We start from the raw sequence: 72,089 nt of genomic DNA, 5'->3' as shown, positions 1-72,089 counted from the left end.
TGGTATGACATAGGCTCAATATCTGGGGTACATAATTGATGAGCGAATATGTAAGTGGAGTCATCCAAGATACAATTTATTTGATATTAGACATCCCCAACCACTCTAACAGAGTTACGCAACTTTATGGGTCTTGCCAATTTCTACCATAGGTTCATGTTAAGTTTCTCTCATATCACTTGGACTTTGAGTCAAGTCACCAAGGGTCGAGTGAAAGCAAATTTATTTTGGTCCAAATCCCAACAAGAGGAATTTTCCGAGTTGAATCATAGCCTCTGCTCTGCACCATTTCTCACATAACAAGACCTACAAAAACCATTTAATATTAAGACAAATGCCTATGACTATGCTATTAGGGAAGTTCTTACTCAACAAAGGAATTTGGTGGCATATCTGTTGTAGGGAAAAGTATCCGACTCGGATGACCCTATCCCACTCTAAGGGTGATAGTACCTCAGCAACAACTGTAAAGAAAACTACTGAAGGTTTACTTCTTTATGAAAGCAAGAGAGAATGAAGAAATGCACTAACCGTTGCCTTGCGCTTAATGTCGAATCCAAACTCTTCTCTTTGCTTGCTTGCTCCCAGTTCCTTGCTCTTTTGCTGGCCCAGCTACAATGAGATCCTGCAAAATAACAAAGAGGGAAACTACAAGAAGCATGCAATCATAACTGATTCAAGGATTAGCATAAATCAAATATACAATTATCACAACACATCATTGAAACAAGTGCATATAAAAGAACCTCAATAACTTTTATTAATAGAAGAAGTAAAGTTCTGAGAGTGTTACAACCATTGAAGGCCCCAATCCAGCAACACCTCTCAGCAGAAAGAATTTCTCCTCTTCACCTCCTTCAAGCAATCACCCAATAGCTCTATAGTGAAACCAACAACATATCATTACTTTGCACAATATTCCAGCCTCCTGAGCTCATAGGAGAGAGCTCAATATATAGATGAATTGAGAAAGGATGAGTCAGCTTGCAACTGATGTGTAGCTGCCTTGTGTCCTCTCTCTCTTCAGTTGATCTTAAGTTCTTGAGTCCACTTGGAGAACCTTGCTTCCACTTGGAGAAACAGAGCCTCTGACTCATCACAAGGCGAAATCCCTGATCCAAGTGTCATTTTTGGAAGATTCCAGAGAAATGACTCATTGTGCCACTTGTCCCATCTCGCTCAGCACAGGTGGCTTTTGTTCCACTTGCTTTGCAATGCAGGTACACCATGGAGCAGTTGAGTTTCAGCGCAGAAGCCTAGTGGAGCACCTGCTTTGATTTCAGGATTGCTTGTTTTTTAGTGTTTTCAGGTGGAGAACTGATCTGAGAGCTGTTGGCTTGCTGACCTTGTTCCTCTAGGGGTAGGAACATCATGTTTAGGGACTTTGGATCCCTTGGATTATTGACAATTCATGTCTGATGCTGCAAGGCACAAAATTGTCTATAACAGATGCCCCCTAAAGTATGACGTCGTTTATCGGGTGAAATGCTTTATTAGGAGGATCCGAAGTTCATTCAATCTGCTGAGAAGTGTCCTGTAATAAGATACAATACAATACATTATTTTTCATACTTTTTCATGATCTAGCTGAGGCAGGCATTCCCATGCTCAACTTTATAAATTCATTTTGGTACATAGAACAGACGATCGTCTGATGGTAGACTGATAATTCTCTGCTGAAATTATCATCCTTTGAGAAGGATGATCATCTGCTGCAATGATGTACATATCAAATGTCTTTATATCTTGAATATATATCGCAGCCCGGATGGATGAAACTAGATCCGGGGTCTTCAATCTCTTCCGATCTTCACTCGATGTACAAGTCGATCCATGTGAGAATTTCTTGAAGTCGAACATGGAAAGACATCGCTTGATTACTGGTCAATGATGTAAACCGTTAACAAGCGCGAGAGGAATCACCGATAAGGATGATGACCCTCAAGGTACAACAGTACAATTCACATGGTGGGAATAAAGGACTTGGCGTCGACCACCATGCAAAATCTTCTGGTCGAAGGTCATTGATGTATACCTGTCGCCGGAAGTGAGAAACTTGCCATTGAGGCATGCAAGCTTCAAAGTACTGAAGGGGTTGTTCCTAGATCAACTCCTTGGATAATGAGCTGATGTCGACAAGGAGTGATCCGTCAAAGGAGGGCCTTAATGAATCCCACATCATTGACACGGAACGGAGCTAGTGATTGTGATGAGGTGAAAACAAATTGTGATGTATGATTCAGGGTGGCGGTCGTGAAATGGATGAAGGACAATGTATGGCAGTGGATGGGACACGGTTGACTCTTTGCAGAAAAACATCTCTTGAACATATAACGACACTGATGTGATGGATTGGTAGCATTACCCCAACTATGGATGGCGTGGCGAGGACCATGGTGATGAGACCGGTGAATGAAACAACCCAACCCGATGTGATACGGAGGACAAAGTGTCATGTTCAAGAGCGACTTGCTACCATTAAAGCTGTGAGGTTCTCCCAATTTTTCCCCAGTCATTGCTGACCAGTACCTATTTATTTTTGTCAAGCTTGAGGAGGATAACATATGCTTGTTCTATAACCTGCCCTTCGGGCAAGCCCATCGCTATGTTTTAACGAGCCTAGCGATAGGGAAACTCGTTCTCGTCTAAAGACAAGTTTGTCGCTATTTAATGAATTTAACGAGTCTAACGACAAGGATAACTCGGTCCTTTTCATTTTTAGAGAGTCTGAAAAGGTACGTAAAGTCAACTCCAAAATTCCTTTTTCGTCATCTAATCCCTTAAGTCCGAAAAAGTATAAAACAATACAGAAGGGATGAATTTTCGATTGCTTTAACGAGTCGAACAAAACAAGCACTCGATCTTTTTGTGCAATAATCCCTCAGGTCCAAAAAGATTAAAATCTAGAGGAGGGATAGCTTTCCGGTCGCTTTAACGAGCTGGAAGGCCAAAACTCGGCAATCTTTTCATATTTTACGAGTCAGTGAAAAGAGCTTAAAGATGACTCGTCTTTCGAGGAACGAGTGATGAACAGGGCAGCAACAGATTCCAGGTACATGTTGGAATATTCCAATCACGGCAGTGTCACAAGGATGGCTTAGTTAAATCACTCTTCGTAGTTGTTCCTCAAAAGAAGGTAAACAATCGTATGGAGATGAACGATTGGCCAAATGAACGGATGGAGGTGATGGCATATAAACACGACCAAGGGCTTTTTAATATGGCAGTCAAAGGTTACATTTACCAAGGTTATTTACCGGTTCATTTTTTCCGAGTGAGCTTGAACTCTAGGGGAAGATTGCTCACAACTTATGTTTATTTTTTAACGAGCATGAACTATGCGCTAAAACTGCTCAGATCTTGCGTTTATTTTTTAACGAGCATGAACATTGCTAAAACTGCTCGATTATACCAGTCATAATACAAGAAACGTCTCAGGTGAGATAGCTATTTTTTAAGGAGCTTTATCTCACGAAGCTATGCTCCTATTTGGCAAGTTTTAACTTTTGCCCCTCATCCTTTCTTTATGCAAGCTGGAAACGGCTAATCCTACGAGTTTAACGGGTTAGACCTACAGGTTTAAAGGGAGGACCTAAAAATTTAAAAAATAAATAGTCGTCTCGTGCTTGCACTCCAAAAGGTTCGCATGCCCCCAGGTATAAAGTATAATTTCAAGGCTACCCCTCCTCTGTCCCACCTCTGTTTTTCTACTTGTTGTCTTGCTATATTTTTAACGATACTTGTCTTCTTGTTATTTTTCGGTGCCGACGGTACTTGTCTTCTCGTCAGTTCACTTTTATATTTTCGCAAGATCGCAAGAGATAAAACATTGGCGTTACGGAGGGAGGTTTGCCTCTGACTTATTATCCGAAAAATGGTTTTATTTGCTGCCGCAAACTAAACTCTTTTTCCCGGCGATGTCTATTACTAGGTTGCTAAGGATGGTGACTACTTGTTGCAGCAACTTCATCTCTTTCTTTGGAGGCTGCCCCTACTTATCCTTCAAAACATATGTTTTAATGGGTGAGGCTTGAACTCTAAAGATGGTGGCTACTTGCCGCCACAAATGTATCTCCTCCCTCAGGAGAGCCTAGTTTCTAGACAAAGGGAGCCAATTATTTTGCTCACATAACTTTGACAAAAGATTCTTGTTCTAGAACAACCCTCTCTTCCTTCTTTCGGGCGGGGTACGGACTAGTCATATTCTTCTGCGGAAATCAACTTTATACCCAAGGTTTCCTCTGCCCAAGGTAGGCCAGGGTGCATGCCCCCTGGGTCCCAGTTCTTTCTTCCGAATCACTCGCATTCATCGGGAAGTAGGACCGGAGGTGGAGGCATTCCTTGAGTGAATAAACCGTTAAGGGATGGTATTTGACTATTTGCGATGCGTGATCCTGGAAATGAAAGTTGGTCTACGAGCTTGACCATTCTTCCTTCGTGCGGAAAACACATAACTCTAAAGAGTGAGGACACTATTGCCTCCATGCAATATATATAGTCTCGTCCAAGGAGTAAGTTATACACCAAGGGTCCCTGGACGACCATGATGTTCATATGAACTGTCTTCCCTTTCAATGTAACTGGAACATTGGGGAGAATCCCTAACGGGTGACTGGTTCCTTTATCAAAACCTGATAGATTTCTCATCTCAGGTAAAAGCGCCGGGGAACCCAGTGCTTTCCAAGCAATAGAGGAAAGGATACTCACAGATGCCCCTTCATCAATGATAGTTATAGCCATTACCATTCTATAGATCTGGACAATGATTCTGAATGGGATACTGGCCGGTAACCGGGGTCTGCCTAGTTGATTCCAATCAAAGGATACAACTAGGTTGCTTGGCGGTGGGACCGAATACACGGCTGGATACGACCCTGACGATGTTCCTTCCTGCGATAAAGGAATGGGCGCATTGCCCTGATGCTCATCAGAGTCTGTGTTGATGAAAAGAATATGGACGGTGTCATCCTTATCCTCTTCAGTGAGGGTGTCATTTGAAGATGGATCTTCAATGACGGTGTCATTCGAGGATGAAACCTCTGAAGGAAGAACCGGGTCAACTGCCGTTTCGACCTTTAGACTTTTGTCTGGTCTGGATTCAGTTGGTTCATTCTCAACGACGGACACTTCAGCTGACCACTTGAGCGGGCCAGCTGGATTTTCAACTATCGAGGGATTAGGCACGAGTTTTTGGTATCCAGGAGGAAGTCGTAACGGTGATACCGGACGATCTTCTAAAACTCTCTTCGCCTCATCTAAGAATGGACATCGGTGGATGGCGTGATCGCCTTCACACAACATACAGGGTGATCTTGGTCTCCCTTTTCGTCCTTCACTCTGGCTAGTTGATGGACTGCAATCAACATGACTACCAGAGGTTGATGCTACCAGATTGTGCAACCTGGGGGACCAGTCCCTTAGTATCCGGGGAATACAAGGACAATCACCATGGAAGTGGGTCCCTTTGCAAATGACACATGGCGATTTAGGCCCGGTCGGTGCAGTGTGTGGATTTTTGTCAGATGTCTTTTGCTTGCCCCCAGTTGCCTTCGCCATAGGCCCCTTCTGCTTCTTTTCCTTCTTCTCCTTGGGAGGCTGACTTTTGCCGGCTCTACCTTGCGAAGATGAAGGATCAGAGGAAGAATTGTAAGAAGTGGAAGGCTGGTGGGTAGCTCTAGACTGGTCTGACTGTTGATTCGACTGCTCAGGATTAGTGGCGATTTGAACTACATTAGTTGAAAAGAGCCATACAGGTAGGCCAATTGTCAATCTTGGAAGTGACAATGTGGCCATATGAGGCGCACCAACATCTCCCCAAGAGGAGAAGGGATTAGGACTTCCACCAAGGTGACTTCCTTGGTTGGTGGGCTCCATACTTTTCAACTGAAAGATCAACGTGGGAATAACAGGTGATTATGTTCTGATTAAAATAAATTTTATTAACGACGCTTTAGACACAACTTTGCTTTTTCATGTTTTAAGAGTCGAGAAAAAGCTAAAGATGACTCTAGTCTCCTTCGATGTTTTAACGAGCCCGAAGTGACAAATGCTCGGTTGGACTTTTTCAGTTATAGAGTTTGAAAAAGGGCAAAAGAAACTGCTCTGGAGTTCTAGGAAGAGGGTGTGCCAAACCTTTCGCAAAACCACGGAATACGTTTTACGGTACGTGTGGTCAATCTTCGTGAATGCTGTGTTCACTGCATTGCGATCAGTAGGGCGGCCGACACGGCTTCCTATGGATAAAGGCTTTGTTCCTATAGGGGTCTCCCAATATATACGCGACGGTACGTGGGAGCACAAGTCCGTATTAGCGCCACCGACTCTCAGGAGGAATCACCCACCTTCATAGAGATCGACAGTCACTAAGTTTAACGACGTCGGAACACGTCTCTACCTAGACCTCTATATGTTTGCGTTATGTTACAAAGCGTTGTTATGTAAATTGAATTTATTTTAATGTTGATCTTGCTTAGTAGTTTGCCTTTAAGGATCACCACGAGATGTATGTAACAAATTCCTGAATGCAGTCTAAGATGAGAAGCAAACTTTTCAATCTTTCAACTTTGAAAATCTTAACTACTGAGGAGAAGAAAGGCAAATCTTTTCACACAGATCATAGAACACACACTAATGCAAAATTTCCTAAATCAGCATGCAAACAGCCAAATGCAAGATGCACAATGCATGTATTTTCTTTTCCCTTTCTTAATGTTGATGTGTTACAAAAAGAAAGTTGTTATATAACTTTGATTTCGATTTAAAGCGAAAGTAAACAAGCTAGTCCAAAATCAAAAGACACCTTAAGATTTACTTGTTTAATCACTGGAAATACATGAAATCAAACCATAATGACGAAAGTAAAAAGACTAATCAGCTATGGACAGCAAACCAGCTAACTCTTTAGACCAGCAAAATGCCTAACACAGGTTCAGATCTAAGAGGCCAAAAACAAAACTAGTTTACTTTCGTTATGGGAAATTGTAAATGATGTAATAAATACAAAAGAAAAAGTACAATTTTGCTATATAACAGAGGCGGAATGATGGCAAGTAAGGTTGGTTTCAGAATAGGTGCAATACTGGCAACTGGCTGCAAAAAACTATAGTGAAAACAGGCAGGAAAAAGGGAGGAAACCCCAACTGCACAAGGCAAAATTGGGCCAACGCAGGTGCTGCACAGCCAATCTGGCTCTCAGCGCAGGTAGCCCCTTCGGGACCTGCATTGCAAAGCAGGTAGCCTGTGTACTACCTGCTTTGGAAAACGAAAGTTTCGTTTTCACAGTTTCCGGGTCACAATTTTCTCAAAAATTCACAGTTTTTGCTCAAATCAGAAGCTATCAGTCAAGCACATGCTAAGGGATGACAAGGAAGGTGAAAAGCTATCACTAAGAGCTTACAAGGATCCTTGTAGATCAGCTCTTCAAATCATGAACATGCTCAGAAATGAGCCAGAGTAGCTGCCCTCTACTTCGCTTTTGATATAGTCAAAAGCTTTTCGATTTGGTACTCTTTTGTTCAGGAAATGAATAGCAAAATACTACAAACAATCAAACAGATACGATCCTCAGCGGAGTCGCCAGTTTGTTGTAGGGAAAAGTATCCGACTCGGATGACCCTATCCCACTCTAAGGGTGATAGTACCTCAGCAACAACTGTAAAGAAAACTACTGAAGGTTTACTTCTTTATGAAAGCAAGAGAGAATGAAGAAATGCACTAACTGTTGCCTTGCGCTTAATGTCGAATCCAAACTCTTCTCTTTGCTTGCTTGCTCCCAGTTCCTTGCTCTTTTGTTGGCCCAGCTACAATGAGATCCTGCAAAATAACAAAGAGGGAAACTACAAGAAGCATGCAATCATAACTGATTCAAGGATTAGCATAAATCAAATATACAATTATCACAACACATCATTGAAACAAGTGCATATAGAAGAACCTCAATAGCTTTTATTAATAGAAGAAGTAAAGTTCTGAGAGTGTTACAACCATTGAAGGCCCCAATCCAGCAACACCTCTCAGCAAAAAGAATTTCTCCTCTTCACCTCCTTCAAGCAATCACCCAATAGCTCTATAGTGAAACCAACAGCATATCATTACTTTGCACAATATTCCAGCCTCCTGAGCTCATAGGAGAGAGCTCAATATATAGATGAATTGAGAAAGGATGAGTCAGCTTGCAACTGATGTGTAGCTGCCTTGTGTCCTCTCTCTCTTCAGTTGATCTTCAGTTCTTGAGTCCACTTGGAGAACCTTGCTTCCACTTGGAGAAACAGAGCCTCTGACTCATCACAAGGCGAAATCCCTGATCCAAGTGTCATTTTTGGAAGATTCCAGAGCAATGACTCATTGTACCACTTGTCCCATCTCGCTCAGCGTAGGTGGCCTTTGTTCCACTTGCTTTGCAACGCAGGTACACCATGGAGCAGCTGAGTTTCAGCGCAGAAGCCTAGTGGAGCACCTGCTTTGATTTCAGGATTGCTTGTTTTTGAGTGTTTTCAGGTGGAGAACTGATCTGAGAGCTGTTGGCTTGCTGACCTTGTTCCTCTAGGGGTAGGAACATCATGTTTAGGGACTTTGGATCCCTTGGATTATTGACAATTCATGTCTGATGCTGCAAGGCACAAAATTGTCTATAACAATATCACAGTGAGACACTTTCGGACATAGTCCAAAAGTATACCACGTATGACAAAGAGATGTATTCCATTGTGTAGGTCTGCCAACAATGGAAGCATTACATTATAGGGAAGGAAATGGTCATCCACACAGACCATCGACCCTTGCAGTTCATTCAGACACAAGGAAAGTTTCAGAATGATCGTCATCAGAAGTGGTCCACATATATGCAACAATTCCATTTGAACATCAAGAACTACAAGAAGGGTAGCACCAATAATGTTGCAGATTGTCTCGGCCAACCACTAGTTATGTCGGTCACCACTATGCTCAAATATTGTGGACATGAGACTTCACGGTGGCTACATATTTACAAGAGTGGTCCAAAATTCGGCAAAACATACCAAATGCTCTTAGAAGGCAAGCAAGTTCCATATTTTCACCTCCAGGGCACATTGTTATGCCACCTGGGACACCTCTATGTTCCTTCAAGTGAGTGTGCCAAGATGATTTGGGAGGCACACTACAATCTTGTTGTTGGAAATTTCGGAGTAGAGAAAATAGTGGCAGTGTTGTAGAAGTATTTTTATTAGCTGAACCTTCGACAGGATGTTGGGAATTACATTAGATCCTGCATTTCTTGCGTCCTTTCCAAACCGATAATCACGAATAAAGGCATATATACTCCTCTCCCTACTTCTAGTCATCATTGGGAATCCATCTCCATGGATTACATGTTGGTCCTGCCTTCTACTAAGCATGGAAACGACTCCATTTTCATGGTCGTTGACAAATTCTCTAAGATGGCCATTCTAGCAGCCTACAAGAAGAGTATCACAAAAGAAGCCACTGCTAAGATCTTCTTTGAATGAGTGTGGGTACACTTTTGGATCCCATAGTCCATTATCTCGGATCGGGACAACAAATTCCTGAGTACATTTTGGTCAAGCCTCTGGTCAATGCTAGATTCCAAGCTCATTAATTCCATGACCTTCCACCCCCAAACTAATGGCCAAACAAAGGTCGTCAACAAGATGATTGTGCACATTTTGCGCATGTACTAATCGAAGCATCCATGCATATGGGATGAAATTCTCCCTTATGTTTAGCATAATTACAATAGATATTTCCATATCTTAACTAGCCACAACCCCTTTCAGGTGGGATTAGGATTCCAACCACTATGTCCCATTGATGTGGCCATACCATTTGAAGCTAATTAGGTAGATTTGATTCATGTCCAATTCGAAACTGACAGGGGTAAAAACTTCATTAAGCACATCTGCAATCAAGTCCATGACATATTTCACAAAGCTAATGCTAAGTACAAGTAACATCACAATCAACATCAGGCGCCACACAAGTTATAGGTGGGCGACAAAGTTTGGTTACATTTGTAGAAGGAGCGCTTCGTTGGTCCACACCGCAAAAGTTTCTCACTCGAATATGGGTCTGTATATACCATAACCAAGGTTGTAGGGAAAAATTCCTTCAATATCATCATTCCACCATTCCTTGGCCTAGACCCATTATTTAATGTGGACCAACTGCAACCGTACTTCCCCCATTGTTGGAAACATCCAATGTTGCTAAGGAGTTGACACCAAAAATGCTTAACCCAAGTTGCATAAAACATGGGAAAAATGACAAGATCATTGACACACAGATCAAGAACCCTCGCTAGCAGAGGATCCATCTATATTGAGCTTTCAAAGCAGGCCAACTCCTTCACTAAGGCAAGTGGTTCACTAGGGACTAGGTTCAACAAAAATTTCCTTACTTCATGGAGGCTCTGCAAGCAATCGAGACCATTTTTTCCAAAGGGGGGAGGACTGATCCAGGTGGATATTGGTGGCCACCCACCTATTCCACATAGACCTCTGGTCGGTTTCATCATTTTCCTTGATTATAGCATAATTTACTATTTTTAGCAGTTTTTCGGGCCCTGAACTTTTGAAGCGGTTTTGACCCCCTAAATTGCATTTCTTTGAGGTATGCAGCAGGCCCGTAGCCATTTGGGCCATTAGGAAATTTTTTTACCCAAATCCTGTAGTAATCAAAGAGATATTTCTAACGAGGTATCATACGCGCCAAATGGAGACCATATGACCAAGTTACAAGCTTGGGAGGTTGGCTACCCAACTAACCCTAACGGGGCCCACAAACTCTTAGCGTTCCATCTCCTAGGGTTAGGGTTTTGGTTGTTTATGGTTTCTCTTTGTTGTTCAATAATAAAAAGGCCCTTGAGCCTCATTGTAACATAGTTCAGAGGCATGTAGCCACCACATCTCTTGTCAGAGATAAACTACCATTTCCCGAGCTAGTTTATTTCCATTTCACTTATAAGCATCTTTCACTTCGTTGATATTAATGAAGTGAAGTTTTATTTCTATTATATATTTGTGTTTATAATATGTAGTTTTTTTTATTCCTGCAATAAGTTTAGACCAGTGGTATCAAAGCGGTCTGCTCTTTCTTTGTTTTTCTTTGCATGTCCCAAATGAGGTCAGGGTATAAGGATTAGGGCTTGAACTTGTTGAACCTTTGCAAGACCTGCCTCACAAACCCAATGGCCTCCCATGGCAGAAGAAAATAAAGATGAGGGAGTATGATATCCTTTCAAAATATTGCTCGAGGAAGCCCTCGAACAACAGAGGAATGCGATGATGGATACATTTTCCAATATCTTTTGGCAAGTACCCACAGGCGACGCATCTTCATCTAGTAGCCACTCTGGAGGCATCACTCCCTTTAAGGTACAAGTTAACTCTGACATTCCCATATTTGAAGGCCAAATAGGTGCAAATTCCATAGATAGATGGTTAAATATGTTGGAAGGATATTTTCAGTTCATGACTTTTCTAATTGGGGAAATATTACTTTTTCACTCCTCAAAGTCGCCCCCCATGTCAAGGACTGGTGGGAAACCTATTGTGAATAGAAAGATGAGATAGAATCCTCATTTTTTGTAGCCACACCCACTTGGAATTATTTATGAGAAGCCATTAAGGAATAATACTACCCTTTCATGAGCTATGAAGATAATTACATAAAGTGGACCACGTTGTGGCACAGAAGGGACCAAGACATGTCGAAGTTCACAAATATTTCTCATACCCTTCATAAGAAGTTGGGTATCAATGATTCTAAGAAGTGTTTAGTACTCAAGTAATAGGTCATCTACACAAGTACATTCAGGATGAGATGGAGTTACTGGACATCTCCTTGCTTGGTGTCACCTATTGATATGTTTTCAAGATCGAGCATAAATTTAAACAGAAGAAGTGAGACTTTATATCTGCGAACCCGAAGGAAGGGAAAGGTGCCCCCAAACCGTAGAACAAGGGACAAAGACAAGGCGGGGTGAAATATGACAACCCGTCAAAGAAATAATCAAAGAACAACACCACAAAGACAAAGAAGACACAAGGAAATGGCATGAGTTCCACAAGAGCCCCACTCATAATACAAGTGAGTGTCGAGCCAAGTAGTCGCTGGTGGCCGAGTTGAAGGATTCTGAATCATATGCATATTCTGACTCTGAGTCAGAACCTGAAAAGGTGAATGACAAAGGGAATGACAAAGGGAATAAGATTATTGATGCAAAGCCCATTTCCACTGTTTCCTCCACCAAGATCCAGAAGATTGAGCCCGAAGATCCAAAGGAGGGGGAGCGACTCTTCCAATCATAGAAATGGGTGAAGGGTTCTCTGTTGCAGTTGATTGTTGATAGAGAAAACCAAAAGAATCTCATTCAATAGACGTCGTGAAAAACTTGTGCCTCTCGACCACATCACACTAGTAGTCGTACATCATCAAGTGACTTCACTAAGGATGAGATCTCTGCATTAGCCATCATTGTCACCTTCCATACAACATCAATCCCTTCAAAGATGAGGTATTATGTGATGTTTCTCCTCTTGAAATTTGTGATGTATTATTAGTCCAACCATACTTGTGGAAGCATAATGCAGTGCATGAGTCTAAGCCTCGCATTGTTATTATTTCTTTGGGAAATAATTATACAAGATACAAAAGGTAGCACTGCTTACCACCATCTCATTTATCCCTACGAAGAAATGTAGTAAGATAATTTCCCATACCAGGAAATATGTCTTCCTTATGATTTTCCATAAAGGCAAGAAGAAGACTATAGCCACATCCATAGCCTCCAGATAGGGCTCCTCTGCACGGAAACAACATATGGACGAGGTCGTGAAGGAGTACAGGGGCATCTTCATCTCACCCATAGGGGTACCCTTACACTGTCACGTCAAGCACTTCATCATTCTGACCCTGGGCACACCGCTACCCAACAGACGATATAATGACACTATTCTGGAGAAAAATGAAATTAAGAGGTAGATTCAGGAGTTGTTGCAGAGATATTAGCATACCAGACCATGTTCATCACCCTGTCGGAGCCCGATCGTGTTGGCACAAAAGAAAGATGACACCTTGATACTTTGTATTGAGTATCAAGCACTGATTAATAAATTAGGGGAGTTACTATCATCGGGACTAAATTTTGCTTCTAAATTGGTGTGTATTAGTCCTCATTGATAATTTCATAACTTGCAACTGAAACTGAAAGTCGAATATAAATATTTTAAATATGAAAATTTCTCTTCTTTTCTATGTTATTCAGAAAGATGTCATATCTGGACCTGTTACAACAATCCTTAAGGATATAGGACAGGCAAGCATTGTTACTACTAGACTACTTGTGGTCGCTTATACTTTGGAAATATTTCACGATCTTTCCGATAACAAAGATGAGTGTTGGGTTCTTATCAAAGAAATGAGTCAACTTGCCAGTGTTGTCAAAGGATTGAATGAAAGCCCCAAGGGAACACGCAATGTAATTGAAGAAGAAACAACATTAGTGGTTGAAGGTGTGATCATGTGTTTTACACAGATTGGCCATTCGGGCTAGAAAAGGTAAATAATCAACATTTTGTGGTTAATCTTATAAAGAGCAGGGCTGTTGTCATATTCAAATGCACACAAAGCTCATGGGTATACCCAAAGATACGAAATAAGTGTTTGTCATTAAATTTCATCGCTTGATTACAACTTCTTGTTCACATCCAAAGACAAAATGAATCTCAGTGGCATTACACACAAGCTACATTTCATGTATTTGAAAACTAGCGTTGATATCGTTATTCGTAATTTAACTGGCATTGAGTGTGTTTTATCTTCCATCACCAACAAGGCTAAGAGGAATTCAAATAACATTGAGTGTGTTTTAGCTGCCATCACCAACAAGGCTAAGAGGAATTCAACTAACATTGAGTGTGTTTTAGCTGCCATCGTGTCTAAGAGGAATCACCCCGTATCTAGAATATATCCTGAGCAGGATGGTAAATATATTTTCAAAATAAATTATATTGAATTTTATAGTTATTGTGAGTTTTATTTTATTATTAATAACTTTAAATATGTATCTGGTGTTTAATATTATTGTAAAAATTGGAATTGATAAGTCAATTGTAGATGTTCTTGATCTTTTGGAATGTGAAAGTGACTAGAAAGTTCTCACGATTATCCTCCATGGTTTCAGAGGGATGGGGAAGACCACCCTCACAGATGCGGTGTTTTCACATGTTGGAGGATGTAGATATTCTCATGTTCAACTGTTTGAAAATATAGGCTCTAAAACTAATATAATAGAGTTGAAAAAAAAGATATTAAAAGATTTGATGGGACCTGAAGAGCCTGTTCCAGATATTAGAAAGTATCATGATGGTCAGCGAGGGTTGGGAGAAAGGCTAGAGAAAATGGAGGCATTCATTTATATTGACAATGTTTTGGAGGGAGCTGCTCTTAAAGATATTTTTCCACATGATATGAGTACAACGAAAAAGGTGAGGCTCCTCCTTACTCTAGGTAATGAAAATGTGAAGAATGCATGCCCAAGGTTGTGTACAGTGTTAGAAAAATTTCACAGGGAGGCACAGGAGAGGAGTCTAGCTCAGAATTCGGCTGCGGAAAGGTATGTCTTATGAGAATTCAGTTTCTTTTAGGTAAGTCTTATGTTGTGGTATGGAAATCACAACTACACGGAGTCTTAATAAAACACAAGAAATAAGTCATGGCAAAAACAGAGTAAAAGAAAAAAGGGTTGCGGTAAATTTACTCATGAATGTTTAAGACCACATTGCAACATAACATACTTTGTATTATATTTCAAAACATAGGAAAATACATTCACATGATAAATGGAGGCTGCAAGTCCAAGTGAAAATACTAAAGACTTACTACGTTTTACGCATCACTGGGGTTGTGGAGTAAATGTATGTAAAACTAGTTTTCACGCGCCCACCAATATTTCCTCCACTATTTTCTCCTCACTACCTCACAGACTCTGACTCTATAACTTGCTCAGATTTACAAATGAATTTTACATCCATATTTATCTCAACATATAAATTTGACATTAATACATGACAGAGAAAATAATTAACACGCAACATGGGAAATTTTACATAGTAATTGGTTTTTTGAACTTGCAGGTGTTGTGGAGTGTGGGAAACAGTTGCGGAGTGAATGCTTGCCCATATTTATTTACCAAACTTCATTAAATGCCTTAAACTCTTTGCTGTGTTTTGGAATGGTCAACGCTGCACTTCTACTCTAACTTCAGTGCTTTCGCCTGCAAACAAAATCACAACCTCCAGTAGTTGACTAGGCAATCATGGTGTTTGTCAGTGCGTTTAAGGCAGTGGTTGGGATTAATATTTCCAACACTCCCCCTTAATAAAAACTATCGCCATTGAAAATTCCCAGACAACCTTTGAGATAAACAAAATTTTCACGTGCCAATGGCTTTGTGGAAATATCAGCAAATTGTTCCTGTGACCTGCAATGCTGCAACACAATTTCATCATTGTTAATAAAATCTATAATAAAATGTTATTTATCATCAATATTCTTGGTCCTCTTGTGAAAGACATAATTCTTTGACAATGAAATTGCAGATGTGTTGTCGCAGAAAATAGTTGTTGTTCCCTCTTGGTCGTGGCGAAGATCCCTCAACATACTTCTTATCGAAAGTGCCTGACACACTGCTATTGTTGCGATGACATATTGAATCAACTTATTCTTTCATAGTGACACTATTGGATGCTTAATGGAGGCCCATGAAATGGCTCTAGAACCCAAATGAAAAACATATCTTATGTGCTCTTTCTATCATCGACACTTCCTGCCCAATCACTGTCAGTGTAACCAACCAGCCTAAAATCATTTGTTGCAGTGTACAAAATGCCATACTGTTTTGTCCCATTGACATACCTTAGAATTATTTTCGCTCATTGCCAATGTGTTTCCTTGGGTGTCTCCATGAACCTCGACACCAGATTCACTGCATACATTATATCTGGCCTAGTGGCGGTCAAATACATCAAATTGCCTATCATGCTTTTGTATAATGTTGGATTGACATTGTTGCTGCAATCTTCCTTTCTCAAATTCAATCCCATGACAGTTGGAGTTGATGCGGGCTTGTTGTTCTACATATTAAGTCTCTCCAAAATGTCTGCTACATACTTTGCTTGAGAAATAAAAATTATGTTTTCTGTTTGCTTCGCTTCTATGCCCAAAAAATACCTTAACAACCCTAAGTCAGTCATTTCAAATTCATTCTTCATGACTTGTTTGAAATCAACGATGAGGAAATCATCACTTCCTGTAAAAATCAAATCATCTACATATAAGACAACAATAAGAATATTACCATCACTCTCTTTGATGTAGAGAGTAGGCTCACCATCACATTTGTCAAAACCATTGTCCAACAAGTAGGAATCTATCCTATTGTACCATGCACGTGGTGCTTGCTTCATCCCATAAAGAGCTTTCCTCAACCGATACACTTTGTCTTCTTTTCCTTCTACCTCATAACCAGGTGGTTGCACAACATACACTTCCTCTTTCAGCACTCCATTCAAGAATGTTGATTTTATGTCCATTTGATAGACTTTCCATTTATGTTGTGCGGAAATCGCCACAACTGTATGCACTTTGTCCATCCTCGCGACTGGCGCAAACATCTCTATGTAATCTCTTCCATGCCACTACTTGTATCCTTTGACAACTAGCCTTGCTTTGTGCCTTTCAATCTTTCCATCGACATTGCTCTGTGTTTTATAGACCCACTTCACTCCAATCACTTCTTTTCGTTGCAGAAGGTTCACTAACTCCCATGTGTCGTTCTTTTCTATTGCTTCTATTTCTTCCTCCATTTCTGCAACCCATTTTTCATCTTTGACTGCCTCTTCAAAATGGATTGGGTCATATACATGACAAAACAATGTAAATAAGGTATTCAGACCAGTGCTACCATCAACTTCATCATGTTCATAAATTTCATTTAAATTTCTGAATTTTGGCTTTCTTATGCTTGTTGAAGATGGGCTTGATATGTCACTTGGTGTTGCTCTTTGTGGCATGCTTGGAGAAGCACTCACTTCACTACACAACGCTGTCCTATTATTTGTTGATGGTGTTGCTTGATGCCTGCTTTGTTGCACTTGAATAGGAGTTGAGGGAGTCACTATTGAGGAATTGCTTGCTGTTGTAAATTCCTCTTTGTCCTCATGTGGTATACATGCTTTGACATTGACTATCTTCTCTAAACTTCCATCCCATGCTTCCTCTTCTATGAACTGCACATGTCTGTTGATTATGACCTTCTTGGTTAATGGATTGTAGAGTTTGTCTGCTTTGGATTCATCACTATATCCAAAAAATATGTGTTCCTTCCCCTTTTTGTCCAACTTCTTTCTCAACTCATCCAGGACATGTGCATATGCCACACATCCAAAGAGTCTCATGTGTGGGACACTATACTTTCTTCCACTCTGTGCTTCTTCAGGAACTACATTCTAGACACTTTTGGTTGGACATCTATTCAAGATATATGATGAACATGCGACAACTTCAACCCAATAATCATTTGGCAAATGCTTTGCGTTCAACATACTCCTTTCCATTTCCATAATGGTCCTGTTATTCCTTTCCGCCACACCATTTTGTTGTGGTGTATATCTTGTTGTAAATTTCTTGTGAGTTCCATGTTCCATACAAAATTGACGGAAGTCATTTGAGATGTATTCGCCACCTCTATTAGTCCTAAGGACGTTGATGTAGTGTCCACTTTGCTTCTCAACAAGAACCTTGTATTGGTGAAAGTGCTCATACACTTCACTTTTCTTTTTTAGGAGATAGACCCATGTCTTCCTTATGTAGTCATCTATCAAGGTCAATAAATAATGGCTACCACCAATTGATGGTGTCTTCATTGGTCCACATAAATCTGAGTGGACAATCTCTAAGGGTGCTTTTTCCCTTACTGACTTTCTTGCTGGAAATGTCTCCCTATGTTGCTTGCCCAAGATACATCCTTCACATAGGTTGTTTGGTTTTTCTATGAGTGGCAGTCCCTTCACCATGCTTTTTCTATGCAGCAAATTCAAACCTCCAAAGTTGAGATGTCCAAATCTCAAATGCCATAACCAATTTTGATCTTTGACCTCTGCTTGATAGTTTACTTGTGTTACAACTACATCTTTTCTTCCATCCTCTTGTGAGTTCATTGATAGTTGTGCTTGTGCACCTTCTTCTTTCAAATATGATCTTATCTTTAGGGGAGTGCTTGTGCACCTTCTTATTTCAGATATGATCTTATCTTTAGGGGAAACATTGTATTGTTTTCCACTTGAACCTTTGCAATCAGTTTTCTGCTTGGAGGCCTATGCAAAATTGTGCACACGTCATTTTTGAAGAAGACATTGTAGCCCTTTGCATGAGCTGTTCAATGCTTATGAGGTTATGCTTTAGACCAGGGAAAAGGTAAACATCTGAGATGTACATCTTCTCCCCCTTCTTTTTAAGGATATTAACTCTTCCTTTTCCCATGATAGAGACTTTGTTATCAGTCCCTAATGTCACTTTAGATTTCACACTTTCATCTATATTGGTAAACATTTGTATGTTCCCTGACATGTGGTTGCTACACCCTGAATCTAGATGCCATATATCACTTTTTTTTTCTTGTTTTACATTACAAGCTAAAAACATGCTATCATGGTTCTGATTTTCTTTTGTGAAATTTACACTTTGTTTGTTACGAATTTCATATTGCTTCTTTATACATTCATTTTCATAATGACCATACTTCTTATAGTACATTGAAATTGAGATATATCATACCTCTAACCTTGTGCTTGATTTTGGCTTGGGCCTTGACTTGGATTTTGATTTCTGCTTCTTCCACTTGAGCTTGAAGGGTTGCTGCTTCCACCTCTGTGTGGGATTTTTCCTCTTCCTCTAGCATATGATCTTCCTCTACCTCGACCTTGACCAAAGGAAACTTGTGTCTTGAAAGCATGCTCCAATGAGGAGCTTGTTTCTCTATTTTGTTTATGTTCATGAGAAATCAGTGATGCATGAAGCTCATCCACTCAGAACTGTGAGAGATCCTTTGTCTCTTCTATGGCGATAACAATGGCATCAAACCTTGCTGGAAAACTTCTCAAAACTTTCTCAACTATTCTCCTTTCTTCAAGTGTCTCACCATGAGACTTGATTTGAGTAACCAACCCAATTACATGTGTAAAAAATGAGTCCACATTCTCAAATTCCTTCATATAAAGTGTTTCAAAGTCTCTTATCAACATTTGTAGCTTTTCTGTCTTGACTTTTTCAATGCCTTGGTACGATGTTTGGAGGGTGTCCCATGCTTGCTTGGACTTCGTTGCTACTGTAACCCTCGGGAAAATACTTTCATGAACTGCTTGGAAAATGTAGAAGAGGGATTTTTCATCCTTCTTCTTGTTTTCCCTTAAAAAAATATCTTTCTTCTTGATACAAGGCATTGTATGTTGCTACATATGTTGGTTCTTGAAAACCATTCTCCACCAAATCCCAAATGTCTTGAGAAGAAAACAAGGCCTTCATTGTAATAGCCCAATTATCATAATTTTTTCCATTAAACTGAGGTGAGGATTAGTCAATCTTGTGCTTGATGTTGCCATTTTTGAGTGTAAAAGTTAGCCGTAATTTTTTTTTTAATTGCTAGTAAAAAAAAACTTGTTTTTACACTAACAAAGTTTAACCTGCTTTGATACCATGTTAGAAAAATTTCACAGGGAGGCAGAGGAGAGGAGTCTATCTCAGAATTCGGTTGCAGCAAGGTATGTCTTATGAGAATTCAGTTGCGTCAAGGTAATTCTTATGTTGCGGTATGGAAATTGCAACTATACAGAGGCTTAATAAAACGCAGGAAATAACTCATGGCAAAACAAAGTAAAAGAAAAAAGGGTTGCGGTAAATTTACTCATGAATGTTTAAGACCACATCGCAACATAACATACTTTGTATTATATTTCAAAATATTGGAAAATGCATTCGCGTGATAAATGGAGGTTGCAGTTCCAAGTGAAAATACAAAATACTTACTGCGATTTACACATCACTGGCTCCGCACTGGGTTGCGAAGTAAATGTCTGTAAAACTCTGTAAAACTAGTTTTCACGTGCCCACCAATACTTCCTCAACTATTTTCTCCTCACTACCTCATAGACTCTCGCTCTCTAACTTGCCCACCTTTACAAATGAATTTTACATCCATATTTATCTCAACATACAAATTTGACATTAATACATGATAGAGCAAATAATTAATACACAACATGGGTGATTTTAAATAGTAATTGGTTTTTTGAACTTGCAGGTGCTTTGGTGTATGGGCAACAATTGCAGAGTGAATTCTTGCCCATATTTATTTTTGAAACTTCATTAAATGCCTTAAACTCTTTGCTTTGCAGAATGGAGATTTTACATATTAATTGGTTCTTTGAACTTGCAGGTGTTATGGAGTATGGGCAACAGTTGCGAAGTTAATTCTTGCCAATATTTATTTACCAAACTTCATTAAATGCCATAAACTCTTTGTTGTGTTGCGGAATGGTCAGTGTTGTACTTCTTCTTTGACTTCAGTCCTTTCACCTGCAAACAAAATCACAACCTGCAGTAGTTGACTGGACAAGCATGGTGTTTGTCAGTGTGTTTAAGGCGGTGGTTGGGATTAATATTTCCAACATATAGAACCCAAAATCTATAAGATGGAGGGAATTGAGCATCAAAAAGCATTGATTATTTCCAAGAGGGAAATAAGGGATGGAATAAATGATAGTCAATTCAATGACATCATAGACATATGTGGGGGAATTCCCCTCATGTTAACATTAACAACACCATTCATAGTTCGTGCCAAAAATAAGGAGGAAGCTTATTCTACACTAGTGCTTCAGAAAGATAAATGGCTGAGTGAGGCCTTTGAGGAGATGCAATACAACTTTTCCTATGATGCTCTTACCCCTAAGTGTAAATATCTATTTTTAGACCTCTGTTCATTTTTCAAAGGATGGGATTGGCACATAGTGGAAGACAATGTGGGAAAATATGAACTAGAAATGTTAGAAAGTAGAGCACTTGTTACAAGAACCACAAATGAAGTTGCAAGTGTACATGACATCATCTTAACACTTGCTCACAAAAATTCAAAGGAAAAGTCTGAAGGAAATGAAGTGACATTGGCATTCACCAGTGTAAGCAAACTCAAAACACAATAAAACACAATAACAAAATTTTCAAACTGTTTGGGTGTATTGTTGTTTATTAAACACATCAACTGCTACTTGCTTGCAGCCTTTCAAATCCTCGGTTCTCTTCTCTTGTTACAGTGGTGGTTCTGCAGGCTTCTCACATTTTTCTGGCTCCTCGGATCTTGAAACTCAACCTAAGTTCTGATACCACTTGTTAGTCAAAGGAAGAGATAAACAAGCATACACAAGCTATTGCTACACAAAAATATTCTATTCATAAATATTTCTCACATTACACTTCTACTGAGTTGTGGATCTCCTATTTACTTTCACAATGACCCAACCACGAATATATAAATACCAAACTTACTAAATATGGAATTATGAAAACTCTAACTTGACTTGTCTTTTCTCCAGCTAACTACATCATGTAAACTCACACTCTACTTGACTTCTAATATTATTCTTGTCTTGTTTCTCTAAACTTAACTCAACTCTTCATGCATTGCATATATACGAGTATTATTATTTCTAACAAATTTTCTATTAATCCCTGCTTAAGATATTGTGTTTGCACAACCAATTATTTTCTTCATTAAAACATGTGTAGGTCTACAAATATATTAACTAGAGTGATCTCTATATCTGAAACAAGAATATATTAGCACATGAGTAGATTTGATGAGTAGAGCTATAACAAATTAATAAGGCCCAAATTTTAGGAAGACATAATTGTTTTAATAAAATTTCAACCAACATAACCATGTGGTCCGCTAGTACGTGACAGGGTATTCCAAAATGCACATATTTTTTATATAATATTTAATTTAATTTATTTAAAGGTTATTGTAATTTTTTTATTTCATTATTTTGAAAAGTTAGGTTCCAAGAGGAATATAAAAATTTGGAATTGAAGTTAAATCTACACAGATTGGATCTAGCTATAAAATAATGAACAAAACTTACAAGGAAAGAAGTAAGAAGTCTGTTAATGTATAAAAAAAAATTATGAGAGAACACATTTCAATACAAAATATTCTACATAGTTGAACTAATATAATAGAGAGATTAGTAGTGAATCTAGAGAGATGTGAACATGCACTGAAGGAAACTTACACTTAGTCCTATTTTTGTAGCCATACAATCATCACTTAACTGTTTCATAAAAGTAGAGATTAGTAGAAATCATTCATGCACTTACATTGGAGTTCCCTCTTGGTTACGATAATGATGTTATCATACATGACTCCACTCACTAGTCCAACTGAAGTACAATTAAGTGTATGTTATCTCCAATATCCACTTTGAAGAACTACTAGAGAGAACATAATGATTGGGTCCCGACAAGAAACCATGTAAGGTACCCATTTTACAATGCATCCAAGTAATATAGAATAACTGCAAGAAGAGATTTAAAGAGGAAAAATGGCATGGGAAACCCACCCCCCTGTCATGCAGAAAGAGTCAATTTTACGGACAAAACCAACCTCCCTAGAAGCTAAGGCTTTCTAGTGACAAACAAGACAACTAAGCACTATCCTTCCCTAAATATGCATTTAAAAGACAAGCAATCAGGTGTTTATAACATACCTTTAAACCAACGCTGTTTGTAGTAGTCTAGCCTCTCCGATCCAGATGAGCTCCTCCTTCTCTTTGAAACCTGCATTCACTAACAAGCAAACGATTACATAGCACCTGAATAACTCATAAAATAAAACATATTCATCATAAAGACCAAGGAGTATATGAAACAAATTATGAATAACAACTTGTTGAGAAGAATGAACTCAATTGTATTAATAGGAAACAAAAGAAACCTTACAACCAGTGCCTTGGTGTTGTGCAGGTCCCTCCCAGGGTCCAACAAGAGTTCTCCTTTACTTTGATCAGCTCACCCACTTCCAAATGAAGCTAAGAAAGGATGGGAATCTCTCCTCTCAAGCTCTATAAGGGAGTCCTAATTTCAGCAGCATCTACCCTTAGGAATGTTCAGCTTTTAACCTCCCCTCCCTCTGGCCCAATGCCTGTATTTATAATGCTTTGGAGGAAGTTAATCAGGTCCACCATGAATGGGATAAGCCCCTCTTTCAATGGGATAGCTCCCCTCTTCATGGGATAAGTTCCTCTTTCTTTGGGATGCATGAACCATCTGGAGGCGCTCAATACACGTCAAACCATCTTCTAGAATGCTCTAGATTTGACCACAAGTAACTTTTTTGAAGTGAAACTCGCGCCTTTTGACCTTTACAGGAGTACGCACCCACCCCTTTACAGACAGAGCGTACAAGTACGCAGGTATTATGAACTTGAGGTGCGTACACGCAGGTAAGGCTAAGAGAAACTGCATAACCAGAGTTAATTGACTTTTAAAGGACTTTCTCTCTTTCTTGGAGTTTGACATGAGGAGCAGACGTATAAGACTTGCCAAGGAGGATAGTATGACAGTTGATGGAGCCATACTAACTGCAAATAGTCATGGTGAAAATTTTTAGTGTAACAGATTGCCCCCTAAAGTGCGAAGCCTGTAGTAGATTAGGGTTTCATATCATCTAGGAAGGGTGAAGTACTTTATCATTTCAAGGATAATATTGTGGAGAGTCCAGTCAGAACCTGCAAATATTCAACACAAAATACATATATAAGATCATATCATCGCTGAGGTAGGCATTCCCATACTCAGATTGAAAACTTTAACTAACAATCTAACTACTGCTTTGATACAGGAATGATTTTGCAGTACATCACAATCATAGGCTCATGTCGACACAGTATGGACGCAACCATCTGTTTATGATTAGTCTACTATATAATGAATACAAAACTCCTCGCAGCCTGGATGGTGGAAACTAGATCCAGGGTCTTCATTTCCTCTTCCCGAAATGGTACGATTCTATCCATGCGAATAAATGAGTTGATGTCGAACATGGTAGAAACCACTTGATTACCAGTTAATGATGTAAACTGTTAACAAGTGTGAGAGAGACCACCAGTGATGTCAATGGTTCTCAAAGTACCCAGTACAATCCATGAGATGTGAATGAATGTGTTGATGTCGAACATATCACGGAATCCTTCGATCGAAATTCAATGATGTAAACTATCGTCAAAGGCGAGAAACCTGCCATTGATGCACGCAGATTTCAAGGTACTGACGTTTCTAGGTCATCTTTCTAGATAATGTGCTGATGTCGATAGAAAGCAACCCGTTGCAGGCAAGCCCACAACACGAAATCATAGTTCAAGTTGAAGAAATGTTGCTGTAAGGACTGACCCAGGGATGGTCAAAATGGATGACAAGTATTTTGCATATGAATGGTTTATTTGCAGCGACCTCTTGAACACATAACGACACAACAGATGGCTTGGTAACAATTGACCCAAAGTTAATACCCAGAAATGGCTGAAGACTTTCAATGTGGTTTGATCAACTTTTAGGCAAAGGATTTCCCAACCCAGGTGAATGAAAAGTGTCGTGTTCAAAAGTGGTGATAAGGTTTTTCTGTGACAAAGGATAACAAGTAGGCTCATTCTTCTCTCTTTTCCCCCACCATTTCTAGCACGTACCTCTTTATTTTTTACAAGCTTGAGGAGGATAACATATGCTTGATTATAAGCTCATCCTTTGGATGAGTCCAACTTAGTTTAGATTCGGACCCTAAGAAGGAGTGGTCCGTTCCTGTTTGTAATCGAACAAGTCCTTTACTGTGAAATTTTAACGAGTCCAGTATAGGAGAAACTCGGCGTTTTTAAATTTTAGAGAGTCTGAAAAACTTAAGAAGACTCCAGGGTTGAACTTTTTCGTAAATTTGTGTCTCCCAAGCCTGAAAAAGTATAAAATAATACTTGAGAGAACCGCTTGATCTTGCGACCAAGGAGTACTTTCATGATTAGTGCCTCTGACCTGAAAAGTAAAAAGCGATCAAGGACACGTCGTTTTATTTCCAATATCGAATTTGAAACGACAAAAATCCGACAATCTTTTCGTGTTTTTACGGTCAGAAAAGGGCTATAAGAGGACCGTCTTTTAATTCCGTTTTAACGAGTGTAAAAGAAACGCTCGGCAATCTTTTCATGTTTTAGGAGTCAGAAAAGGGCTTAAAGATGACTCTGATGTTTTGGTTCGTGAAAAATGACAATTTTCCCTGAAAATCCTTTTGTCCTGCACAAAAACCAACACATTACTCATACCTGTTTAAATATTGATAAAAATATTTTGAAAAATATTAGGAAATTGCTCCTATTTATGTTGGATATTAGGAAATTGCTCCTATTTTTCTGCTTTGGTCTCCAAAAAGGATCTTCGAAGTTTGTTATCCCTGTTGTTCTTCTTAATTACATAAAATGCATTGGATTAGCTTGTTTTCTATGAGCTGTAAACCTTGCTCCTATACACGTGGTAAGACAAAAACTCCTTTAATGCTGCCTAAAGCATCATGAACAGTTCTAGCTACAAAATAATGACCATTATCATAACATAAAGTTTGGAGTTCATAAATGTCTTTCCTTTACTTGTTTTGCCCTTGCTTGATGTTCAAACCCTGTAAGTAATCCTTTGCAGAAGCCCATCTTCAAAAAGAGTTCCTTTTTCTTCTCAAAATTGGCCCACAAAATCATGATGTGCAGCTACAATAGTTTCATAGCACGCTACGAAACTGTTGTGCATTAGGTATCACCTACAGTAGTTTCGTAGCGCGCTACGAAACTACTGTGTGATTTCAAAAACACAGTTTTATGCCAAAATTTGAATTCCTTGAGATTTCTTTCTTTTGAAATGGCTTTTCCATATACCATGTGGTTGTTCAAAATTGAATAAACTGATACCATTCTTCAAAGTAAACTTCAAAAAGGTGATCCACATCAAAATTTTAGGATTAGCCTTACTTGTTATGTGGTTCTTCTTAGCTGAGGATGTCCTTCAAGCTGGTTCATCTATATCTTCAGATCTTCAATCTGTCTTTTCAACATTCGAATTCCAGTTCTCAATTTTGCATTGACCCTTCTGATATACCTTACCTGTTTTATTGCAGGGATTGTCCAAGTGAAATATTGAGCATGACAGCTAACCACTTCGGGTATTGAAATTGTTTTATCTTCCCACAGAGCCTCCATTTTGTTAAAATTATCTTCCTTCATTGCATGTTTCCTTGAGGTTTTTTTAAGTTTGGCAATCTCAAGGTTTGCAAGCTTCAATTTCTTTTTTACCTCTTCAAAACTACATTCCTCCTGCTGAATTATAACTACCTTACCTTTGTCAACTTTGTGTAGTTGTGATGATGTTTCTGATGGAACCACAAGTCCTTCATGTAATTCTGCTACCTCCCTTGTCTCACTTGCTTCTGGTTGTGCCTCTTGTATCCTTTTTGAATGCCTTGTCATGGATCTTCTTGGCTTGAACACAAACTTTGAGACCTAGTAATCAAATTGAAGCTTTTTGGAAGGTTTAACTCTTTTGATTTTGTTCTTGCTAGTTTCAAGTAGGTCTGCTTGGACCAGAGGAGACTCTTCTATGTCGATGGCTTGGAGGAGATAATTCAAACTTCCCTTTGAAGTTGGGCTTTCATCAGCAATTGCAGTCTTCCCCATTTCCTTGGCCATTTGACTTCTTGCTACGCTTCTTTAGACAATGTTATCAACAGACTACTCTTGTACTACCTTACTAATCTAAACCTTCTTGCTTTGTGACTATTGAGGGGTGTCTTGAACTACTAGTGGTCTCATAGGCTCCTTCACCTGCTTTCTGGCTTTCAATTTCACAAATCTTCTTGATCTTGTTTCCTCCCGATGACTTACTGCTGGTCAAGAAATCCCCGTAGCCTTAGGGTTGAGACCAGTTTTAGCTCTGAAGCCAGACATAAACTAGAAAATGGACCACTCCCCATCTATTCTCTGGAGCTCATGTAAAACAATCAATTTGACTAAGACAAGATGGAACAACGAGGTCTCACAGGCGTCCTTCTTTAACTGAACCTTGTCACACATTTTTCCTAGGCTACGAAATAGATAGCAAGGCATGTCTAGAGATATCTTTCCAGTGAAATGAAGCAGAAGTTTGAAGTGATAGGATTACACTTTATGATATCTCCCCTCACAGGTAAAGTATCTCTGTATGCAGGTAAGAAAATTTGCATATGAATCCTTCACAAATCTCCTGGGCACTGACCTGTTTAAGTCTGAATTAATGAACTCCGGCTTCAAGAATTACTTGCAAGGAGTCATATCAAACTTGAAGTTTTTAAACCACATCTCCTGTCCCCTTGGAATTTTAGTGACTGTAGATATAACCTCTGGAGAAATTGGTAATTCAAGCACTCCAGCCTTCGAATTTATTCCTATGAAATTGAAATCAAACTCTTTGGTGACTTGCATGTGGCCTCCTTGAAGTTTTTCACAAAATCTCCAATATAAAACCTATTTGAAAGCTTGTTCAACTTCACTTTTCCTCAAGAGAACATCTAAACCTTCAGACTCATTCCTTAGACACATGCTTTACTTATGATCCTTCTTCTCTGCAGACATCTCCATGGAATTCCTGCAAAAATGAAAATTGAAGGAGCTTGCACTGTGTTAATCTTGATCATTGCCTCGCTTGAAATGGAAAGGGGAGCTGCCTCACTTGGAATTTAAAGAATTCTAATCAAACACCTGTCAATTTTCCTCTGATGCATGAAAAAGAAAAATGATCATAACTAAAAACACTTGGACCCTTTTTTGAAATTTGAAAATTATGCGTACCAAGACAACTAACGAATCTAATGATGAAAATGAGTGGTTGCATGTGATAAGCATGGTGCATGGACTGATAGTTGATGATGTAAGATTAACGGATTTTGATGGATTGGACAACTAGGTGAGATTTGGCACAAATCTGCATGAATCCATGATTTTCTAGCATAGCCAATGCAAATTTTGGGTTTTGTGCTACGAAAACTCCTTGGCAGTTTCATAGCACATGAAAAACTTGACACAAGTTTGACACATGGAAATTTACGTGTGATTTGGGATCAGTGATAGGTAAAACCAAAGTGTTGACCATATTCAACAATGCCAACAAGACTCCCTTCTAGGTCCTGGATGTTGGAAATAATACTAGGGGGGGGGGGTGAATCAGTATTATCAAATCAATATAACTTTTTCATTTCCATATTCAGATTCATTTACGCTACTTCAGTTAAGGCAAACCGTGTGTATACGCAACTGTGTGTAATGAAACAAGCGTATATCCAGTAAACTTATAATTCAGTTAGTTGCTTCTTAATGAGTGCATCAGAACATTATTAACCATATGAACAGTAAACATGAGTAGTCAAGTAGAATAGATCATCACACATAAGCAACACACATGAACACCAATATGTAAGGTGGAAACCCAATGTGGGTGAAAACCACCTGTGTCAATTCGTCTCTATCTTATTTTAATTAGAAACTTCTTTTGACAATGTTTCTGTACTGGTGCAGTCGTATACCAGTATGAAAGCTACTACCTGTAGAAGGCTACAACCTTCTCTCGTTCTCCAGCATCTCCTGGAAGGGAGCTACCACCCCTTAGCTCTTATACTAGCTTATCCATTTACTAGTATGTAGGCACTGGCCTACTAAAGGCTCCAACCTTCACTCGTTTTCTAGCTGCTCCTGGAAGGGTGCTACAACCCCCTGGCTCTTGTACTGGCCGATATGTTTACCAGTATCTAGGCGCCGGCCTACAGAACTCTACGATCTTCTTTCTTCCTCCAGGGACCACGTTTCATAAATTTTCATTCTGGATACTCCTGAAGCACAACACCATAATATGAAGGCCATGTTTCATCCAATTTTCATACTGGACCCATCAACAACATTGAAGAACAAAATTAATCATCACTACAATACACCCATCAACTACACCTGCATCATCAATCTCTGAATCACCCAATACTGAAACACTGAAACCCTGTCAACAACACAGTCACAGAACAGAGAACAGAACTCTGCAACAATAACTAGATCCAACTGCAACTTCAAATATCATATCTCATAATGTATACGCTACTATGACGAACCAAACCAGCATACATACGTGCTTTCACCAAAGCCAACCCGTGTACAGATCTGCATATATTTACTCATAACTTTGCAGCTATTCCAAACATCAGTCATACCCAGATCATAACATTCATACAATAAAACTTGTGTCAATAATTCAGATCTAGTCTATCTAGAATCAAACCATATAATGATAAACATTCAAAGCCTTAAGATCCTGATCCATCGTTCATTATCATCCACATGAGTGCATCCTTGGTTCAGATCAAGAAAATCATCACAAACCCATAACTAGCATATCAGATATTCATCACTTCCTCACTTCCCCCCTTGGCCTAATGATCTTCTCCTTATATAGGTTTAGACTGCTCTCAATACCATGGTCCAAAACCATGTAGAACCAATACCTTGGACCCAATACCTAGGGTCAACACTTCAGACAAAATACCATGGACCAATATCAAAATACCACGGACCAAATACCACGGACCAAAAATTAGTTTTCCAACATGTACGCACCTTTCCTTCTGTGAACCTGCGTGTGTACGTATACGTGTCTTCTGTTTTTCTCATCCACGTGTATACACACTTTCATCAAGGTTAACTTGCGTATACCTCTCTCTTGACCTGCTGTACTATGATCTGTCATCTGCTTGAATTGCCACCTATATCATACCTCTGAGTGAGTTGCCATCAAGGACAACACTTGTATCATAATGCCAACAATCTCCCCCTTTGGACTTGATGGAAATCACCACACCAAGTCACTCTCCCCCTTTGACATCAAGGGCAAAGGGCAGACCAAGGTATTCTCTTGTTTGATATACATTCTTCTGTCCATGCTCCCCCTGAGTACATGCTAAAGTTTCTGATTGAGCCCCCCCTTTGTACATGCCAAGATATACCAATCCGTCCATGCTCCCCCTAAGCACATGCAAGGTCTACAAAAGCATAACATGATTCTATACATACATTTCCAATGACCTTCCTAAAGACTCATACATACATCAATCTCCCAACCAAGTGGGGATACACCATTTTTGACTCAAACACAAGAACCATTACATCATCCATCCCATGCATAGTGGGGTAACAAGATACATCATATGACTCACAAAGTCCAAGGACCTAAACAAGACCATGATAGTTATCAGCAACTGTCATTCACTATATGATCTGCACTATAAGCATCTTAACCTACAATCCATTCTCTTGGTCAATCAACAATCAGTAGCAATATATGTCAATAAGCATCATCATCAAGGACTTCTAACCTGTTGGAAATAATACTGAGAGGGGTCGTGAATCAGTATTATCAATTCAAATGTTTTCTTTTTCAAACCCAGATCATATACGCTACTTCAGTTAGTAAAAACCGTGTATATACGAAAATGTGTAGAAGGAAACCCACGTATATAATGTAAACTTATAATTTACTTTATCTTTCAGATGTTGATTATTAATCTGTGTATCTGAGTCAAATAAACAGTAACTAGAACAGTAAAACAGAGTAGTAGACAGTCACACACAAGAACACAAGATATAAGGTGGAAACCCAATGTGGGTGAAAACCACCTACTGCAATTTGTCTCTATCTTCCTTTAATTAGAAACTTCCTTTTACAATGTACCGGTGCAGTCCTTTACCAGTACGGAGGCTGCAGCCTGCAGAGAGCTACAACCCTCTCTCATTTTCCAGCTTCTCCTGGAAGGGAGCTACAACCCCCTTAGCACTTGTACTAGCCAAGATACTAGTACGTAGGTGCTGGCCTACTGAAGGCTACAACCTTCTCTTTCTTCCAAGGACCTCATTTCATAAATTTTCAGACTGGATCCATGAACATCAATCAATCATCAAGTATATTTGCATCAAAAAATATCCTTTTCCCCAATTAGCACTGAATCAAGTAAACATTTCTCTGGCAGCTATACCTAGAACACAGTAATAGTAACCACACACCAAATTATGAACCCAGAATACTGTAGCAATAAACAGAGGTAGCTAGATCATAATTTAAAAGATATATGCTACTTCAACAACCTGAAACCTGCGTGCATACGCTCCTGTGTTTGGACCAACCTGCGTATACACTGTTTTCATTCACTGAACCAGTGTGTATACGTGCTTTCACTTCACTGAACCTACGTACAGATCTATAAAGGACAATTCATTCTTTCAAATATTCAGATACTAATTAACCCAGATTGTCATATTTATAGATCAAGCATGCATCTCATATAACAGATCAAAATCATACAAAGATACTATTATTCAAGCTTAAAGATTATGACCCATCAATAGAACTTATCCTTCTTTATGCGCTAAGGTTCCTCCTTCATTCAGATCCAGATCTGCACCATAACCCCAATCACAAATATTTTAGATCTAGCACTTATTAGATATTCAATTCATTCAGATTGATACTTTTCCAAATGATCTCCTTCCTCTTTTATAGTCTTAGGCCTTTCACAATACCACGGTCCAAAACCATAATAACACAATATCATGAACCCAATGCTGGTCAACACTTTTGGATGCAATACCACGAACCAAAACCATAGGATCAAAAACTATCGGACTAATACCATGAGCCAACCATGAAAGTGCATGAACTTTTCTCTTCATGAAAGGAACTTTTCTCTGCATGAAAGTGCGTGAACTTTTCTCTATATGAAAGAAACTTTTCTCTGCATGAAAGTGCGTGAACTTTTCTCTACATGAAAGAAGCTTTTCTCTGCATGAAAGTGCGTGAACTTTTCTCTACATGAAAGAAACTTTTATCTTCGTGAAAGTGTGTGAACTTTGCTGCACTATAATTTATCATCTCAGATGAGTGGGTTCCCATCAAGTACAATATATGTATCATAATGCCAACAATCTCCCCCTTTGGACTTGATGGCAACAACAACCAATCACTCTCCCCCTTTGACATCAAGGGCAAAGGGCAGACCAAGATAATCTCTTTCCTAGATAAACATGCCTCTACCCATACTCCCCCTGAGTACCTGCTGAAATCTCTGAATGAGCTCCCCCTTTGTATATGCCAAGGTGTACCACTCTGTCCATGCTTCCTCTGAGTACATGATGAAGTCTCTGCTTTGCTGAAGTGTGTTGTTCATGCTCCCCCTGACTATAAGCAAGGTCAATAACTGATAGTAGCAGCATCTGACAATCACCATTCAGATCAGCAACCCTGATTTCCTTCTATTCTCCCTCTGCATCTGTTCCACCTTAAACCAACAATAGCTATGAACTAGAACCAAAAGCTTCTAAGATAATGCCAACAATGCATCATTAGAAGTTTATCTTCTCCCCCTGAACCTATGCTAGATGGTCTCTGTTAGACCCATATCAGACTATCTTCAACCAGAGCCTATCCTTACTGATATCCATGAATCCTCCATATACGCGACTATCTCTGCACAAACCGGCGTATGTACGCAGATCCTCCTTAGGCAACTCGCGTACACCCATTTTTCTCTGAAACAGTCAAGATTTAATAGCAATATGATGCATCAACTACTCCTAGCTTCTGTCTGAGGTATTCAAAAGTTTCCCTGGGTAGTGGTTTGGTGAGTACATCAGCAACTTGTTCCTTAGAGGGAACATATTCCAACTTGACCTTTTGTTCCAACACTTGTTCCCGAAGAAAGTGGTACTTGATCGGTATGTGCTTGGTCTTTGAATGCATGACTGGGTTATTTGAAATGATGATTGCACTTGTATTATCACATAAGATAGAGATAGGTGGTGTACAAGTGATTTGAAAATCATGCAAGGTTTGCATCATCCAAAGGAGTTGAGTGCAGCAAGATGCAGCAGCCACATATTCTGCTTCAGCTGTAGATAAAGCAATCAAACTCTGTTTCTTGTTGAACCAAGATACTAATTTGGAACCCATAAAGAATGCTCCACCACTTATCCTCTTTCTGTCATCCACGCTTCCAGCCCAATCTACATCTGTATAAGCATGTAGAGTGAGATCTGTATCTCTAGGATACCATAAGCCATAGTTTTGAGTTCCTTGAAGATACTTGAAAATTCTCTTTACTGCCTGAAGATGGGTTTCCTTAGGATTTTCCTGAAATATTCCAACTATTCCCACTGCATGCATGATGTCTGGTTGAGTACCTGTCAAATAAGGAAGACTTCCAATCATGGATCTATAGGTTGGTTGATGCACTGCTGCTGATTCATCATTTGCGCTCAGGCTGCATCGTGTAATCATAGGGGTACATACTGGTTTTGCATCTTCCATGCCATATTTCTTCAAGATCTGCTTGAGATACTTTGTTTGAGACAAAATATACCACCTTCATTTTGTTGGATTTGCAATCCAAGCAGTTCTCCAAGCAAAGACATTTCGAATTCTTTCTGCATCACCAAGGCAAAGCTTTGACTCATAGCTTCTTCATTGCTACCAAAGATAATATCATCTACATACACAACAAGTATTAACAATTTGTCATTTTCAATTTTTATATAAAGATTGCTATCTGCTAATCCTTTTGAAAAACCTTGTTGATGGAGATATTTGTCCAAACGGTAGTACCAAGCCCTTGGAGCCTGTTTAAGACCATAGAGAGCCTTTTTTAGTCTGCATACAAGATTTGGATCATTCCCAAGAATGAAACCATCTGGTTGCTCAATGTACACTTCTTCTTCTAAGTTTCCATTCAGAAAAGCTGATTTCACGTCCATTTGAAATACTTTGAACTTCTGAAAGATTGAGAGAGCAAGGAACATTCGGATGGCCTCAAGTCTAGCAACGGCAGCAAAAGTTTCTTCAAAGTCTATTCCTTCTTGTTGAGCATACCCTTTACAAACAAGTCTGGCCTTGTCTCTAATAACTTCCCCATTTTCATTCAACTTGTTCTTGAAGATCCATTTTGTTCCTATGACATTCTTATCTTTTGGTCTAGGGACCAACTCCCAAGTGTTGTTCTTTTTTATCTGCTCAAGTTCTTCATCCATTGCCTTGACCCAGCATTCATCTTTGCATGCCTCTTTTACATTTTGTGGTTTAGTGGAGGAGAGCAATGCCAAATAGCTTGAGGCTTCTGCAATTGTTCTTCTTTATACCTACCTCTTTCTGCCCCAAAATTTGAGATTCTGGATGATTCTTCTAAACGTACCTAGATGGAGCCTTCTATTCTATCCTTATTTGTTCCTCTGGTGCCTCTTGAGGTTCTTCTTCTTCATCATCAGTCTAATTTGAAGGATGGTCTTCATCTTCTTCGATATTTTCATAATTTACTTGCCTAGGAATGTTTCCTTCTTCATCAACTACTACATCAATGCTATCAACAATTCTTCCAAGTCTTTTATTGTAACACTTATATGCTTTGCTGTGGGGAGAATAACCAAGGAGAATGCCTTCATCTGCTCTAGGTTACAACTTGCCAAGACGTTCATCATAATTCTTAATATAGCATTTGCTTCCAAAAATTTTGAAATGTTTTACCGAAGGAGTCTCACCATACCAGAGCTCATGAGGAGTTTGAGTGTTGTTCACCCAAACATTTGTTTTGTTGAGAATAACAACCGCAACAAATGCAGCTTCACCCCAGAAGGTTGCGGGAGTTCCAGACTCATCAAGCATAGCACGAGCGATTTGTTGAACCATTCTGTTCATCCTTTCCACTACTCCATTTTGCTGAGGAGTCCTAGCTGTAGAGAATTCCCTTCTTATTCGATGTTCTTCGCAAAAATTAAAAAATTCATTTGAGGTAAACTCCCCACCTCTATCAGACCTGAGGCACTTAATTTTGTGATCTGATTCATTTTCAACCAAGGCTTTGAAAGATTTGAATTTTTCGAAGGCTTCGTCTTTGTGCTTCATAAGTCCTATCCAAACCATCCTAGAGAAGTCTTCAATGAATAATATAAAGTATTCTTCTCCTCGAGGTGACCTTTTCCTAGATGGACCACATACATCTGTATGGACTAGTTCAAGAGGCTTGCTAGCTGATCCTTCCTTCTCATGGAAGTTAGTTCTGGTTTGCTTACCAAACTGACATGACTTTCATATTGTATTGTCTGGAATTCTGATGTCTGGAAGACCATGAACTGCCTGGTATTTGCATGCTTTCCTTGTCTGTGAAAAGATTAGATGCCCCAACCTCCGGTGCCATAACCAGTGTTCATCATTCTTTCTCAAATAGCATTGTTGTTTTCCTTCTTCAAATATGTATAAATTATTTGGAGTTCTTATGCCTTTGATCACTATTTTTCCTGTATCAAGATCACAAACACTACATCCATTTGATCGAAATATTATCTCAGTTCCTTGATCGCACATCTGACTGACACTCAGTAGATTATGCTTCAAGCCATCAACATACAAAACATTTCCAGCTTTAACTTTTTCTTTCAACTGAATAGTGCCTTTTCCTTTTATGACTGCAAGGGTATCATTTCCAAATGAAACTTTCTTTCCTTTTTCTAAAGCACTATATGATTGAATTTTTCTTTATCACCTGTCATATGTTTCGAACATCCACTGTCGATGTACCATTGATTTTCCTGTCCTTCTGCATATAAAGCTGTCCCACATCTTTCTGGTTGCGGTTCCTTCATTCTCCATGTTCTGGCACTTGAAGTTTGTCCCTTCTGAGTTGTCTTCTAAAACCTGCTCCTGCATTCAGAATCTTCATGTCCAAAGTTATTACAAATAGAACATTCAATTTCATTTTCAAGGGCGGAAAAGTTGTTATAGGTCCTTTTCGTGATTCCAGTCATACTTCTTTGTTTTTGAGCTTCTCTGGTCATGATTGTCTTATAGGCAACACATTGAGCTGCTTTGTGGCCAAAGTTATGGCAAGAGAAACATTGGCCATTGAAGAAATTCCTACGATTATCAAATCTACCAGCCAAATGATTGTAGTTTCTATTGTCATCCATTCTTGAGGCAAATTGAGAAGATTTTACTTGTGGCTGGTTGTAGCTTTTGTTCATCCTTAAGGTGGATTTCCCCCGATTTACCTGGTATTCTTTGTTTATTCTTGATGTAAATCATCCCTGATTTATCTGGTGATCTCCATTGGGCCTTTGCTCATTCCTCCTTGCTGCATCTAGAAAACTTTTTGAGGTGGATGGTTTCGGCGCTTGAGATGATTCTTCATTATATCCTAGACCTGTCTTGATTAGTGGGGAACACTTCACATTGATAATCTCATCTAGAGTTTCAGATCCTTTAACAAATCTAAGATTAAGAGCTTTAGTTTTCTCAATCTCTTTTCTAAGACCCACAATTTCACCTTCCAATTTTTCATGATGTTTTTCCCTTTCATCCAGTTGACATTGCAGAGAATCAATAATCACATTTTTCTCTTCTAAACAAACTTTGAGGTTAGAAATATCTTCATAAATACCTTCTTCATCTATAGCATCCATGTAATCATCATCTTCAAAAGCCATTAAAAGTTTATAATTATTACCTCGTTCATCTTCGTCACTATTTGATAATCCATCACTGTCTTCATGAGTGTAGTAATTTTTCTTAGTTACATTCTGTCTCTTGTTCCATCTAACAGGTTCCTTCCCTTTGTCAATCTTATTCTTACGAGGACACTTGGGAGCATAGTAACTGACTCTTCCACAAGCAAAGCATTTGAAAGGTAACTTACCTTAGAATCTTCCAGCACCCCGTTGAAGGTTCTTGACAAAATTTGATTCTTCTTCTTCTTCTGACACATGTCCTGACTCATGGTAGTCTCCTTTGCCTAAAGCCTTGAAAGCAGCTTCTCTCCCGTTCGATGGTCCTCCTTTCCTCATTTCATAAGCAGTTAGAATCCCATGTAGCTGTGACATGGTAAAGTTTCATAGATTCTCTTTTTCTTCTATTGCAGAAACTTTAGATTCAAACCTAGGGGACAAAGATCTTAGAACTTTTTCAACCACAACAACCTCTTTTATTTCTTCACCCAAGTTTTTCATACAATTAACAATCTCATCTACATGAAGGAAATAGTTAGCCACACTTTCATCATTGTGCATTCTGAGGTTTTCATACTAAATTCTGAGGGTTTGAAGTTTTTCTCATTTTACCTGTTCATCTCCTTCATAGATCAGAACAATCTTGTCCCATATTTCTTTTGCGGACTTATACTGCATAACCTTGACAAATTCTGATTGAGATAGACATCCTAATAGAGTATTGACAGCCTTTGCATTTGTTTCATATTTCTTCTTCTCAGTCGGATCTATAGGAGTTGCTGATGGAAAAGTGTAACCTGTATCTATGATATCCCAGACTTCTGTACCAAGAGATTGAAGATAGGCAGTAACTCTTACCTTCCAGTATACGAAGTTTGTACCATCAAAAATTGGTGGCCTGATAGATGCTTCTCTCTCGTAGTTGCTCATGATGATGGATCTTCCTTCAAGCGATCAAGCTTCTTCAGAAGGACCTGCTCTGATACCAATTGTTGGAAATAATACTGAGAGGGGGGTTGAATCAGTATTATCAAGTCAAATGTTTTCTTTTTCAAACCCAGATCATATACGCTACTTCAGTTAGTAAAAACCGCGTATATACGCAAATATGTAGAAGGAAACCCGCGTATATAATTCAAACTTATAATTTACTTTATCTTTCAGATGTTGATTATTAATCTGTGTATCTGAGTCAAATAAACAGTAACTAGAACAGTAAAACAGAGCAATAGACAGTCACACACAAGAACACAAGATATAAGGTGGAAACCCAATGTGGGTGAAAACCACTTGCTGCAATTTGTGTCTATCTTCCTTTAATTAGAAACTTCCTTTTACAATGTAATGGTGCAGTCCTTTACCAGTACGCAGGCTGCAACCTGCAGAGAGCTACAACCCTCCCTCATTTTCTAGCTTCTCCTGGAAGGGAGCTACAACCCCCTTAGCTCTTGTACTAGCCAAGATACTAGTACGTAGGTGCTGGCCTACTGAAGGCTACAACCTTCTCTTTCTTCCAGGAACCTCGTTTCATAAATTTTCAGACTGGATCCATGAACATCAATCAATCATCAAGTATATCTGCATCAAACAATCTCCTTTTCCCCAATTAGCACTGAATCAAGTAAACACTTCTCTAATAGTTGTACCCAGAACACAGTAATAGTAACCACACAACAAATTCTGAACCCAGAATACTGCAGCAATAAACAGAGGGAGCTAGATCATAATTTAAAACATATACACTACTTCAACAACCTGAAACCTGTGTGCATACGCTCCTGTGTTTGGACCTACCTGCGTATATGTTGTTTTCATTCACTGAACCAGCGTGTATACGCGCTTTCACTTCACTAAACCTGCATACAGATCTATAAAGGATAATTCATTCTTTCAAATATTCAGACACTAATTAACCCAGATTGTCAGATTTATATATCAAGCATGCGCCTCATATAATAGATCAAAATCATACAAAGATACTATTATTCAAGCTTAAAGATTATGACCCATCAATAGAACTTATCCTTCTTTATGTGCTAAGGTTCCTCCTTCATTCAGATCCAGATCTACACCATAACCCCAATCACAAATATTTCAGATCTAGCACTTATTAGATATTCAATTCATTCAGATTGATACTTTGCCAAATTATCTGCTTCCTCTTTTATAGTTTTAGGCCTTTCACAATACCACGGTCCAAAGCCATAGGATCAAAAACTGTCGGACTAATACCATGAGCCAACCATGAAAGTGCGTGGACTTTTCTCTTCATGAAAGGAGCTTTTCTCTGCATGAAAGTGCGTGAACTTTTCTCTATATGAAGGAAACTTTTCTCTGCATGAAAGTGCATGAAATTTTCTCTACATGAAAGAAACTTTTCTCTGCATGAAAGTGCGTGAACTTTTCTCTACATTTAAGAAACTTTTATCTTCATGAAAGTGCGTGAACTTTGCTGCACTATAATTTATCATCTGAGATGAGTGGGTTGCCATCAAGGAAAACATATGTATCATAATGCCAACATAACCATAATTCCAAAAATGCATTATTCAAAGCATATGCTCCCCCTGAGCCTGTGCCAACCATCATATACCACGACAGAACCATTTCTTGAGTATGTTCTGTTGGTTTTCTTCAGAGCTCCATATACACAACTATGCAGTGTCTAACTCGCATATATACGCGACTTGCCTTCATGATACCTGCGTATGCTATTTAGAACATTGATGTTCCACACTTTCAGCTTCCTCTGAGTTTGTCATGTCTGTGTACTCTGCTATGCCACATCTTTCTGGCTATACTTCCTTTTTCTTCCATATCTTCAACTGTGATGATTTTTTCTCCTTTTGGTATGGTGCCCACAATCTTCTCCTTCATTCCTTTGCTATGTGTCCAAGCTTGTTACATGCATAACATCTTACATGTTTCATATTCCTTCTGTAGCAATCAACAGCTTTGTGACCAAACATATTGCAAGAAAAACAATATCCCTTAAAGTATATGGAACGTGATGATCTTTCTGAGTGATGGTCTTGAACCATTTTACTTCTGCATCTGGCTGCAATATGTCCAAGATTATGACATACATAACATTCAACATTATTCATTGGAGGAAATAATCGTCTATCACTTCCATAGTTAGGAGAAAAAGATATTCTTTGAGCAATTTCTTTCCTTTGCTATTGATGGGGTTGTCTTCTCATCTCCTTGTTGAGCATTTCAGATTTCTCATTAGATTTCCTTGCCTCACCTTGTGATCTAGATTCACCTTGAACATATTTATAAAAACCAAGGCCAGTTTTGATAGCAGGCGACCTTTGACTACTAAGAATATCATCCAAAATCTTAGTACTGTCTTGAAATCATAATAGTTTATCATTTTCTTCTAATTTACCTTTCAAGATATTTACCTCAACCTGATGTTGTTCTTCCTTTTCCAGACATTGCTTCTTCAAAATTTCCTCAGACTTTCTTCCTTCTTCCATTTGTTGCCTTAGTTTGAGAATCTCATTTTCTTGTTCTTCATTCAGCTCCTGCAACATTTGACGAACTCTGATGGCACATTCTAGCTGAGCTTTTAAGCTGATAATTTCTTCTTTAAGGGAACTCTCCCTTTTGCTAGGTAGATCTTGTTGATCTATGATTTTATTTGATGTTTCATTTGCATGTTCATCTTCAATCTGAGGTGATTTAGGATCTGAATACTTGCTTCCACTCAACGGTAGGCTGTCATTGTTCCTTTCAGCTGTAATCTTCTTTTGATGCGCTTTCTTTCCCATTTTTTTACGGATCTCCTTCAAGCGATCAAGCTTCTACGAAAGGACCTACTCTGATACCAATTGTTGGAAATAACACTGAGAGGGGGGGGGGTGAATCAGTATTATCAAATCAATATAACTTTTTCATTTCCATATTCAGATTAATATACGCTACTTCAGTTAAGGCAAACCGCGTGTATACACAATTGTGTGTAATGCAACAAGCGTATATCCAGTAAACTTATAATTCCATTAGTTGCTTCTTGATGTTCAAACCCTGTAAGTAATCCTTTGCAGAAGCCCATCTTCAAAAAGAGTTCCTTTTTCTTCTCAAAATTGGCCCACAAAATCATGATGTGCAGCTACAACAGTTTCGTAGCACGCTACGAAACTGCTGTGCATTAGGTATCACCTACAGTAGTTTCGTAGCGCGCTACGAAACTACTGTGTGATTTCAAAAACACAGTTTTATGCCAAAATTTGACTTCCTTGAGATTTCTTTCTTTTGAAATGGCTTTTCCATATACCATGGGGTTGTTCAAAATTGAATAAACTGATACCATTCTTCAAAGTAAACTTCAAAAAGGTGATCCACATCAAAATTTTAGGATTAGCCTTACTTGCTATGTGGTTCTTCTTAGCTGAGGATGTCCTTCAAGCTGGTTCAGCTGTATCTTCAGATCTTCAATCTGTCTTTTCAACATTCGAATTCCAGTTCTCAATATTGCATTGACCCTTCTGATATACCTTACCTCTTTTATTGCAGGGATTGTCCAAGTGAAATATTGAGCATGACAGCTAACCACTTCGGGTATTGAAATTGTTTTATCTTCCCACAGAGCCTCCATTTTGTTAAAATTATCTTCCTTCATTGCATGTTTCCTTGAGGTTTTTTTAAGTTTGGCAATCTCAAGGTTTGCAAGCTTCAATTTCTTTTTTACCTCTTCAAAACTACATTCCTCCTGTTGAATTATAACTACCTTACCTTTGTCAACTTTGTGTAGTTGTGATGATGTTTCTGATGGAACCACAGGTCCTTCATGTAATTCTGCTACCTCCCTTGTCTCACTTGCTTCTGGTTGTGCCTCTTGTATCCTTTTTGAATGCCTTGTCATGGGTCTTCTTGGCTTGAACACAAACTTTGAGACCTAGTAATCAAATTGAAGCTTTTTGGAAGGTTTAACTCTTTTGATTTTGTTCTTGCTAGTTTCAAGTAGGTCTGCTTGGACCCGAGGAGACTCTTCTATGTCGATGGCTTGGAGGAGATAATTCAAACTTCCCTTTGAAGTTGGGCTTTCATCAGCAATTGCAGTCTTCCCCATTTCCTTGGCCATTTGACTTCTTGCTACGCTTCTTTAGACAATGTTATCAACAGACTACTCTTGTACTACCTTACTAATCTAAACATTCTTGCTTTGTGACTATTGAGGGGTGTATTGAACTACTAGTGGTCTCATAGGCTCCTTCACCTGCTTTCTGGCTTTCAATTTCACAAATCTTCTTGATCTTGTTTCCTCCCGATGACTTACTGTTGGTCAAGAAATCCCCGTAGCCTTAGGGTTGAGACCAGTTTTAGCTCTGAAGCCAGACATAAACTAGAAAATGGACCACTCCCCATCTATTCTCTGGAGCTCATGTAAAACAATCAATTTGACTAAGACAAGATGGAACAACGAGGTCTCACAGGTGTCCTTCTTTAACTGAACCTTGTCACACATTTTTCCTAGGCTACGAAATAGATAGCAAGGCACGTCTAGAGATATCTTTCCAGTGAAATGAAGCAGAAGTTTGAAGTGATAGGATTACACTTTATGATATCTCCCCTCACAGGTAAAGTATCTCTGTATGCAGGTAAGAAAATTTGCATATGAATCCTTCACAAATCTCCTGGGCACTGACCTGTTTAAGTCTGAATTAATGAACTCCGGCTTCAAGAATTCCTTGCAAGGAGTCATATCAAACTTGAAGTTTTTAAACCACATCTCCTGTCCCCTTGGAATTTTAGTGACTGTAGATATAACCTCTGGAGAAATTGGTAATTCAAGCACTCCAACCTTCGAATTTATTCCTATGAAATTGAAATCAAACTCTTTGGTGACTTGCATGTGGCCTCCTTGAAGTTTTTCACAAAATCTCCAATATCAAACCTATTTGAAAGCTTGTTCAACTTCACTTTTCCTCAAGAGAACATCTAAACCTTCAGACTCATTCCTTAGACACATGCTTGACTTATGATCCTTCTTCTCTGCAGACATCTCCATGGAATTCCTGCAAAAATGAAAATTGAAGGAGCTTGCACTGTGTTAATCTTGATCATTGCCTCGCTTGAAATGGAAAGGGGAGCTGCCTCACTTGGAATTTAAAGAATTCTAATCAAACACCTGTCAATTTTCCTCTGATGCATGAAAAAGAAAAATGATCATAACTAAAAACACTTGGACCCTTTTTTGAAATTTGAAAATTATGCGTACCAAGACAACTAACGAATCTAATGATGAAAATGAGTGGTTGCATGTGATAAGCATGGTGCATGGACTGATAGTTGATGATGTAAGATTAACGGATTCTGATGGATTGGACAACTAGGTGAGATTTGGCACGAATCTACATGAATCCATGATTTCCTAGCATAGCCAATGCAAATTTTGGGTTTTGTGCTACGAAAACTCCTTGGCAGTTTCATAGCACATGAAAACCTTGACACAAGTTTGACACATGGAAATTTAGGTGTGATTTGGGATCAGTGATAGGTAAAACCAAAGTGTTGACCATATTCGACAATGCCAACAAGACTCCCTTCTAGGTCCTGGACGTTGGAAATAATACTAGGGGGGGGGGGTGAATCAATATTATCAAATCAATATAACTTTTTCATTTCCATATTCAGATTCATATACGCTACCTCAGTTAAGGCAAACCATGTGTATACGCAACTGTGTGTAATGAAACAAGCGTATATCCAGTAAACTTATAATTCAGTTAGTTGCTTCTTAATGAGTGCATCAGAACATTATTAACCATATGAACAGTAAACATGAGTAGTCAAGTAGAATAGATCATCACACATAAGCAACACACATGAACACCAATATGTAAGGTGGAAACCCAATGTGGGTGAAAACCACCTGTGTCAATTCGTCTCTATCTTATTTTAATTAGAAACTTCTTTTGACAATGTTTCTGTACTGGTGCAGTCGTATACCAGTATGAAAGCTACTACCTGTAGAAGGCTACAACCTTCTCTCGTTCTCCAACATCTCCTGGAAGGGAGCTACCACCCCTTAGCTCTTATACTAGCTGATCCATTTACTAGTACGTAGGCACTGGCCTACTAAAGGCTCCAACCTTCACTCGTTTTCCAGCTGCTCCTGGAAGGGTGCTACAACCCCCTGGCTCTTGTACTGGCCGATATGTTTACCAGTATCTAGGCGCCGGCCTACAGAACTCTACGATCTTCTTTCTTCCTCCAGGGACCACGTTTCATAAATTTTCATTCTGGATACTCCTGAAGCACAACACCATAATATGAAGGCCACGTTTCATCCAATTTTCATACTGGACCCATCAACAACATTGAAGAACAAAATTAATCATCACTACAATACACCCATCAACTACACCTGCATCATCAATCTCTGAATCACCCAATACTGAAACACTGAAACCCTATCAACAACACAGTCACAGAACAGAGAACAGAACTCTGCAACAATAACTAGATCCAACTGCAACTTCAAATATCATATCTCATAATGTATACGCTACTATGACGAACCAAACCAGCATACATACGTGCTTTCACCAAAGCCAACCCGTGTACAGATCTGCAAATATTTACTCATAACTTTGCAGCTATTCCAAACATCAGTCATACCCAGATCATAACATTCATACAATAAAACTTGTGTCAATAATTCAGATATAGTCTATCTAGAATCAAACCATATAATGATAAACATTCAAAGCCTTAAGATCCTGATCCATCGTTCATTATCATCCACATGAGTGCATCCTTGGTTCAGATCAAGCAAAGCATCACAAACCCATAACTAGCATATCAGATATTCATCACTTCCTCACTTCCCCCCTTGGCCTAATGATCTTCTCCTTATATAGGTTTAGACTGCTCTCAATACCATGGTCCAAAACCATGTAGAACCAATACCTTGGACCCAATACCTAGGGTCAACACTTCAGACAAAATACCATGGACCAATATCAAAATACCATGGACCAAAAATTAGTTTTCCAACATGTACGCACCTTTCCTTCTGTGAACCTGCGTGTGTACGTATACATGTCTTCTGTTTTTCTCATCCACGTGTATACACACTTTCATCAAGGTTAACTTGCGTATACCTCTCTCTTGACCTGTTGTACTATGATCTGTCATCTGCTTGAATTTCCATCTATATCATACCTCTGAGTGAGTTGCCATCAAGGACAACACTTGTATCATAATGCCAACAATCTCCCCCTTTGGACTTGATGGCAATCACCACACCAAGTCACTCTGCCCCTTTGACATCAAGGGCAAAGGGCAGACCAAGGTATTCTCTTGTTTGATATACATTCTTCTGTCCATGCTCCCCCTGAGTACATGCTGAAGTTTCTGATTGAGCCCCCCCTTTGTACATGCCAAGATGTACCAATCCGTCCATGCTCCCCCTAAGCACATGCAAGGTCTACAAAAGCATAACATGATTCTATACATACATTTCCAATGACCTTCCTAAAGACTCATACATACATCAATCTCCCAACCAAGTGGGGATACACCATTTTTGACTCAAACACAAGAACCATTACATCATCCATCCCATGCATAGTGGGGTAACAAGATACATCATATGACTCACAAAGTCCAAGGACCTAAACAAGACCATGATAGTTATCAGCAACTGTCATTCACTATATGATCTGCACTATAAGCATCTTAACCTACAATCCATTCTCTTGGTCAATCAACAATCAGTAGCAATATATGTCAATAAGCATCATCATCAAGGACTTCTAACCTATTGGAAATAATACTGAGAGGGGCCGTGAATCAGTATTATCAATTCAAATGTTTTCTTTTTCAAACCCAGATCATATACGCTACTTCAGTTAGTAAAAACCGTGTATATACGCAAATATGTAGAAGGAAACCCACGTATATAATGTAAACTTATAATTTACTTTATCTTTCAGATGTTGATTATTAATCTGTGTATCTGAGTCAAATAAATAGTAACTAGAACAGTAAAACAGAGCAGTAGATAGTCACACACAAGAACACAAGATATAAGGTGGAAACCCAATGTGGGTGAAAACCACCTACTGCAATTTGTCTCTATCTTCCTTTAATTAGAAACTTCCTTTTACAATGTACCGGTGCAGTCCTTTACCAGTACGGAGGCTGCAACCTGCAGAGAGCTACAACCCTCTATCATTTTCCAGCTTCTCCTGGAAGGGAGCTACAACCCCCTTAGCTCTTGTACTAGCCAAGATACTAGTACGTAGGTGCTGGCCTACTGAAGGCTACAACCTTCTCTTTCTTCCAAGGACCTCGTTTCATAAATTTTCAGACTGGATCCATGAACATCAATCAATCATCAAGTATATCTGCATCAAAAAATCTCCTTTTCCCCAATTAGCCCTGAATCAAGTAAACACTTCTCTGGCAGCTGTACCTAGAACACAGTAATAGTAACCACACACCAAATTACGAACCCAGAATACTGTAGCAATAAACAGAGGTAGCTAGATCATAATTTAAAAGATATATGCTACTTCAACAACCTGAAACCTGCGTGCATACACTCCTGTGTTTGGACCAACCTGCGTATACACTGTTTTCATTCACTGAACCGGTGTGTATACGTGCTTTCACTTCACTAAACCTACGTACAGATCTATAAAGGAGAATTCATTCTTTCAAATATTCAGATACTAATTAACCCAGATTGTCATATTTATAGATCAAGCATGCACCTCATATAACAGATCAAAATCATACAAAGATACTATTATTCAAGCTTAAAGATTATGACCCATCAATATAACTTATCCTTCTTTATGCGCTAAGGTTCCTCCTTCATTCAGATCCAGATCTGCACCATAACCCCAATCACAAATATTTTAGATCTAGCACTTATTAGATATTCAATTCATTCAGATTGATACTTTTCCAAATGATCTCCTTCCTCTTTTATAGTCTTAGGCCTTTCACAATACCACGGTCCAAAACCTTAATAACACAATATCATGAACCCAATGCTGGTCAACACTTTTGGATGCAATACCACGGACCAAAACCATAGGATCAAAAACTGTCGGACTAATACCATGAGCCAACCATGAAAGTGCGTGAACTTTTCTCTTCATGAAATGAACTTTTCTCTGCATGAAAGTGCGTGAACGTTTCTCTACATGAAAGAAGCTTTTCTCTGCATGAAAGTGCGTGAACTTTTCTCTACATGAAAGAAACTTTTATCTTCATGAAAGTGTGTGAACTTTGCTGCACTATAATTTATCATCTCAGATGAGTGGGTTCCCATCAAGTACAATATATGTATCATAATGCCAACAATCTCCCCCTTTGGACTTGATGGCAACAACAACCAATCACTCTCCCCCTTTGACATCAAGGGCAAAGGGCAGACCAAGATAATCTCTTTCCTAGATAAACATTCCTCTACCCATACTCCCCCTGAGTACCTGCTGAAATCTCTGAATGAGCTCCCCCTTTGTATACGCCAAGGTGTACCACTCTGTCCATGCTTCCTCTGAGTACATGATGAAGTCTCTGCTTTGCTGAAGTGTGCTGTTCATTCTCCCCCTGACTATAAGCAAGGTCAATAACTGATAGTAGCAGCATCTGACAATCACCATTCAGATCAGCAACCCTGATTTCCTTCTATTCTCCCTCTGCATCTGTTCCACCTTAAACCAACAATAGCTATGAACTAGAACCAAAAGCTTCTAAGATAATGCCAACAATGCATCATTAGAAGTTTATCTTCTCCCCCTGAACCTATGCTAGATGGTCTATGTCAGACCCATAGCAGACTATCTTCAACCAGAGCCTATCCCTACTGATATCCATGAATCCTCCATATACGCGACTGTCTCTGCACAAACCGGCGTATGTACGCAGATCCTCCTTAGGCAACTCGCGTACACCCATTTTTCTCTGAAACAGTCAAGATTTAACAGCAAGATGATGCATCAACTACTCCCAGCTTCTGTCTGAGGTATTCAAAAGTTTCCCTGGGTAGTGGTTTGGTGAGTATATCAGCAACTTGTTCCTTAGAGGGAACATATTCCAACTTGACCTTTTGTTCCAACACTTGTTCCCGAAGAAAGTGGTACTTGATCGGTATGTGCTTGGTCTTTGAATGCATGACTGGGTTCTTTGAAATGATGATTGCACTTGTATTATCACATAAGATAGAGATAGGTGGTGTACAAGTGATTTGAAAATCCTGCAAGGTTTGCATCATCCAAAGGAGTTGAGTGCAGCAAGATGCAGCAACCACATATTCTGCTTCAGCTGTAGATAAAGCAATCAAACTCTGTTTCTTGTTGAACCAAGATACTAATTTGGAACCCATAAAGAATGCTCCACCACTTATGCTCTTTCTGTCATCCACGCTTCCAGCCCAATCTGCATCTGTATAAGAATGTAGAGTGAGATCTGTATCTCTAGGATACCATAAGCCATAGTTTTGAGTTCCTTGAAGATACTTGAAAATTCTCTTTACTTCCTGAAGATGGGTTTCCTTAGGATTTGCCTGAAATATTCCAACTATTCCCACTGCATGCATGATGTCTGGTCGAGTACCTGTCAAATAAGGAAGACTTCCAATCATGGATCTATAGGTTGGTTGATGCACTGCTGCTGATTCATTATTTGCACTGAGGCTGCATCCTGTAATCATAGGGGTACATACTGGTTTTGCATCTTCCATGCCATATTTCTTCAAGATCTACTTGAGATACTTGGTTTGAGACAAAAAGATACCACCTTCATTTTGTTGGATTTGCAATCCAAGCAGTTCTCCAAGCAAAGACATTTCGAATTCTTTCTGCATCACCAAGGCAAAGCTTTGACTCATAGCTTCTTCATTGCTACCAAAGATAATATCATCTACATACACAACAAGTATTAGCAATTTGTCATTTTCAATTTTTATATAAAGATTGCTATCTGCTAATCCTTTTGAAAAACCTTGTTGATGGAGATATTTGTCCAAATGGTAGTACTAAGCCCTTGGAGCCTGTTTAAGACCATAGAGAGCCTTTTTTAGTCTGCATACAAGATTTGGATCATTCCCAAGAATGAAACCATCTGGTTTCTCAATGTACACTTCTTCTTCTAAGTCTCCATTCAGAAAAGCTGATTTCACGTCCATTTGAAATACTTTGAACTTCTGAAAGATTGAGAGAGAAATGAACATTCGGATGGCCTCAAGTCTAGCAACGGGAGAAAAAGTTTCTTCAAAGTCTATTCCTTCTTGTTGAGCATACCCTTTACAAACAAGTCTGGCCTTGTTTCTAATAACTTCCCCATTTTCATTCAACTTGTTCTTGAAGATCCATTTTGTTCCTATGACATTCTTATCTTTTGGTCTAGGGACCAACTCCCAAGTGTTGTTCTTTTTGATCTGCTCAAGTTCTTCATCCATTGCCTTGACCCAGCATTCATCTTTGCATGCCTCTTTTACATTTTGTGGTTCAGTGGAGGAGAGCAATGCCAAATAGCTTGAGGCTTCTGCAATTGTTCTTCTTTTTTGTATACCTACCTCTTTCTGCCCCAAAATTTGAGATTCTGGATGATTCTTCTAAACATACCTAGATGGAGCCTTCTATTCTATCCTTATTTGTTCCTCTGGTGCCTCTTGAGGTTCTTCTTCTTCATCATCAGTCTGATTTGAAGGATGGTCTTCATCTTCTTCGATATTTTCATAATTTACTTGCCTAGGAATGTTTCCTTCTTCATCAACTACTACATCAATGCTATCAACAATTCTTCCAAGTCTTTTATTGTAACACTTATATGCTTTGCTGTGGGGAGAATAACCAAGGAGAATGCCTTCATCTGCTCTAGGTTCAAACTTGCCAAGACGTTAATCATTATTCTTAATATAGCATTTGCTTCCAAAAATTTTAAAATGTTTTACCGAAGGAGTCTCACCATACCAGAGCTCATGAGGAGTTTGAGTGCTGTTCACCTAAACATTTTTTTTGTTGAGAATAACAACCGCAACAAATGCAGCTTCACCCCAGAAGGTTGCGGGAGTTCCAGACTCATCAAGCATAGCACGAGCCATTTGTTGAACCATTCTGTTCATCCTTTCCACTACTCCATTTTGCTGAGGAGTCCTAGTTGTAGAGAATTCCCTTCTTATTCCATGTTCTTCGCAAAAATTAAAAAATTCATTTGAGGTAAACTCCCCACCTCTATCAGACCTGAGGCACTTAATTTTGTGATCTGATTAATTTTCAACCAAGGCTTTGAAAGATTTGAATTTTTCGAAGGCTTCGTCTTTGTGCTTCATAAGTCCTATCCAAACCATCCTAGAGAAGTCTTCAATGAATAATATAAAGTATTCTTCTCCTCGAGGTGACCTTTTCCTAGATGGACCACATACATCTGTATGGACTAGTTCAAGAGGCTTGCTAGCTGATCCTTCCTTCTCAGGGAAGTTAGTTCTGGTTTGCTTACCAAACTGACATGACTTTCATATTGTATTGTCTGGAATTCTGGTGTCTGGAAGACCATGAACTGCCTGGTATTTGCATGCTTTCCTTGTCTGTGAAAAGATTAGATGCCCCAACCTCCGGTGCCATAACCAGTGTTCATCATTCTTGCTCAAATAGCATTGTTGTTTTCCTTCTTCAAATATGTATAAATTATTTGGAGTTCTTATGCCTTTGATCACTATTTTTCCTGTATCAAGATCACAAACACTACATCCATTTGATCGAAATATTACCTCAGTTCCTTGATCGCACATCTGACTGACACTCAGTAGATTATGCTTCAAGCCATCAACATACAAAACATTTCCAGCTTTAACTTTTTCTTTCAACTGAATAGTGTCGTTTCCTTTTATGACTGCAAGGGTATCATTTCCAAATGAAACTTTCTTTCCTTTTTCTAAAGCACTATATGATTGAATTTTTTCTTTATCACCTGTCATATGTTTCGAACATCCACTGTCGATGTACCATTGATTTTCCTGTCCTTCTGCATATAAAGTTGTCCCACATCTTTCTGGTTGCGGTTCCTTCATTCTCCATGTTTTGGCACTTGAATTTTGTCCCTTCTGAGTTGTCTTCTAAAACCTGCTCCTGCATTCAGAATCTTCATGTCCAAAGTTATTACAAATAGAACATTCAATTTCATTTTCAAGGGCGGAAAAGTTGTTATAGGTCCTTTTCGTGATTCCAGTCATACTTCTTTGTTTTTGAGCTTCTCTAGTCATGATTGTCTTATAGGCAACACATTGAGCTGCTTTGTGGCCAAAGTTATGGCAAGAGAAACATTGGCCATTGAAGAAATTCCTGCGATTATCAAATCTACCAGCCAAATGATTGTAGTTTCTATTGTCATCCATTCTTGAGGCAAATTGAGAAGATTTTACTTGTGGCTGGTTGTAGCTTTTGTTCATCCTTAAGGTGGATTGCCCCCGATTTACCTGGTATTCTTTGTTTATTCTTGATGTAAATCATCCCTGATTTATCTGGTGATCTCCATTGGGCCTTTGCTCATTCCTCCTTGCTGCATCCAGATAACTTTTTGAGGTGGATGGTTTCTGCGCTTGAGATGCTTCTTCATTATATCCTAGACCTGTCTTGATTAGTGGGGAACGCTGCACATTGATAATCTCATCTAGAGTTTCAGATCCTTTAACAAATCTAAGATTAAGAGCTTTAGTTTTCTCAATCTCTTTTCTAAGACCCACAATTTCACATTCCAATTTTTCATGATGTTTTTCCCTTTCAGCAAGTTGACATTGCAGAGAATCAATAATCACATTTTTCTCTTCTAAACAAACTTTGAGGTTAGAAATCTCTTCATAAATACCTTCTTCATCTATAACATCCATGTAATCATCATCTTCAAAAGCCATTAAAATTTTATAATTATTACCTCGTTCATCTTCATCACTATTTGATAGTACATCACTGTCTTCATGAGTGTAGTAATTTTTCTTAGTTACATTCTGTCTCTTGTTCCATCTAACAGGTTCCTTCCCTTTGTCAATCTTATTCTTACGAGGACACTTGGCAGCATAGTAACTGACTCTTCCACAAGCAAAGCATTTGAAAGGTAACTTACCTTAGAATCTTCCAGCACCCCGTTGAAGGTTCTTGACAAAATTTGATTCTTCTTCTTCTTCTGACACATGTCCTGACTCATGGTAGTCTCCTTTGCCTAAATCCTTGAAAGCATCTTCTCTCCCGTTTGATGGTCCTCCTTTCCTCATTTCATAAGCAGTTAGAATCCCATGTAGCTGTGACATGGTAAGGTTTCATAGATTCTCTTTTTCTTCTATTGCAGAAACTTTAGATTCAAACCTAGGGGACAAAGATCTTAGAACTTTTTCAACCACAACAACCTCTTTTATTTCTTCACCCAAGTTTTTCATACAATTAACAATCTCATCTACACGAAGGAAATAGTTAGCCACACTTTCATCATTGTGCATTCTGAGGTTTTCATACTAAATTCTGAGGGTTTGAAGTTTTTCTCCTTTTACCTGTTCATCTCCTTCATAGATCAGAACAATCTTGTCCCATATTTCTTTTGCGGACTTATACTGCATAACCTTGACAAATTCTGATTGAGATAGACATCCTAATAGAGTATTGACAGCCTTTTCATTTGTTTCATATTTCTTCTTCTCAGTCGGATCTATAGGAGTTGCTGATGGAAAAGTGTAACCTGTATCTATGATATCCCAGACTTCTGTACCAAGAGATTGAAGATAGGCAGTAACTCTTACCTTCCAGTATATGAAGTTTGTACCATCAAAAATTAGTGGCCTGATAGATGCTTCTCTCTCGTAGTTGCTCATGATGATGGATCTTCCTTCAAGCGATCAAGCTTCTTCAGAAGGACCTGCTCTGATACCAATTGTTGGAAATAATACTGAGAGGGGGGGTGAATCAGTATTATCAAGTCAAATGTTTTCTTTTTCAAACCCAGATCATATACGCTACTTCAGTTAGTAAAAACCGCGTATATACGCAAATATGTAGAAGGAAACCCGCGTATATAATGCAAACTTATAATTTACTTTATCTTTCAGATGTTGATTATTAATCTGTGTATCTGAGTCAAATAAACAGTAACTAGAACAGTAAAACAGAGCAGTAGACAGTCACACACAAGAACACAAGATATAAGGTGGAAACCCAATGTGGGTGAAAACCACTTGCTGCAATTTGTGTCTATCTTCCTTTAATTAGAAACTTCCTTTTACAATGTACTGGTGCAGTCCTTTACCAGTACGTAGGCTGCAACCTGCAGAGAGCTACAACCCTCCCTCATTTTCTAGCTTCTCCTGGAAGGCAGCTACAACCCCCTTAGCTTTTGTACTAGCCAAGATACTAGTACGTAGGTGCTGGCCTACTGAAGGCTACAACCTTCTCTTTCTTCCAGGAACCTCGTTTCATAAATTTTCAGAATGGATCCATGAACATCAATCAATCATCAAGTATATCTGCATCAAACAATCTCCTTTTCCCCAATTAGCACTGAATCAAGTAAACACTTCTCTAATAGTTGTACCCAGAACACAGTAATAGTAACCACACAACAAATTCTGAACCCAGAATACTGCAGCAATAAACAGAGGGAGCTAGATCATAATTTAAAACATATACACTACTTCAACAACCTGAAACCTGTGTGCATATGCTCCTGTGTTTGGACCTACCTGCGTATATGCTGTTTTCATTCACTGAACCAGCGTGTATACGCGCTTTCACTTCACTAAACCTGCATACAGATCTATAAAGGATAATTCATTCTTTCAAATATTCAGACACTAATTAACCCAGATTGTCAGATTTATATATCAAGCATGCGCCTCATATAATAGATCAAAATCATACAAAGATACTATTATTCAAGCTTAAAGATTATGACCCATCAATAGAACTTATCCTTCTTTATGTGCTAAGGTTCCTCCTTCATTCAGATCTAGATCTACACCATAACCCCAATCACAAATATTTCAGATCTAGCACTTATTAGATATTCAATTCATTCAGATTGATAGTTTGCCAAATTATCTCCTTCCTCTTTTATAGTTTTAGGCCTTTCACAATACCACGGTCCAAAACCATAGGATCAAAAACTGTCGGACTAATACCATGAGCCAACCATGAAAGTGCGTGAACTTTTCTCTTCATGAAAGGAGCTTTTCTCTGCATGAAAGTGCGTGAACTTTTCTCTATATGAAGGAAACTTTTCTCTGCATGAAAGTGCATGAAATTTTCTCTACATGAAAGAAACTTTTCTCTGCATGAAAGTGCGTGAACGTTTCTCTACATGAAAGAAACTTTTATCTTCATGAAAGTGCGTGAACTTTGCTGCACTATAATTTATCATCTGAGATGAGTGGGTTGCCATCAAGGACAACATATGTATCATAATGCCAACATAACCATAATTCCAAAAATGCATTATTCGAAGCATATGCTCCCCCTGAGCCTGTGCCAACCATCATATACCACGACAGAACCATTTCTTGAGTCTATTCTGTTGTTTTTCTTGAGAGCTCCATATACACAACTATGCAGTGTCTAACTCGCATATATATGCGACTTGCCTTCATGATACCTGCGTATGCTATTTAGAACACTGATGTTCCACACTTTCAGCCTCCTCTGAGTTTGTCATGTCTGTGTACTCTGCTATGCCACATCTTTCTGGCTATACTTCCTTTTTCTTCCATATCTTCAACTGTGATGATTTTTTCTCCTTTTGGTATGGTGCCCACAATATTCTCCTTCATTCCTTTGCTATGTGTCCAAGCTTGTTACATGCATAATATATTACATGTTTCATATTCCTTCTGTAGCAATCAACAGCTTTGTGACCAAACATATTGCAAGAAAAGCAATATCCCTTAAAGTATCTGGAACGTGATGATATTTCTGAGTGATGGTCTTGAACCATTTTACTTCTGCATCTGGCTGCAATATGTCCAAGATTATGACATACATAACATTCAACATTATTCATTGGAGGAAATAATCATCTATCACTTCCATAGTTAGGAGCAAAAGATATTCTTTGAGGAATTTCTTTCCTTTGCTATTGATGGGGTTGTCTTCTCATCTCCTTGTTGAGCATTTCAGATTTCTCATTAGATTTCCTTGCCTCACCTTGTGATCTAGATTCACCTTGAACAGATTTATAAAAACCAAGGCCAATTTTGATAGCAGGTGACCTTTGACTACTAAGAATATCATCCAAAATCTTAGTATTGTCTTGAAATCATAATAGTTTATCATTTTCTTCTAATTTACCTTTCAAGATATTTACCTCAACCTGATGTTGTTCTTCCTTTTCCAGACATTGCTTCTTCAAAATTTCCTCAGACTTTCTTCCTTCTTCCATTTGTTGCCTTAGTTTGAGAATCTCATTTTCTTGTTCTTCATTCAGCTCCTGCAACATTTGACGAACTCTGATGGCACATTCTAGCTGAGCTTTTAAGCTGATAATTTCTTCTTTAAGGGAACTCTCCCTTTTTCTAGGTAGATCTTGTTGATCTATGATTTTATTTGATGTTTCATTTGCATGTTCATCTTCAATCTGAGGTGATTTAGGATCTGAAAGCTTCTTCCACTCAATGGTAGGCTGTCATTGTTCCTTTCAGCTGTAATCTTCTTTTGATGCGCTTTCTTTCCCATTTTTTTACGGATCTCCTTCAAGCGATCAAGCTTCTACGAAAGGACCTACTCTGATACCAATTGTTGGAAATAACACTGAGAGGGGGGGGGGGGGTGAATCGGTATTATCAAATCAATATAACTTTTTCATTTCCATATTCAGACTAATATACGCTACTTCAGTTAAGGCAAACCGCGTGTATACACAATTGTGTGTAATGCAACAAGCGTATATCCAGTAAACTTATAATTCCGTTAGTTGCTTCTTAATGAGTGCATGAGAACATTATTAACCATATGAATAGTAAACAGGAGCAGTCAAGCAGAACAGATCATCACACATAAGAAACACACATGAACAACAAGATGTAAGGTGGAAACCCAATGTGGGTGAAAACCACCTGCTGCAATTCATCTCTATCTTATTTTAATTAGAAACTTATTTTTACAATGTTTCTGTACTGGTGCAGTCTTATACCAATACGCAGGCTGCTACCTGTAGAAGGCTACAACCTTCTCTCATTCTCCAGCATCTCCTAGAAGGGAGCTACCACCCCCTTAGCTCTTGTACTAGTCAATCCATTTACTAGTACGTAGGCACCGGCCTACTGAAGGCTCCAACCTTCACTCATTTTCCAGCTGCTCCTGGAAGGGTGCTACAACCCCCTGGCTCTTGTACTGGCCGATATGTTTACCAGTATCTAGGCACCGGCCTACAGAACTCTACGATCTTCTTTCTTCCTCCAGGGACCACGTTTCATAAATTTTCATTCTGGATACTCCTGAAGCACAACACCATAATATGAAGGCCTCGTTTCATCCAATTTTCATACTGGACCCATCAACAACATTGAAGCACAAAATTAATCATCACTGCAATACACCCATCAACTACACCTGCATCATCAATCTCTGAATCACCTAATACTGAAACACTGAAACCCTATCAACAACATAGTCATAGAACAGAGAACAGAACTCTACAGCAATAACTAGATCCAACTGCAACTTCAAATATCATATCTCATAATGTATACGCTACTATGACGAACCAAACTAGCATACATACGCGCTTTCACCAAAGCCAACCCGTGTACAGATCTGCAAATATTTACTCATAACTTTGCAGCTGTTCCAGACATCAGTCATACCCAGATCATAACATTCATACAATAAAATTTGCGTCAATAATTCAGATCTAGTCTATCCAGAATAAAACCATATAATGATAAAAATTCAAAGCCTTAAGTTCCCGATCTATCGTTCATTATCATCCACATGGGTGCATCCTTCGTTTAGATCAAGAAAAGCATCACAAACCCATAACCAGCATATCAGATATTCATCACTTCCTCACTTCCCCCCTTGGCCTAATGATCTTCTCCTTATATAGGTTTAGGCTTCTCTCAATACCATGGTCCAAAACCATGTAGAACCAATACCTTGGACCCCATACCCGGGGTCAACACTTCGGACAAAATACCATGGACCAATATCAAAATACCATGGACCAAAACTTAGTTTTCCGACATGTATGCTCCTTTCCTTTTTTGAACCTGCGTGTGTACATATATGTGTCTTCTGTTTTGCTCATCCGCATATATACGCACTCTCATCAAGGTTAACCTGCGTATACCTCTCTCTTGACCTGCTATACTATGATCTGTGATCTAATTGAGTTTCCACCTATATCATACCTCTGAGTGAGTTTCCATCAAGGACAACACCTGTATCATAATTCCAACACTAGACTCTAAAACATACCATGGAAAGAGTACACCAAGACTAACACCAATCCTTTGGAATCAAATTGATGTTCAAAATTTAGGAATTTTTTCTTAACTGATAACAAAACACATATGCATAGAGATTTTCCCCTGGATCCCAAAACCAGGACTACAAGCTTGATTTTTCATTATGTTCCTTTCAATGTTACAATACATATTTAAACATGCCGAAGCATCCAATACCATGGACCGAAAATGATCGCATCAAAAACCATGGACCGAAAATCGTTGTGTCCAAAACCATGTGCGAAAAATCATCCACAAAACCATAGGTAGGTCTGCCAAACCTAATATAGGTAACCCCATAGAGTGTGGTTACCTCCACCCCTCAAACCCCCTATGAGGCCCCCCTCTACGCAATCAGTGCAACGAAGGGGGGCCTTTGGCCCCCTTATAACCCTCAGTTAATTGTGTGGGCTAGTCATGGAAAGAATATAACACAACCCAATAGCTTGCACTTTATGCCATTTAGGAAAGATCAGAATTATGCATAATTATTCTTAAAGGGAATCTTTCTGAGTTAAGAAGGTGATGAGTGTAGATTAGTTTGTGTGGAGAACTATTACAGGATTGAAGCCTGATGTCTTTTAGACTACATGCAAAAGTTTCTTAATTAAAGAAGAGTGTGCCTTGACTTTGGAAATTAATTGTTGTTCTAGAAATTAATATTGGTTGAAGCATCTTTTGGTTTGAATAATTTATTTTGAAGTTTCGTTCACCTTTGCATGTTCTTTTTCCTTGTTAACACATTCTTTATTTTCTCGAAAGAAGGATTGGAAAACTTGGTGAAGGAACCTCTGTCCTAGTACAAGAATTGATCTCCTAATATAGGAATAGAGTGCTCTAGCTTTGGGTCTTAGATCTCCTACATAAAGACATAGATATTCATTATAGGTGTAAAATATACTTCCATCACACAAGCTTTGTTATGGTACTAGTGCAAGCACACTACAGAAGTACATGAATAATAATGATGATGATGATGATGGTGGTTACTGTCCACTGAGACCAAATTGGTCTATTGGACCTATAATTTTCTTTCTTAGTTTCTAATTGTTTGGCTCCTCGTCTTTCTTGGCGATATTGGTGTTGTAGCTTTCTTTTTTTTGTCTATGGTCTTCCAACTTTCTTTATCTTGCATCTCCTTCATCTCTTCTTATTCTTGGGACATTGGTGTCTTAGCTTCGCGATCTATTGTGTTCGTCCTTTTGAAGATAGTCGAAGAAAAAATTTGGTCTAGGAGATTTGCTTTACTGTTAAATGGAGATTTATTTTGTGTGGTATTCGAACCCTCATAACTTGAGGGGTTGTTGAGTTCACTCTTTTGTTGTTGGGCGGGGCTTTCCCCCTGCTTGTCTTGAGAGTTGTTTCTTTCTTGCCCAATTTCTTGTGATTCAAAGTTTTCTCAAGAGTATTCTTCTTTGATGACAGTGTAGTGTTCCTTTTGTGCTCCTTCCCACCATGTAGATCTGTGGTGATTTTTTCTAGCAGAATTTTTCTGGGAGGCTTTTGGGCAATTTTTGGCTAGGTGGCCTGTCTCAAAGCAGGATCGACATCTGAAGAGGACACTTTCATAATCGAGTTTTTGGTTCCACACATAGTCTTTACTTGTTAGGTGTATTTCAGCTGGGAATCCGACACTGAAGTCCATTTCCACACAAATGCGTGCATAGGTGGTTCTAGCATATTCCTCTATTTCTGGGCACCTGCAGTAAAATTTCCCAATGGCTTTTAGTGAAGAGAAGTTCCAGAGATGCAAGAGTAGGTTTGGAAATCTCACCCAAACTAGTGTTGAGGTTATCACTGTTGTTGAGGGATCGAATGATGGGTTCCATGGACTCATGAATAGGCCTGATTTTTCCCAAAACCAAGTGCCGGAATCTAGAATATATTGTCTGCTTTCAGGGTTTTCAAAATCTACTATAAAGAAACCATTGGCATAGGGGTAGATATTAATTGCATCAGGAATTAGAGGCTTCCATACCTCCGAGATCCAACTGTGGAGATCTGTCAGCCGTGGCCAAAAACCATTGAATCAGAAGATTAGGGCACTTTCAGAGAACTTCAATGCCTCATCGAGTGAGGCTTGGACCACCTGGACAGTGTGAATTAGGGCTTCACTGACGATATGGGCAGTAGCTTGCCCCCCAGAGGTGGACAAAATCTATGGGAGAAAAATCTAGAAGGAGTCAGATATCTTCAAGGGTCCAATTATTAAATTGGAATACAACTATACTAAAGATGAACATCGACATACACTTTCATTAATCAAATTTTTTTGCAAGAGGTTTGAGAATTCCTTTCATTTATTTTCTTGCAAAAGTACTTTCTTTCATATTCCAGCACTAGAATATATTTGGTGTAACTTGTCGGGTGATCTTTTCTTTTTGATTCTGAAAAATTGCAATTAAGGAAATAGGAACAAAGTTTGGAAAATTTGACATCATTTTTGGCATTTCCTGTGCTTTGTCTCTAACTTTAGGAAACCCCTGGGTTGATAGTTAAGTGTTGAAGGAGTTTTCCTGATCGCAATTCCTGCACCCAACAATTTGGACCCATGTATTGGCTTGACTTTTCCTTCATGAGGGCCAATTGAACCCTTTATTCTTTTTTAATTATGTGAAAATTGGAGTGCTACAGAAACCCCCTCATAGATAATCTTCCATGTACTCCTCTATCTAAGATGTCCTAGGCACTAGTCTACAATCAACCCAGAGGTTGTCTTTAGGAAGCTTTCTATGTCTCCTGAAGCACTCGTGATGCGGGTGCCGTTAAAAGCCACAACATAGGCTTTGCATGCAATCGAGAACATTGCTTCCTAAGGGGAGAGGACTGATCCAGGTGGATATTTATGGCCACACACCTATGCCACGTAGACCTCTAGTCAATTTTATCAATTTCCTTGAATATAGCATAATTTACTATTTTTAGCAATTTTTTGGGTCCTGAACTTTCGAATCGGTTTTGACCCCCTAAACGACGTTTTTTTGATGTCTGCAACAAGATCATAGCCATTTGGGTCATAGTTAACAAAATTTTCTCAAATCCTGTAGTACTCAAAGAAATATTTCCAACGAGGTATCGTACGTGCCAAATGGATACCATATGTACAAGTTACGACCAGGGGAATTTGTCTATCCAACTAACCTCAATGGGGCCCACAAGCACTTGACGTTCGATCTCCTGGGGTTAGGGTTTTGGTTTTTTATGGTTTCCTTTTTTTTTAAAGAATAAAAAGGCCCTTGAGCCTCATTGTAACATAGTTCAGAGGCATGTAGCCACCACAACTCTTCCCAGAGATGACCTACCATCACCGAAGCTAGTTTATTTCCATTTCTCTTATAAGCATCTTTCAATTCTTTGATATTAATGAAATGGAGATTTATTTCTACTATATCTTTGTGTTTACATTGATATATGGAGTCTGTGGTATTCCTGCATAAGTTTAGATCAGTGGTATCAAAGCAGTATTCTCTTTCTATATTTTTCTTTGCATGTCCCAAATGAGGTCAGGGTATAAGGAGTTAGGGCTCGAACTTGTTGAACCTTCGCAAGTCCAATGTCGCAAACACGATGGCTGCCCATTGTAGAAGAAAATAAATATGAGGGAGTAGGAGATCCTTTCAAAATATTGCTTGAGGAAGCCGTTGAGTGACAAAGGAATGCAATGATGGATAAATTTTCCAATATCTTTCGGTGGGTATCCACAGGCAACGCATCTTCATCTAGCAACCACTCTAGAGGCATCACTCCCTTTAAGGTACAAGTCAAATCTGGCATTCCCATATTTGAAGGCCAGATAGGTGCAAACACCATAGATATATGGTTAAATATGTTGGAAGGATAATTTTCGGGTCATGAATTTTCGAATTGGGAAAATATTACTTTTGCACTCCTCAAAGTCACCCCCCATGTCAAAGACTGGTGCGGAACCTATTTTGAATAGAAATATGAGAGGGAACCCTCACGTTTTTTAGCCACACCCACTTGGAATTATTTCTGAGAAGCCATCAAAGAACAATATTACCCTGTCAAGAGCTATGAAGATAAATACATAAAGTGGTCCACGTTGTGGAAGGGAAGGGACCAAGATGTGCCGAAGTTCAAAAATATTTTTCATACCCTTCGTACAAAGTTGGGTATCAAGGATTCTAAGAAGTTTTTTATACTCAAGTAATGAGGTCATTTACACAAGTACATACTGGACGAGATGGAGTTACTGGACATCTCCTTGCTTGGCGTCGCCTATCGATATGTTGTCAAGATCGAGCATAGATTTAAACAGAAGAAGTGAGATTTTGGATCTACGAATTTGAAGGAAGGGAAAGGCACCCCAAAACCGCATAACAAGGGAGAAAGACAAGGTAGGGTGAACTAGGACAACCTGTCAACGCTGTTGTTAGTATCTGTTAGTCCTATCAGTGACCAGTGATCAAATGTTCTCTTTCAATTTTTTTTTTAGGGTATTAGATCAATTTTTATAGTTTCAATAGGTATTCAAATAAAAATTTGGTCACTGGTTAATGTTTCTTGGTATGTTACTACTCCCTTCATTTCATGGTCAAAATGCCATCTTAGTCATGCCATCACTCATTCTGATGAGTCATCGATAAAGTGTCATGATCATCATCTCAGTCATCATCTCATGGTCAGTCATACTGCAATGTACAAAGGTCCAACACAACATCAGCAAGTAGGTGGACTTCATTCTCCTCCTTCATCCTTCCTTTACCTCAGTTTCCTCATATAGCTCAGTGAATTACCCTCTCCTAGGGTTTAGCTGCAGTTTGGGTCCCTTAGTAATTTTCTTTCATTATTGTGGTAAAACCCCTACATTTTATGCTCAAACACCCTCATTTACACTCCATTTACCTCTTCTTATCTTTTCCCATGCATATTCCCCTCATCTCCCTCATTTTCCCATACAACTTATCCTATGCTACACTTCTTGACAATTTCCTAAGCTAGGATTGTATTTTAAAGCTTTCTACCCCTTCCCCTCACTTATTCCCAAAAATTTCATTTCCCTAGACTCCCTAACACCTATCCCTAGCCTAAAAAATTTCCCCAAGAATTTAGACAACCCCTGACCCCTTCATTTCCCTCCATCTACAAGACTGTCTCAAATCCCATGCTTTCCCAAACTAAACCCTAATTCTTCCTCCTAGTAAGATATAGTTTTGCCATGGAGGAAGAGACAATAAACACTAAAAATAAAAAGTATAAAGGAGGGAAGATAATCATGGTATGACCCCACCAAAGTCTAAGAAATCGTGGCTTCATCTTTCATCAGAGAAGCCTTTGAGGATATGGGCAGTATTGCTTTTTGTGAAAAGATTCAAGAGGCAGGCTATGCCAAGTTGGCAAGCCTTTTTCCCACTAATTTCAGGAGGGAAAAAACCAAAATAGCAGGGATAGACTTAATGGTATCAGGAGAGGTGATTGGCATCATTTTTAGATTTTTGTGATCATTTGCTAGGCTTTACATTGCACACAAGGAAATTTCTACTTAAAAATTATTTTATGAAGTAAGAAAGATGAATTTTACAAAATTGAAAGATGTTTTTTCAATAATAGACCAATGAACTGTCACACGGAATGAGTCGATCTTGTGGACAAGATAGACCTTCCTAGAATCTAAAGAAGACCTAATGACAAGCAAACCAACCAGACATTATCTTTCTCTAAATATGCTTTTAAAGACAATGGTAAACAAGTGTTTTTGGGGCCTACCTTAGGTCCAACGCAAGCTTGTGGATGCCCTCGCTCCTTTGATCCAAATGAGCTCCTTTTCGCGAATATGCAAACACAAACAAGGCAAACAAATTAAGTAGCACCTGAAAAGCCAATTGCATAAAACATATTTAACATGAAAGTCAAGGAGTCCATGAAACAAATAACATAAGATACTTGTTGAGAAAAATGAGTTTGATTGTATTAATTCAAAAGTAGAAGAACTTTACAACCTTTGCCTTGACGCTGTACAAGCTCCTCCCAGGGTCCAACAAGATGTCTCCTCTACTTTGACAAGTTTCACTCACTCTCCAATGGAACCAAGAGGTATGTGATCTCTCCTCTCAAGCTCAACCAAAGAGTCTTAATTTCACCAGCATTTACCCTCAAAATGTTCAGCTTCTAACCTCACTAGTCCTCACCCCAATGCCTGTATTTATAGTGCAATGGAGGGAAGTTACTAGTTCCTCCTTCAAAGGGATAAAGCCCTCCTTCAAAGGGATAGCTCCTTTAGTCAAGGGATTAGCTCCTTCTCTTTTGGGATGCATGAACCACCTCAGAGCGAACAATCCACGTCAAAATTCCTTCTAGAAACCTCTAGAATTAACCCAAAGTGAGTTTTTTAAGATAAACTTTGCCTTTTGACTTTCACAGGGGTACGCACCCACCCCTTTACAGAAAGAGTGTGCAGATACACAGTTGACATGAAAAAAGGGTGCGGGCCCGCAGGTGACAGTAGGAGAAAGTGCGGAACCAGAGCTTTGATGATTTTCAATGTCTTTCTCTCATTTTCAAAGCTTGACTTAAAGAGCTGAGGTCTTAGACTTGCTTAGGAGGACAGTATAAGTGATGATGGACTCATACTGACTGCAAATAATCATGATGATGATATTTTTGTGTAACAGGAACAAAAACGTAATTCAGTTTATGCACAGGTGTTATGATTTGGGAGAAATGCTCACAATAGTTGTTGCACTTCTAGAGTAGTCTTGGGAGGTTGAATTTTTAGGTGTCTTGGAACAAGTTTTTGTAGTTCTTGATGAATCTATTGTGTACTAGACATCATAATACTTCTAGAAATACCTTTTGCAGTAGCTAACACATCCAGGCAGGCCTCAAAATCACTCTCTAAACCACACATTGCGCTTCTGCAATTTTTCACTGCGTTTTTAGGGACTAACTTCAAACTTGGACTATGAACAAATGGAAAAGTATTTCTGCAAACGGGAGGAATTTTTTGTTCATAACACACCAAAGAAAAAAAACATCTCTACTTTTTGTAAAATGTGTTATGGTTAGAGAGATAATTCTCCATCGTTGAGCCCTGTTTTTGCATAAAACCCAAAATATTTGGAAATTTCTCACTACCAAAAGTGCAGTTGAGGCCTCCAAATCAAAAAACGTTTATATGCTTGGATAGATTGTGACTAGAACGTATTAGAACTATATTTTTTGTGCCATGTCAGCCTTTTGGTTGGAATAAAATGACAAAAAACATGCCAGAAAACCACTTTTTGCAATTGCTTTCACCCTCGTGTTGCGCTTTTAGAGTGACCTTTGGAGAATCCATTTCGCTCAGCCTTGGAGAGGCCATGTTGCATGCATAAGGAATCTATGGAAAACTAGACATCCTAATCTTTCCAATGATTCTTTCAGATTAGAATTTGGAGCATTGGAAGTCACTCAATACTATCGTCCAAGTTGGCACTACGCTTCCCTCAGATGGCGTTGCACTTTTCCCAGGATTCGCTGTGCGTTTCCCAGGAAGACAGGAATTTGGATTTTCTCTAGTCAAAGTCAAAAATGTTCGTCAAATTACTCCTACAGTGTAATCATGTGATGTAGTTAAATTTAAATGAGGTGGAAAATGTAAATTTCATGTAGATTCATGTTTGCTTAAGTTTGTAAAGTCAAAATGAATCAGTTGGTCTAATTAGGGAGTTTTCTTTTAACTTCCCTAGGTTTAGGTTTGGTTAGAGATAATCATGTAAATTGTTCCTATCATGAGGGATTTGAACCCTAATAGGGGGAAATATATTTGTTTTTCTATATCTACCCAAATAAAAGTCAAGGAAGGGTTGGACATCAAAGAGTGAAAGGCTTCGTGCTTGTATTCATCATCGTTTTACAGCAAATTAATAGGCTAGTTGCAATTATTATTTAGGAATTCTTGTGGTATGATTTGTGACATTGTTTTTATTTTGTAAATCACTTAAATGAATGATTATTTATCCTTCTTTATACATATTTTTTTTAGTGATAATCCTATGAGTTTTTAAACAAAATTCTTAAGCTTAAGCTCTATTTTGTTAGGAATTTCATGTTTATGTTATCTATCTTCTGATAAATGAATTCATGATATTCATGCTCATTTTTAACCTTCTCCTTTTCAACCCTACACTACATCGACAAACCTCAAAGTGTCACTGAAACATACCTACCCTGCTCCTTTATTTCCCTTGCAACTGAATCTTTTGAAACCTGACCTAGTTCCCTGACCTCTACTCCTGATCTAGCAAAACCACAAAATTTCAAAACCCATACCTAGCCTATAATATTTCCTCCTCCAAACATTCATTGGCTGTGAGTTCATAGAGAGAGCCCTCTCTAGTTTGGTAGGGTTAATTACCAAACTAAAAGGTTGGTTTGAGGTTACCTCCATCGATCTCCTTTCTCAGCCTTGGGATATTGTGGAGGATAACAATTTTGGCGACCATATTGGGGAATGAAAGATCATATCTTCACCTGGGTGTAAACGACAAGGATCATATCTAATTGTTGATGGTGGAAAGTGATCACACACAAGAAGGATGAAATCATTCACTTGATGACTCCAAATTAGTTTCAATTTTAATTCAAAGAATCCACTAGAGGATGAACCTTACGAACAGAAACATGAAACATAAATATGGGAAGATTAGGTATTCAAGTTGGAATTTCATCCAAGATATAATATGCTTTATTGTAAATTATTTCTCCTCGTTTCATGAGAATGTCAAGAAGGTTTTCCAATGTATACTGTATTTGAGAAAATATCACAGACCGACATTTGATTTCATTCCTTTGAAGGTTGTGAATACAAACTCTCTGTACACCTTTGATCTTGGTCAAGACCCTTCTTCCAAAGCTTATGATGGACATCTTCAACTTGATGAACCTCAAGAGATCAAGACTAATCCTACAACTTCTGTACATACTCCTACACCTTGTAAAATCCCATATATATACAAGCCAATCATCTTACCACCTATACTCCATGATTTCCCTAAAAATTATTACAAATATCTTGGCATGTTTGATGGAGACCTTTTTGAGGTGTAAGAGGATGATGTCAATTTCAAGATTTTTGCTTTATATTTGTAAGGAGAAGCTAAGAAATGGTTCAAGAACTTGCATTTTGCAAGCATTTTTGATTTCCATCAGTTTTTGAAAGTATTTCTTGATAAATGGGTGATCAATAGTAATCCTTTTCTGATTTTACAAGAATATAATCATTTGAAAAGACAACCAAGAGAAACAATGCAACACTTTTCAACGAGGTTCAATCAAGTATATCATTCAATGCTTGCTCATGATAGAAAAGCTGCCTCTTTATCCAATTCACGTGGACATGTGGGTTATGGGCCCACGTATATATTGGAAGCATTATAATCAACGAACTTCACAACAAACCTGACTAATCACCGCAACTGCGTATCACACAACTGATGTATTTATTCAACACTCGACTTTTGTGCGCCCCAAATATCGACTGTCGATATGTCCCATCCTATCCAATGGCTATTGCGTCACCCGCTCGCCAACTAGCCTGGCCAATCTCCACTGTCGATTAATCCTGCATGATCCAATGGCCATTGTGCAATCTCACATTCCAACTAGCACGACGGTTAATACTCCGAAGGCACGGGAGAAAAGTAGTTTTCTCATGCTACGTTCGCCTGCTAAGGGTAATCGCGTGAATTTTAGAAATACCGGTTACCACCTTGTTGTAGGGAAAAGTATTCGACTCGGATGACCCTAACCCACTCTAAGGGTGACAGTTCCTTAGCAACAACTGTAAGACAAACTACTGAAATTTTACTTCTTTATGAAAGCAAAAGAGAGTGGAGAAAGCACTAACCGTTGCCTTGCGCTTAATGTCGAATCCAAACTCTTCTCTTTGGCCACTTGCTCCTAGCTCTTTGTCCTTCTACTCGCCCAGCTACAGAGAGATCCTGCAAAACAACAAAGAAGGAGACTACAAGAGGCATGCAATCATAACTGGTTCATGGATTAGTGTAAACCAAATATGCAATCATCACAATATATAAATGAAACAAGAGCACATAGAAGAACCTCAATAGCTTTTATTAATGTGGAAGAAAAGGTTCTGAGAGGATTACAACCATTGGAGGCTCCAACCCAGCAACACCTCCCAGCAGAAATAGTTGCTCTTCTTCACCTCTCTCAAACAATCACCCAATAACTCAAGAATGAAACCAACAGCATATCATTACTTTGCACAAAATTCCATCCTCCTGAGCTCATAAGAGAGAGCTCAATATATAGATGAATTGAGAAAGGATGAGTCAGCTTGCAACTGATGTGTAGCTGCCTTGTGTCCTCTCTCTCTTCAGTTAATCTTTAGTTGATCTTCAGTTCTTGAGTCCACTTGGTGAACCTTGCTTCCACTTGGAGAAACAAAGCCTCTGAATCATCACAAGGCGAAATACATGATCCAAGTGTCATTTTTGGAAGATTCCAAGGCAATGACTCACAGTGCCACATGTCCAAACTCGCCCAACGCAGGTGGGCTTTGTTCTGCTTGCTTTGCAACGCAGGTACACCATGGAGCAGTTGTGTTTCAGCGCAGAAGCCTAGTGGAGCACCTGCTTTGATTTCAGGATTGCTTTTTTTTTAGTGTTTTCAAGTGGAGAACTGATCTGAGAGCTGTTGGTTTGCCGACCTTGTTCCTCTAGGGGTAGGAACATCATGTTTAGGGAACTTTGGATCCCTTGGATTATTGACAATTCATGCTCGTTGCTGTAAGGCACAAAATTGTCTATAACACACCTTTTGGGTGCACGAGATACCACTTACCGTCTTTTTGAATACTACCCATGTGCTCAATACAGAACATAAAGAAACTTGGCTTAATAAACAGTTAGCGCTTAATCTCGATTTAATCCTTCCATGCTAATCGACTATGATTATTAATAAAAATACACACATAATACATGAACCAGAGTACATAAAAATACATCGATTTCATTAATATTTCGAGCTTGATTAAAACTATGTGGCCTCGATGGGCACACACTCGGCTTGGTATTACATTTCATTAGCCTCATATCACAACACGCAGGTTCACAATTTATAGAAATAACTACAGAATCATGCATAGTTTTAGATCCATTATCTTCTCCTATGATTGTTCACGTCTCTCAAAATCTGCGTAAAATAACAAATTACAAACAAACTCAATCAGATTTGGAGGAAATATCGTCCTCATGCCATGCATTCTCCTTTGGAAGGTTCCAAAATTCGATTTTGACTTGGGTTGTTGATGCTCCTGCATCAGACTCATGAGGTACAAAAATTTTATGAACTCCTGGTCATATGCCTTCTTCATCTCTTAGCAATTCTACCGATATCCTCTATGGAATTGTATTTATGATCTTTCTATGAGCTGCAACAAAACCTCTGCAGTAACAAGTCTTCCCTGCTACACGATACCTCACTAAGCTTCTCTCCTCTGAGCTCAGTCTTTTGGCATATCTTTGGTTCTCTCTTCTTTGGAACCATTTGAGCACTCCATTCTCTAGGTTGCTGCAATCTTCTCACCTTCTTCTACCGCTATCTATATGACAATATAAAGACCACAAACTCTCCAATCTTCAACATAGCTATACCTCCTTCTTTTGCACGCAGAATCTTATTTTGCTCTAATACCAAAAATGATGACAACAAAGCTGCCTCTTTATCCAATTCACTTGGACCTGTGGGTTATGGGCCCATCTATATATCAGAAGCATTATAATCAACGAACTTCACAACAAACCTAACCAATCACTGTCAACAGTGTGTCAGAAAACTGATGTATTTATTCAACAATTGACTTTTGTGTGCCCCAAATCTCCACTGTCGATCTGTCCTGTCCGATCTAATAGCTATCGTGTCACCCACTCGCCAGCTAGCCTAGCCAATCTCCATCGTCGATCAATCTTGCATGATCCAACGACAATCACACAATCTCGTGTTCCAACTAGCATGATGGTTAATACTCCAAAGGCATGTGAGAAAAGTAGTTTTCTCATGCTACATGTCACCTGCTAAGGGTAATCACGTAAATTTTGGAAATACCGGTTACCACCTTTTGGGTGTGTGAGATACCACTTATCGTCTTTCCGAATACTACCCATGTGCTCAATACGAAACTTAAAGAAACTTGGCTGAATAAATGATTAGTGCTTAATCTCAATTTAATCCTTCCACGCTAATCGATTGCGATTATCAATAAAAATGCACACATAATACATGAACCAACGTACATAAAAATACATCGATTTCATTAATATTTCAAGCTCGATTACAACTATGTGGCCTCGACGGGAACACACTTGGCCTAGTATTACTTTGCATCGGCCTCCTATCACAACACGCAGGTTCATAATTTATAGAAATAACTATAGAATCATGGATCATTCTAGATCCATGATCTTCTCCTAAGATTGTTCACATCTCTCAAAATTTGCATAAAATAACAAATTACAAACAAACTCAATTAGATTTGGAGGAAATCTCGTCCTCATGCCACGCATTCTCCTTTGGAAGGTTCCACAATTCGATTTTGACTTGGGTTGTTGATGTTCCTGTTAGCGCTTGAGATTTCACCCTAGGCTGAGAAAAGTAAATCTTCAAGGCTACATCAAACCATTTCACCTCGTAGCTAGCCCTACGAGGTATGAGAAGGCTCTCTCGGGTCAGATTTGATAGATCTTTCAATAGGATTAAGCTGACCAATTATGAATAAAGATTTTAGGCTAGTAAATTGATAGGGGGTTTGATTTGATGATTTGTGGGGGTTTTGGTGGCAATTGGTGGAAGTGCAATTCAAGGTGCGGGGATTGAGCACAGTTTTCACAGGGGGATCTAAGGGGCAAGGTAGGAATGAGTGCTGATGCCTTAATCTGAGATGGATGATCAGAGATGATAGAGGAGGAGCTAAAGAGGGCAAACACACAATTCGAATCCTCTCTAGACAGTAGAAAACATTAATATTGAACAAACTAAAAAGCTGAGCATGTCAAAACATGAGTTCAAACTTTACCACTTCATCTGTCCAATTTAGAAGCATAAGAGAGATGTGAAACACATAAACAAACTTACAAGAACATGTAGAGAACACACCATCAACACATCAATCCACAAGAATCCTCAAAGATGTCTGTAAAACCCTGGCTTTCCTTGCCTTCAATTGCAGAAATAGATGCACAATATACAATGAAGCTTCCTTACACAAGAGTCCAACCATGAAAATGAGAAGGAGAGAGCATAATATAGACCATCTAGACCATCTAACTCCTTTCCCCACCTCTAGGGGTCGAGCTCAGCTTTCTAGGAGCAGTTTCAACAAATTCTAAACTAAGAACTAGAAAATAGGCAGCCAAACAACTTGCCTCTATTACTTAGCTAACTCATCCATGCATTAATTTTTCACTTTTTACATCATGGAAGCTTCTAGAAGGGTAAAGAAAGATAAAATCTACCAAAGTGCCATGAAAATATTACATTTATCCATCATCTACAAGTAAAAATAGTCAACCATAGTCAAAACAGTGTTTTTTGACAAAAAATGTGAATTCTGGCAAATCTGGAAGTTCTGGTCGCGCCCCTGGAAGTTCTGGTCGTGCCCCTTCACAGCTGTTTTTGAGTGGGTTCCACGGGTCCAAATAAGGTGCACGATGGCTCATTGGAAAGCTTGTCCTGTCTACCTTCCATCCCAAGTGGAATTTCGGAATTTGGTGTTGATTTGACCCCTCAAAAACCATTTCTCCCAAGGTCTCTTTCTGCAACTCAAAAAGTGGGCAGAAAGTCATTTTTTTGATGTATTTTGAGCTTTTGGAGGCTCAAAACTCAAAACCAGGCTTCTCCCAAGCATTGGTAATTTTTTTTTTTGCATGCCCTTTCCAAAAATGCCAAGTTTTCAAAATTCTGAGCAGTCCTCCAAAATGGTCTCACCCGGGTGAGACCAAACCGTGGGCAAAACCTGTAATTTTACCAAAAATTTCCAAAATGCTCCAAAATTCTCAAAATTTTCACATTTTGATGCTAGATCAAGGCTGATCAGTACCATGATGAGTGAGGGAGGCTTCAGCCAAGATACGGAGCAGATTTTTCCTTTTCCTCCTCTTCCGGGCCTCCGATAGCTTTCTTTGGAGAATTTTCATTCTCGCCTTGCAAACATGTAATCTTGCCCAGTAGTGTGTCTTCATGTTTCGGAGCAGCTCTTTGTCACGGTTTGCCTTGTCTAACAGTCCCTCCAAGCGCCAATTTTCTCGGATGAGCAATAACTCTCTATCCTTGGGCAGTGGGTCCCCAGGCCTCCTGCGGTTGACGTCTCGGTCGGCTCGAATATTCCATAGCTCTTCCAACTCTTTCTCTGTCTCCAGCTGTTTGGTCCGCTGCTCTAGATAGGTGATGGTCCACTGAGCCATCTCCAGCTTCCGCTGCAACACTAAGTTCTCCTCCTCTCTCTTCCTGATGAGCTCATATAAATCTAAAGATGTAGGAGAATGAGCTCCAGCATCACCTGCCTCGTCCTCAACCATGGGCTGCTTGCCCTCTCGTACTGCCTGTGCCGATGAAGAAAGCGAGGCCCCTTCCACCTGGTGTGGAGATAACACTCGCTGCTCTGATGATGAAGACGAGACCCCTTCCACTGGCTGTGGAGAAAGTACTCGTCGGGCTGCTGCAAATAAGGTTCTGTGACCTCTCTGATATGTGACCCGAGGAGAAGAAACCACATGTCTCGGAATACTAACCTCGGGCTGATGTGATGGCCCTCCCTCCTCATGAACTGCCTCTGGCTCTGGCTGTGTGAAGAACTCACAGGAGATAAAATCTGCCCAGGAAATGCCCTGCTGGCTCAGCTGATGGGAAACTACTAGCTGAATAAGACCATGATGGCATAGGCTCCGAAGCTGCTGTACTGGGGTCTGTCTCCGAAAGGTAGTGGCCATCCTCTGAAT

This window comes from Pinus tabuliformis, chromosome 2_1, assembly GCF_031772625.1.
Source record: "Pinus tabuliformis cultivar Carrire ecotype Pingquan chromosome 2_1, CPIR1, whole genome shotgun sequence".
In the NCBI taxonomy this organism is placed as follows: domain Eukaryota; kingdom Viridiplantae; phylum Streptophyta; class Pinopsida; order Pinales; family Pinaceae; genus Pinus; species Pinus tabuliformis.
The sequence above is the reverse complement of the archived record's forward strand: the minus strand, read 5'-3'. Positions refer to the sequence as shown.